General features: G+C 38.7%; 4 protein-coding genes and 1 long non-coding RNA gene across 6 annotated transcripts; 2 read left to right on the plus strand and 3 right to left on the minus strand.

The window, feature by feature from the left end:
* The first annotated feature begins 25,308 nt into the window (after window positions 1–25,308).
* Window positions 25,309–30,059, plus strand: LOC112170611 (mogroside IE synthase-like). The gene is given in 4 exon segments (XM_040509297.1): window positions 25,309–25,507; window positions 27,639–27,645; window positions 29,260–29,859; window positions 29,861–30,059. Coding segments are annotated over 2 exon segments (690 nt in total). The 5' UTR covers window positions 25,309–25,507; window positions 27,639–27,645; window positions 29,260–29,308; the 3' UTR covers window positions 30,000–30,059.
* Window positions 30,060–31,186: 1,127 nt separating this feature from the next.
* LOC112174682 lies at window positions 31,187–34,317 on the minus strand. Its single transcript, XM_024312480.2, has 4 exons — window positions 34,019–34,317; window positions 33,687–33,929; window positions 33,510–33,575; window positions 31,187–31,691 (listed from the first exon to the last, which is right to left on the minus strand). The coding sequence occupies exons 1-4, from the start codon at window positions 34,193–34,195 to the stop codon at window positions 31,536–31,538; spliced, it is 642 nt and encodes a 213-aa protein (XP_024168248.1). The 5' UTR covers window positions 34,196–34,317; the 3' UTR covers window positions 31,187–31,535.
* Window positions 34,318–42,360: 8,043 nt separating this feature from the next.
* LOC112174398 (1-aminocyclopropane-1-carboxylate oxidase homolog 1) lies at window positions 42,361–44,148 on the minus strand. Its single transcript, XM_024312166.2, has 3 exons — window positions 43,615–44,148; window positions 43,207–43,528; window positions 42,361–42,786 (listed from the first exon to the last, which is right to left on the minus strand). Exons 1-3 carry the CDS (start codon window positions 44,142–44,144, stop codon window positions 42,535–42,537), a joined length of 1,104 nt encoding a protein of 367 aa, XP_024167934.2. The 5' UTR covers window positions 44,145–44,148; the 3' UTR covers window positions 42,361–42,534.
* Window positions 44,149–45,732: 1,584 nt separating this feature from the next.
* Window positions 45,733–49,097, plus strand: LOC112170374. The gene is made up of 8 exons (XR_002925071.2): window positions 45,733–45,767; window positions 45,879–45,957; window positions 46,117–46,182; window positions 46,818–46,969; window positions 47,138–47,300; window positions 47,686–47,806; window positions 48,203–48,295; window positions 48,827–49,097. It is a non-coding gene; the product is annotated as an uncharacterized LOC112170374 (long non-coding RNA).
* Window positions 49,098–58,616: 9,519 nt separating this feature from the next.
* LOC112173185 (glycerophosphocholine acyltransferase 1-like) lies at window positions 58,617–61,200 on the minus strand. Of its 2 annotated transcripts, XM_024310766.2 has the most exons (7): window positions 60,897–61,200; window positions 60,599–60,664; window positions 60,009–60,193; window positions 59,491–59,586; window positions 59,313–59,406; window positions 58,719–58,956; window positions 58,617–58,634 (listed from the first exon to the last, which is right to left on the minus strand). In XM_024310766.2, exons 3-6 carry the CDS (start codon window positions 60,186–60,188, stop codon window positions 58,934–58,936), a joined length of 393 nt encoding a protein of 130 aa, XP_024166534.1. In that variant the 5' UTR covers window positions 60,189–60,193; window positions 60,599–60,664; window positions 60,897–61,200; the 3' UTR covers window positions 58,617–58,634; window positions 58,719–58,933. The 2 variants fall into 2 exon arrangements, with proteins under 2 accessions (XP_024166534.1, XP_040365216.1); XM_040509282.1 differs by lacking the exons at window positions 58,617–58,634; window positions 58,719–58,956 and having other exon boundaries at window positions 59,172–59,406.
* Between the last annotated feature and the right edge of the window lie 10,889 nt (window positions 61,201–72,089).

The raw sequence follows: 72,089 nt of genomic DNA on the forward strand, positions 1-72,089 counted from the left end.
CGTTACAGGCCCAAATACCTGTCTCTTTGTTAGTGAATCCAATTCAACCTGGATCGCATCTTTCCATTTAGGCCAATCCGCTCTTCGTTGACATTCTTCAACAGAGCGAGGTTCGATATCATCATATTCTATAATTCCTTTTGCAATATGATATACAAATGCATCATCAATCGCCATAGAATTTCTATCCATCATCTCATGTACACTAGTGTAATTTATGGAGATCTCTCTATTCTCTGGAGTTGGTTTTGACATTGGAGCGTCCCCCAATGATGTCTCTTGGACATAACCATAATCCGGAATATTCTCATGAGATGGATTACTTACATCAATGATTAATGGATTATTTTGTGCCGAACTCGCTTTCTTTCTTGGGCGAGAATCCATCGAACCTATTGGCCTCCCGCGCTTCCTGGCAGGAGCCGTGGGCCTAGCCACAACGTCACTACCACTGTGGACGTTGGCGCCATGCTCAAGTGCCCTTGAGGTGGCGTCATGTCCTCTAATTTTAGGGACATCAATCCTTGCAGGCACATTTGCAGCAGGTATGTGTGATCTCGTCACTTTAGCGATATCAGAAAACGCATCAGGCATCGATTCTGCTATGTTCTGAAGATCGAGAATTCTCCGCACTTCAATTTCGGACTGTGCGGTTCGGGGATCAAGATGAGACAGAGTGGGGACAGACCACGACAATTCCTGTCGTTCCTGTTGAACATTTATGTTCTTATCTCCCCCTAACGACGGGAAGACTGTCTCATCAAAATGACAATCCGCAAATCTAGCGGTAAATAGATCGCCTGTCAAGGGTTCTATGTAGCGGATAATCGTTGGAGAATCATAACCAACGTAAACGCCTAATCGTCGTTGAGGACCCATTTTGGTGCACTGTGGCGGCGCAATTGGCACATAAACTGCACACCCAAATATGCGTAAGTGTGAGACATTAGGCTCATACCCAGTCACCATCTGGGACGCAGAAAAGGGTTGAGTGGCAGTGGGCCTCAGACGAATAAGTACAGCTGCATGCAATATTGCATAGCCCCAAGCAGAAATAGGGAGATTGGTGCGCATCACCAATGCTCAAGCAACCATTTGTAGTCGTTTAATGGTGGCTTCTGCGAGACCATTTTGGGTATGAACATGAGGAACAGGATGTTCAACATCAATCCCAATGGACATGCAATAATCATCAAAAGTCTTTGATGTAAACTCCCCAGCATTGTTTAATCTTATAGACTTAATGGGATGATCAGGGTGGTGAGCCCGTAACTTAATTATTTGTGCTAGGAGTTTAGCAAATGCAGCGTTCCTTGTGGACAATAGCATGATATGTGACCAGCGTGTCGATGCATCAACCAATACCATAAAATATCGAAATGGTTCGCATGATGGTTGAATAGGTCCACAAATATCACCTTGAATTCTTTGCAAGAATGGTATATTTTCTTTGGTGTCCCTTGCATAGGATGGTCTCGATCCTAACTTTGCTAAAGAGCAGGCTTTGCAGAACGGATAATGGGCTCTAGAAACAACCAATGAGGATTTTGGTTGAGCCATGAAGTCACAATGGACTTTAGAAGTCGAAATTTGAGTCAGAGGAGCAGAGGTGGCGTCAAAGCCACCCTTGAGCCGCAGGGGGATGGCGGCGCCGGCTAGTGGTGGCCGGACTTGAAGGGGGAAGGCGCCGTGAGGCGCAGGTGCTCCTCCTTGATCCAAATTTCGAGTTTTACTTCCTTTTGTTCTGAAAAAGGGATGTCCGTGTGAAGTCTTTAATATACGGATCATCATGTCACGACCTCGGTGTCCCAAACGGTCGTGCCAAAGCCTATATGTGTCGGAATCCCATAAATCATCTCTCATGACATGGTTGGATTCAATGACTCGAATAGTGGTTGCATACAACCCACTAGAGCGACACATAAGTTTCTCTAATACTCGTTTATGTCCGTAGTCATTAGAGGTGATGCAAAGGAACTCTTGTCCATTCTCACAATGTGTTTCCACATGAAAACCATTGGCTCTTATATCTTTGAAATAATAAAGTTCGAAAAACATGTCTACGACATGAGATAAAATAAATCGATACTTTATTAATAATATCCAATGATGACACCAAAGTTTCGTGACCATAATATAATCCAATATAAAAATCAAATCGTAGACAAATCGTAGTCACTCTATCTGTTCGGTAATTTCAATTTAGTTGTGACCAGGTAAGGTAAGGCGAGATTTTGGTGGAGCGTTGCTCACTTTTAAAACCGTTCTCTCAGATCAAACCTTGCCTAGACATCACAAGTACTCTTGAGTACGCCTAGAGGGAAAGAGTTAATACAATAAGTCATTTTATTGATTTAAGGCATAATTGCCATTACATAATTCTTGGAAATATAAAAGATTATTCTAAATAAAAATCTGTGGCATGTTGTCTTCATCGCCAGATTTAAAGTCTTTGTGAACTCGATGTCTGGATCACCATAATGCGACTACCTTCGTAGGTACATTGCAAATTCAGGTCCATTGATCAGACGTTCCATATCAGAAATAGACACCATAAAGAGGATTCTCCCTTGATTGAGGCGCATTGGCGCAATATGCATAGTCCCTAAGACTAGTGGCGTTGGAAAGTAGTGCCCATGGCCAACGTTGGCTCCATGGTTTCCAACCCTATGTCCCTCAAAATCACGCCTCCTACGGTCGTGTGATTGTCGCCTTGAGTGATTACCTTCTTGAGCATTTCGATCATATGGATCATGACGTCGATGGCGACTTTCTCTAGCCATAGGACGATGCTCTTGATAGCTATCTTGAAGCCTGTCAAATCTTCTTTTCACAAGTTCATTGCCATGTCTTTCAGTAGTGACCATAGCTTCAATAAGCTGTTGAAAACTTGTGATCCGTCTTGCATTTACATGAGTCCGGAATAAGTCAGAGGACCTCATAGCATAGACGGGGAAGGTATTGAGGGTTTTCTCAATCAATTAGTCTTCTGTGATTGTTTTTCCACAAAGACGCATCATTGCTCTGATGCTGAGAGCTTCCGAATAAAATTGCATGACAGTGTCAAATTCAGAGAAGCGAAGATGTTTCCATTCTGCTTCTGTATTCGGAAGTATGGAGTCACGAACATTGCCATATCGTTCGCGAAGCGCATGCCAAAGCTTTATGGCGCTATCCTCATTTATGAACTCAAACTGTAGGTCACTATCCATGTGACGTTTCATGAAGGCAAGTGCCTTGGAATTATCTTTCTCAGTTTGAGGGTCTGGAGCTGTTTCTATAGGACAAAGCTCTTGGATTGTATGCAATAAATCACGGGCAATAAGGTGGATCTCGACATCAGTGACCCAAATTAAGTACCTTTTGCCTGCATAATCCAATGGAACAAAATCGAGTTTGTTTGTGTTTGACATCCTGAAAGATGAAACAAAAACAAGTTAGTTTCGGAGTCAATGCTTCCACGAAAACTAATATAAATAAGATTTCCGAGCTATGCTACCAAGAAATCGATTTCCAAGAATAATTGGATTAGACCGAAACAATGATGTTTATATGGTCGTTAATCGATGCTTACGGACGCTCTTAGTCCGAAGTCTTACGAACGCTCTTAGTTCGTTAATTACGTGAATCCCCACGATTCCGCTTTTCAAGAATCGAACCCACGTTATAAGAAAGGTGGGATGTAGAAGAAGGGAGGTTTTCAAGTCCCCGAGAAAAGAAGAAATATTTAAATTTCGAATTATAGGAACTTCAAAACTTACTCTTTTGAATACTTACTTGGTGAAAATTCGGAGCAGATTCTGTTCTGAACAGCTTGTACCTCGATTGGTGTACAGATCTAAATATGACTCCGATAAGGCTGAAATTCGGAGGTTAGATGGAAGAGACAGAGACGAACAACTTTGATGAAGAAAGTTTTTCGATCTGAGCTTCCGAACTAGACTTTTCGAGGCTTTTAAGAAGACGGATGTGCACAGGAACGGGAAAAAGATGCAGTGGGTGTGCGTTGGCTTGTTTGCGCAGCAGGGATGCTTCGGTGGTAGCAGGCTGGAACGCAGGGCTGCAGGGAGGGGGCAGCAGGGGCTTCTGTGCAAGGTTGCAAGCGCACGGGCGTTCGAGCTGCAGCGAAGGTTCGGCTAGCTTGGGCTAGGGGCTGCTTTGTGAATGAGTTTTGGTTTTCTGTTTTGTGGTTAGAGTCGTGCTGATAACGTGTTTAAGTATATTGGTATTGAGAGAGATTGATGAGAGAAGTGTATTTCATTATAGAGAATAGGAGCCCTATATATAGGGATTACAAAGTGCATAATCTAAGAGTACAAGGATTCCTATTCTAACATGGAATAGGAAACCTCTCCTATTACAACTATAGAACTTATCCTAGTTTGACTAGGCACACTAAGTGTCAATATCCTTCAACAGTTACTACATTTTCCTGCTATGTTTTCCAGATAAATTGACATTGACAAAAAGCAAACTCTTCCCATCCGTATCTGCACTTTCCACAAAGGGTTTAGGGGATCCTTAAGTGCTACAGTATTAGATTTCCATTGCAAAACCACAACAAATGTTTGCATTAGCACCACTGACTACTAAATCATATAGTATTGTTTTTTTTTACCTCACCATCAATTTGACTTTATATCCATCTGCAGTATATTCATAGATTACAAAGAACCATGACCTCTGTTAAACCCAGTAACTTATAATGATTCATACTTCAAGAAACAAGACCCCACTTTCCAAAATTGGTATCAGACAATTACCAAATATTCCTTCATTTTTTTCATTTCTTTTAAATGACAGGACACAAGTTCAATACAAGCACCAAACAAGGCAGTCAGAAACTCAGAATATCTGTCAAAGATTCTAGTCAGAATCTCATCATACTCATAATTGACTATGACACTACTAAGCCGCAAAGATGGTGTAAATCAAAAACACCCTTTTCAAGTTACTAACTGTCTATGCAAATTCAGCACTAAAACTAGCACCTCTCCTCACTTCATACCGATGACCTGAGAGCGTAAGCATCCACACAATCTAACCCATGAATGAAGAGCACGCAAATGATCTTTAGTTCATATGGAATTGAAATCAATAAAAGCATCATAACAACCAAATACATCGAAAATTGGGTACATTACCTCAAGAGATGCCTTCAACATCCACAAAAATGCCAGCATTAGAACCCCATCAACATAAAACCCCACCTACATGAACATTTCAGCTATAAAAATCCGATCTTTTCCGAAACCAAAATTCTGATTAACAATTTACAAGCTCATCTGACACACACACACATATATAATTGAATTGAATGTTTACCAACTCGGTGGGGATTGGAACTGGGAGAACCGATCGTAAGGCCCTCTTAGCTCGCTCCGACACCTTCTCAGATACATTCTGAACAACGCTCACCAACAGATGCAAGACAGACCTCACCAACCAGCTCCTATCGACGTGCTGTGAGAAATTGGAAATGCAAAAGAGTTAGACCTCCACATTATGTACTCAAGCCAATTATCATATAGCCCGCGTTTTGCTGCAAGTATTTTTATTATCGATATATGTTTTCAGTTTAGTAGAGTACATAAACAACAACTATCTTTTGGTAGTCTAATCGTAAATGAAGCTAGATAGCCTGTGCTTTCTTTCTGGATTTTCTGAGTCAAAAGAGCAACAGTATGTTTCAATGCAAAACCTATGGCAACTGTAACTACAATCCCCAAGGGCTTCAAGATGGATACAGTAGATAATTCAACTAAACTTGACTGCTAGGTACCACTGGTGATAATTGCAATATAATCCCCAAAAGTTTAGCATAGAAACCATGTCTATACAGCAACCTGGAAAGCTGACCCAAAAACTCCCTGAAATAGTATCATTGAAAGTTTGAGTCAGTTTTAAAGCAAGCAACATATGATGGTTAATTTAGGTTATTTACTTACTCAGTATAAAACAGCTGACAACCTTTAATCTAGGGTTTAAGTTGTTAACTAGCGGCACATAACTGAGAAGGAATGAGAAATAACAGTACTGTTTCCTACTGCTCTATTTTGGATTTAAAGTCTACCAAATACTCAAGGAAATACTGATAAACTGGTATTTACTACAAAAAGAAGGATTTATAATGAGAAAGTTGAAGTGATAATAACCATCAATAGTTATAGCAGCAATACTAATAACTCTAAGTAAAAAACATATTTCAATTTCTTTTTTGACAAAAAAGGTATAAATACTGAGCTATATTAACTGGATAACCAGATTCTGTTCATTTTTTTCTCATTCAAAGTACTTGCTTGCTCATTCATTAAGCCTATTTAAACTTCAATTCAACTCAAACAAAAGATGCAAACTTTATCAAAAATCTAACTCAGACAAAAAATACAAAAGAAAACAATTCATAATTAAATTGAAATTGAAAAACTACATCAGGAACAGTTTGAGTTGATTGGAAAAACCTTTGGCAATCTGAAAGCATATGACAGAGTTAATATCTTCAAAAAACATCTAGTTTGCAATCAAAAAGAGGTATATACCAAAGAACTCTGGTTTGTTTAAAACCCAAAATCACTGATATACTGATATATATATATATATATATATATGAAAAAACATAGAAACAATCAATCTAAAAAAACACATCCAATATATCGAAAATGTTATGATGATCTTAAAAACAATGAATCAGAAGCCAAAATATGTCAATGAATCATGTTGAATCAAATCAACTGCTCTCTGGGCTCAAGTTCTTAAGCATCGTTACTTTCTGAATTGTTCTTTTTTGGAAGCATCTAGGGGTTCTTCCCCATCTTGGTTATGGTCCAACCTTTTGGAGGGTCGTCCTCTGTTTGCTCGAGGTTCTTTGTGGCAGATTGGTGATGGTTCTTCGGTGAATTTAGGAAGAGATAATTGGCTTCCTTCTCTTCCTTCTTTTAATGTTTCTCACTGTGGTCTTCCTGATTCCCTTTTGGTCAGCTCTATCATTAACACTTCGACATCTACTTGAGAGCTAGACACCATCTCTGACTTTATTTCAATCTCAGAACAGAATGCAATAAGAGCTTTGCCACTCCCTCCACCACTCCCTCTTGATCGTCTGATATGGCCCTTCACTAAATCCGGTGACTACTCCGTGCGTACAGGCTATCATCTCCATCACTCTGTTAGTTTCACAGGTCCACAAGTTCATCCTCATCAGTCTCATGTGGTGGCTGATTCTACTTGGAAAAGTGTTTGGAAGGTTCATACTCTCCCTAAAATTCGTTCTTTTCTTTGGAGATGTTTTGCTGGGGCTATTGCTACTATGGATGCTCTCTTTTATCGTTACACTTCTTCATCTCCATTGTGCTCTATTTGTTCTTCTGCGGTGGAAACAATTGAGCATGTACTGTTTACTTGTCCGTGGGTTGCCTGTGCTTGGTTTGCACATCCTATGAGTTATAGGTGCCTCTACAATCCATTACTACTTTTGATGGTTGGTTTGAAGCTTTATTTTCCAACTCTTACTCAAATTCTTCTGTTCTTTCAAATCTGGCAACTCATATGTCCTTTATGGTTTGGCATATCTGGAAACATAGATGTTCCTGCCTTTTTGATCATCTTACTCCAAACCCTTTACTTGTTGCGCAAAAGGCTTCAGCTGCTGCTCATGAATTCCAAACCCTTTACTTGTTGCGCAAAAGGCTTCAGCTGCTGCTCATGAATTCCTTTCTGTCTCTCATCGCCCTCCGGTTCATAGTCCTTTACCTTCTTTGGCTTCCTTTGTTCATTGGATTCCTCCTTCCGTTGGTGGTCTCAAGGTGAATACGGATGCTTCTTGGGATAGTAAAAGTTTAAATGGAGTTGTTGCTGCCTTGCTTCTTGATGCTTCAGGCCATCTCCTTGCCGGTTCATCAAAATCAGTTATGGCTACTTCTGCTATGGCTGCCGAGGGTTATGCTATTTTGGAGGCCTTGACTCTTGCTTCTTCTTTATCTTTATCCTCTATTTCGGTGGAGTCGGACTCTTTTCAGCTTATCTCTGTGCTTTCCAACTCTCGTTTAGTTCCGGATTGGTCTGTTACTCCTATTGTTCGTGCTATCAGATCCCTATCTCTTACTTTTGTCTCTGTTAGCTGGACTTGGTCCAGCAGGAAAGCGAATTTGGCAGCTCAATGTGTTGCTGCTCTAGCTTATACGAAAGTGTGTCCCCTGGATTGGGTTTCCAATCCTCCTCTTTCCTTGCTTCATATTTTGTTGTACGATGCCGGTCCTATTCCCCCATAGTTTAGTTTTGTTCCGGGGGGGGGGGGGGGGAGACTCTGGTACAGGCGTATGCCTTTGTATCTGCTTTTGTTCTTTTCAATAGATTGCTTGTTTACCAAAAAAAAAAACATCAATGTGATTTGCGGTTTTTGCTAACTGTCTAATAAACTTCTAAGTACCAATATCAAAGGTTGAAATTAACAACAATTCCTATAGTAGACAAAAAAGCCAACAAAATATTAGGCAATGTTGTAAAACAGAAAAATTTAGAGAGAGAGAGAGAGAGAGTTTGGACACAGAGAATCAGATTGTGTGTATTCATCTCACCATGAGGGGGTTTATATAGGAGTACATGATGTATACAAATAGGCAACGTTTAATAGCAACGTCAATTACTCCTATTCACAATCCTATCAATCACTAATCTATAGTGAAAGGCATATATGACTCTCCATCTATTTACATGATATTAGCCATAATTATTTACAACACTCCCCCTTGGATATTTCATGTCAATAGTGTTGCCTAGGTTGAGCGCTTCTAAGTTGCCTCATCAAAAACCTTGCCGAGTAATAAAAACCATGTGGGAGAAAAACAACCTTGCTCGAAGGAGAAAAAGAGCACAACGCGCGTGAATGTGGAGTAGTCATATCACAATAGAGATAGGCGAAGTCTTCTTATCAGCATCATAAGTAGATAGTATGTCTACGAGAGGGATACATTAGAGTTGCTACACCAAAACCTTGCCCGGTAAACCCAGTGGGAGAAACCTGTGGTTGAAGGGAAAAGATGAGCAAATGCATATAAGTCAAATCAAAGCATCTTCAGGATGTACTATAATTGGGGTGACCATGCTAAAGATGTGCCTCGTTAAAACCTTGCTAGGTAACAAAACCCAGTGGGACAAAATAACCCTGGACGAAGGACAAAAAGAGTACACATGGTTAAGTGGGTATGCTTCAAGATACTCCCCCTGATTTTGACTCCCCTTGAAAATTACAAGTTAGGTAATTCAAATAGTTTATGTAGACCAATATCTTGAACATGCTTCTAGAATGTATACTTTGGTAGTGACTTGGTGAAGAGGTGCATGATTGTCTTCAGATCAAATCTGCTTAACTTCAATCTTCTGGTGCTCTTGTTGTTGCTAATTGAAGGACAACTTCGGTACAATATGTTTGGTGTTGTCTCCTTTGATGAAACTTGTCTTTATCTGCTCTATGTAAGCAGCATTATCCTCGTAGATAATGGTTGGTTCATCAGTGGTGGAATGCAGTCCACATGTGCGTCGAACATGCTTTGTAACGGCTCTTACCCTTGTACATTCACATACTGATTCGTGAAGAGCTAGTATCTCAGCATGATTCGAAGAGGTAGCAACAAGTGTCTATTTCGTAGACCTCCAAGAAATTGCAATATTCCCAATGGTAAAGACATAACCAATTTGGGAATGCGCCTTGTGCGGGTCTGATAGATAGGTTATATAAACATATCCAAGAAGGCGAGCATCACTCCAAGGATCAAGGGGATTTGATTCATTCCTTGATGCATAGGGATAGAATAAGCCCATATCCGCCTTCCCTCTAAGGTAGCAAAAAAATGTCTTTTATGCCATTTCGGTGGCGGCGTGTTGGCGCAGAGCTATATCTAGCTAACAAGTTCACATCGAATGGGATGTCCTGTCTAGGGCATTGAGCCAAGTACAATAATGCGCTTATTGCACTTAAATATGGGACTTCTGGCGACAATATCTCTTTGTTATCATCTACAGGACAATACGGTTCTTTCTAGACTTCAGACGACCATAGGTGTGCTTGCTTTTATCCTCATTAAAGCGTCTTAACATCTTCTAGATGTAATTTGGTTGATGGACCAAAATTTCATTTGCACTTGTCCTCAGGCTTCAGGTCGAGACAATAATTTGTCTTTCCAAGGCCTTTCATCTCAAATTCCGACTTCAGGTGCTTTGCGGTTTCCTTGATTTCTTCAGGAATATCAATCAAATTCATGTCTTTGACATAGACTGCTATAATTGCAAACCCGGAACTTGTTTCCTTAATAAACATGCATGGGCATAGTTTATTATTCACATATCCCATCCCGATCAAATATTCACTTAGACTGTTATACCACCTCCGTCTAGATTGTTTCAATCCATAAAGTGAACGCCTCAAAACTAATCGAGAGCGTGTTCCGTGGTCTAGAACTATTTGCATTGGGTATCATAAGTCCTTCAGGAACTTTCATGTATATCTCTGTATCGTGATCCCCATAGAGATAAGTTACGACTACATTCATAAGCTACATATTCAGTTTTTCAGAAACTACCAAACTGGAAAGGTAGTGGAACGTTATGATGTCCATTACGGGAGAATACGTCTCCTCGTAATCAATCACAGGGCATTTGAGAAAATCCTTGCGCCACTAGACGAGCCTTGTGTATCACAATCTCGTTTTTCTCATTACACTTCCTTACACATACTCATTTAAATTCTACGGGTTTAACATGGGGAGGTGTGGGAACAATAGGTCCAAACACCTTTCTCTTTGTCAAGGAATCTAATTTGACCTGGATTGCTTATTTCCCTTTTTAGCCAATCGTCTCTTCATTGATATTGATCAACAAAGCAAGGTTCAATTTCATTGCTTGTTATAGTTTCGGTGACCACCGCAAATACAAATACATCATCGATGATGATCTCATTCCAATTCCAAATCTCACTAAATTTACCGAGATTTCTCTATTCTCGGGAGTGGGTTCAAATGTTGGAGCGTCCCCCAACATAGTCTCTTCTAGGACATACCCATAATCAGGATTTATCTCGTGAGATGAATCGATTTGAGATTGCGATGTCAAGAGGATTCGTTTGTGCCAAGTTTACCCTCTTCTAGGGATAAGAATCCTTCGAACCTAATGGTCTACCTCACTTATGGGCAAGGACATATGACTGGTTAGCCGCCATGGTCGTACCTCATCCATCTGGGATGACACATCCTACAGGGACGTCTATCCTTGCAGGCACATTTGCAGCAGGTATATATGATCTCGTCACTTTTGCTAGATCAGAGAAAGCATCTAGCATATTTTGGGCTACACTCTGTAGATCTAGAATTCTCCACACTTCATTATCACATTGTGCGGTTCGGGGATCAAGATGAGACATAGTGGGGACATTCCACGTCAATTCACGTCGTTCATCAAGAACGGTAATGTTCTTATCTCCCCCTAACGGCGGGAAGACTGTCTCATCAAAGTAACAATCCGCAAATCTAGCGGTAAAAAGATCGCTTGTCAAGGGCTCTAAAGAGCACATAATGGATGGGATTCATAATCGACATATATGCCCATCCTTTGTTGAGGACCCAATTTTGTACGTTGTGACGGCACAATTGGCACGTGGACTGCATACCCAAATGCGCGTAAGTGCGAAACATCAGGTTCATACCCAGTCACCAGCTGTAACGCAGAGTAAGGTTGGGTAGCAGTGGGCCTCAACGGGACCAACATAGCTGCATGCAAGATTGCATAGGTCCATGCAGAAATTAGAAGCTTGGTGCGCATTACCAAGATTCTATCTGCGAGACCATCTTGGGTGTGAACATAGGGAACTAAATGTTCAGCATCAATCCTAAAGGATATGCATTTATCATCGAAAGACTTCAATGTAAACTCTCCGGTATTATCAAGTCTTATGGACTTTATGAGATAATCCGAGTGGTGAGCCCTCAATTTCATGATCTGGGCAAGAGTTTAGCAAAAGCAGCATTTTCTTGCTGACAATAGTGTAACATGTGATCACTTTGTCGATACATCAACCAAAACCATTAATATTTAACTGGTCCACATGGTGGTTGGATATGTCCACAAATTTCCCTTGCATTCTGTGCAGAAAAATGGTGGTGTATGTACTAGTCTTTGCATATGATGGTGTAGTATTAAATATTCTTAACGAGTATGGCATAATGTGTCATTATATACAGGACCTTATTCAGAAGGGGATGTACATGCGATGAGTTGAGGATACAGTGCATCATACTTTGACCTGGGTGTCCCAAAAGGTCATGCCATAGCAAGTAGTTGCTTGAATTAGTTAGCTTCTAGCTAACAGATTTCAATTTCTCCAATGTACGCTTCTGGCCGCACACTCGGAGGTTATGCAAAGATATTACACGCATTTTTCTCAGTGGTTTCAACGTGGTAATTGTTGGTTCGAATATCCTTAATACTCAATAACGTTCTTCTGGAACGTGGAGAATATAAGGCCTCATTAATGGTAAGTTCAGTACCATTGGACAACATAAAGTAGGCTTTGTCGTAGCCCTCTATCAGGTTGGATTGCACTGATACGGTTGTCACAGAGGTATGAATAGACAATAAGTTTGAAAAACATCTCCGATCTGGGAGTATGGTGTGTGTAATAGAACTTTTAACCAGACAACAAACTTCCCCACAGAATATGTCTATTCATTTATTTAATTTAATGGATCACATGTATAAATAAGTTTATTGAATTAAATACATTCGAACATAACCACATTTTCATAATCCAAAATGATTGAAAATATAAATCACCAAAAATAATCCGAAGATGTTTCATTCATTAAGATGAAATAGATATGACACAAGGGACCAATTATACCCCTGTCTTCGAGTTCTAATCCTCGGTATGTTCAGTAACTACCTGAAAATCCATGACCTCTAGTGTGGAATCGATAGAAAATTACCATTCAATAAAGTTGGTATTTCGAGTTCCGTGACCGGCGTAATACTCATCTACTGCTTCGGCTATCGCACAACAGGTGTGGGACCAGCAGTCAATTCCTCCACATCGATAACAAAGATCATGCTAATTCTGGTGGCGACAGGCCGAACCAATGTTCCTTTCAACTTGGGCTTGCTGAGTTATGGCATCATGGTTCCTACCACGTGGAGCCTAATTACGTGACATCTTGGACTTTGGCCAAGTGGCAGACGGTCATAAGGGTTAATTTCGTTCTGCCAATCATGTCTTGCTTCAAGCAAGAAATGGTCATCTGATGGTGAAAGTGCTCTTCCAGAGCGACCCAAATCTGTATATCCTCTTCATCGGATACTCAACTTGGAGTGTTTACTCCATATGTTTCCTTTTTGAAAATTATGGCACTCATATTAAAAGCCTCAATGACGGCATTGTTAGCATTGATTGTTGATCTCATCTTCTTTGCAGTCAGATGAATTTTTACACCTTGAGTTCACTTTAGACAGTTTCTTCTGGAGACCTCCAAAGCAACAAAGTCAAACATGTTGAGATTTGACATTTCTTACAGGAAAGGAACAAATAATATTAGTGCTTTGGGTAATATCATCCATAAGCAAGTAATGAGAACTTCAGGTTCTATAACATGGTATGAAAAATCGGATTAGACATGTAAAATCTACTGGTTTTATCATGTGGGGTGAATTTATGAAAGAAACTTCAAGTTTCTTAAATGGCATTATCGAAACTACAAGTTCGATTTATGTATGAACTACTGGTTCATCAGATACCTGCATTTTCTACACATATATTCTAATGCGAAAATTTGGCAAGTAACAAAATGATATTGAATAGAGCAAATTGTAATAATATCTCACAAATTGGCTAATTGGAAATCACAAATCGGCTAATTGGAAATCACAAATCAATTGAGATATTAATTGCATGCTAGTAATATAACAGATTAATTATCACACAATTATGTGAATAAATGCTTCTGGCAATTAATTACACATATTAAATATGGTGAATCTATTTACAATATGAAATTATTTTTCCTTTTATTTTGATTCTGCTGGACCAAAGAAGGAGTGGGCTTGATAGTGAAGCCTATTGGGCTTAGTCTGCGGGCTCATGACCTAGGCTTTCATGCGCTAGTCAAAGAATATGTGAGGCCTGCTGGGCTCAAACTGGTCTGCCAAAGAATGAAAAGCTATTAGTCTACCCTTTTTTTAACTCCAATTGAATACGACCAGGTAAGGAAGGATGAGGTTTAGGTGGAGTGAGGCTCACTTAAGTACATGGCCTCATCTGAACCTTTCCTAGACATCGCATCCAACTGGATGAGCCTAGTTTGAGAAGATTCATAACTTTTGTCATGGTAACATGTAGTGAGCTTCTATTCTGGCCTTGCAACTTGGGCCTGAGCTTCTGGCTCAAATTTGTTGTTATGACTTTGGGCTTGATTTGAGCTTCTGACTCAGCTTCTATTAATATTCACGATTATAACATAACAAAATTCAATATATGTTATTAAATCGTAACATAAATAAATTAATGCAGCGGTTATATATCTAAGGAAATGGGTTCAAATCCCATTAATGCTTTTGGCATTACGTAGAGGTAATAAATTTGGCAAATGCTTCTGGCACAATGTTTATGTAATAATCGCGTAATAATTTAGCTCATAATGCTTCTAGCATAAAGAATTATAATGGCAGATTCAAATTTGCGTAACCAAAAATTAAGCCCATAATTCACGCAATACACAATATTCAGATGTAGTAATAAAAGTTACATTGTGAAATTATTATGGCAATTGTTTTGGATAAATGTCAATCAAAACCAAAACAAGAATTGAATCAATTGATCAATCACCAATTAAATGGAGTTGAATCTGCTTCTGGTAGTATTAATATTAAATGGTGGTAATAATTACCAATTGGCCATAGTGGCACAGTGGACAACATGCTGTGCTGGTACACACTGTGTCTGGGTTCGAATCCCATTAATAGTATAATTTCCAAATATCCTAATTTTTTTTCTTTTCCAAACAAACAATCCAAAACATGAACAGGTATATATATTCCAAATAAAACAATAATAATTTAGGGTTCATGCATCATGGAGGATTTTTCATGTTCAATCAATAGGCTCAATAAGCATGAATATAAAATTAGATTTTGGAAAACATTACTTGATGAAGAGCTGATGAATCTTCAGTTTATATATGCATAACTGAGAAGGTTGTCTTCTCAGCCAATCCAAGAGCTATTCACCTCTTTTGGTAGGAAATCCCAAATCTCAAAGCTATTCGATCCAAATCTTAGAGCTAGTCGTGAACACGGAGCAGATTCTCTTCTGAATAGCTCCCACTTCGAATGATGTACAGGTCTCAAAATGACTCCAATAGAGCTGAAATTTGGAGGTTAGATAGAAGAGGCAGAGACGAACAACTTTGATGAAGGAAATATTTTGATCTGAGGTCCCAATCAAGAGGTTTCGGGGCGTACAAACAGGCTGCAGCAGGGGGGGTTTTTTTCTGGCTAGGGCTTGGGTTAGAGTTTCGTGCTGATAACGTGTTGTAAAACAGAAAAATTTTGAGAGAGAGAGAGAGTTTGGACGCAGAGAATCAGATTGTGTGTATTCATCTCACCATGAAGGGGTTTATATAGGAGTACATGATGTATACAAATAGGCAACGTTTAATAGCAATGTCAATTACTCCTATTCACAATCCTATCAATCACTAATCTATAGTGAAAAGCATATATGATTCTCCATCTATTTACATGATATTAGCCATAATTATTTACAACAGGCAAGGTTTACCTGTGGTATCGCGCAAATAGTAGAAATCAAAACCAAGAACAAAATCGCTCTTAATTTTCTCTCGCCCATATGTTACCATGAATTCTGACCCATCCAAATACAGATTGCTGAAATTAAAATCAATATGGTATGAGCTGCATCAAAATAAATAAATAAATAAATAAAAACCAAAGAATATGGTATATTACCAGATACGATCCAATTCCTGTGAAACTTGGCTACAATATTGTATAAAAAATATAAAAAAAAACAAAAGTTAGCAATAGCAAGAGTCTTCAAAAATACACTAAACACATAAAACTTAAAACACCCAATAATCTAAAATTTCAAAAAAGAACCAATACTAACTCCACAGATAAAAGTTTTACCTGAAAGAAAATCTAAGATAACAAACATACCAATTAAATTTCTTATTTTGCTACTCTAAAAGTTCACATACCTAGTGGCGGAACTAGGAATTTTACTTTGGGGGGGTCCGAGTTTGACAATAGAGGACTAGATTTATAATTTTAATTATTTATTTTAGTTAACTATGCGTTAAATGTAGCATTTTTGTAGATTATTTTTCATCACGATACTCATAAACAAAGAATTGAATACTTTAGAGGGCTAAATCTACAAAATCTCCATATCTGTTTAATCGAGAATGAATTTCTGAAAATTTAGTTCCACACCATTATAGTCGTAGATTTGAAATAAAAAGTAGAGGCACAAAATTGACAAAAAACTTCTCATTCAAAACCATTAAAAACCCTAACGGGCATCTATTGCATATTATATATTACGTTTTATTAATCTAACCAACTGTTAATTATTTTTAGTTAACCAATTTCAATTCAATAAAATATTATATATAGAATAGTAATCAGGGGGACATTTATGATCTATTCATCTTTCTGTTATTGTTTTCTTTCTCTTACCTAGCAAGTGGCACGTGGTAGTGTGGGATTGGGTTTTGGGGAGGGGTCCATGTATTGGATAAAATAATTTTTTTAAGCTTTATCACTGCAACACTAGGTATTGAGCGATCTGTCAAAAACTCAAAGGGGGTCCGGACCCCTCCAGACCTGAACATAGTTCCGCCCCTGCACATACCTTTGACGCACAGAAGACCAAGTTACTACTTGCTTCTTTGTTGTTCTTAATTGATTTGGACTTTTGAGACAGAGGTGAAGCTGCACAATGTAGTTTTCAAAATGAAATTACTTGTATCACACATGCATAGGAATTCTTGATAATAGGATTGATGTACTGCAGAGTGCAGACAAATACAAATGCTACAATTCCTCAACGATCAAAAGAATGTAGAATAGCAAACTCTGTACATATATCACAATCACTAAGACACATTGTCAACACTTCAATAAAAGCTCAAAGTTTACACTTTCATTATCAAACTTTGTATTGTCATCCTAAGTATCTATACAATCAAATACATCACTTTTTGAATTCAATCGATAATACTACATAAGAGAGTAATTTCGTTTTAAAAAGAAAAATGAAGCACCATAATTAAAAATTCATTACGGCAAGCCTAACCAAATACAGAAAGTAACAAAAATCAAAGTTTGCACCTTCAAAGAAAATAGTTGACAATAAAAGCCATAGTTTCGATTAGGGTCTGTGTCTTCACATTGAAATTTAAACACAAACTAGCCAATAATCCTCAATGAATTAATACACAAACAGACACCCTATCACCCAAACCATGAACAATGAAGCAAAAACCAAACCCTTATTCTCATTTTCCACAATCGGGGATCAAACAAACCAAAGCCAAAACCCAATTTTACCGAAAAAACAAAACAATGGAACCCCCAATAATATGATTATTGGGGTATTATTGCCTCCCAATAATCATATTATTGCCCTCCAGTGAATTGCATAAACTCCCAAATCCAAAATGAGTACACTACAGGCACAATTGATCAATTTATATGCATATTATTGCCTCCAATAATCTTATTATTGCCCCGCAATAGACATGTAAAACTACTCAATAAAACTTTTTTTTTCATTCTTCATTCTTCATTCTTCTTTCCTTATAAGCCTTCTGCCAAATTTACTGCCAAAAAAAAAAAAAACTGAACGACGTCGTCCAACAGAGTGACGTCATCTGAGCCCTGCCAGCTAATAACCCCAAACCTGATTCCGGCCTGGAGCTTCGGAGCTTCCCGGACATCTGATGAACAAAACCAGCAAGCCCAGACCGAACTTGGAGCGTGGAGCTTCCCGGACCTCTGACGAACAAAACCGGCGTCGCCTTTGTCCAGATCGGCTCAGACGAAATGCCCTGTGTGTATACTAACCTCCGCAGTTCTACGTCTTCTACACTGCTATCCAAAACCGAACATAACAGTCGCCTCAATCTTGGAGATGGAAGACTTATCTGGGATCTTGGAGACCACTAGAAATGGAGGAATTGTAGAGAGAGGTTGGGCAATTTAGGGTTTGTAGTTTGGGATATGAGTACGAAGCAGTGAGAGAGAGAGAGAGAGAGAGAGAGAGAGAGTATGAGGGCAATACTGTCAAACACTGTTAGATTGGGTAAATGGGATTAAAAAACTCTTAGTGGAGTAAGTGGGCAATTTTTAGTCTAAAATTGGGTAAGTGGTCACGGCCCCCTTCAAGAATACAAGTCTAGCAAGTCATTTTATACTATACTTGTGTGGTGACCCATGTAGCTGCCATGATAAACGTTTTTGTTTCTCAGAAGGAGAGTGTGTTGTTTACTCCCGATCACTTTTCACATGATGTAAGACAAAGTTAGAGCGTGTGATGCATTCAGAATTGTGCGGATTAAGCATAATCATCACATATTGGAGGAGTGAATGTCTCTACTATTGAGTTTGAAAACAGTATTATGAACTGTTGACAGATACTTAAATTGAAAACGTTAAAGTTAAGTTTATTTGTTGACAGGTATTTAAATTGAAAACGATATTGATGTAACAAGATAGTTTATTGTTTCAAATTTGATTGAACATACGGTTTTATTCGATGAGTTAAGAAAAAATTGGTCAGTTTTAACAGTATATTATAAAAAGACTTTGTGGTTCACCAAACAATTAAATAGATTTTTTTTTTTGAGATGAATGGTGTCAAACTTTATTAAAAAGAAGTAGCTAGTGACTACAAAGTTCATGAGTAATAACCTCATGAAGAAAAGAAGGAACAAAAGAATAAAAGAGAGCTTGGCCTATAGCAGATGCCTGTGCAGCCATTAGATGAGCTGCCTTATTTGCATCTCTTCTTATATGCACTATCCGAACATTAGGCAATGCTTCCAACAACACTCCTAGGTCTTCATATATACGCCTCAGTCTAGACAAGTTAACTCCAGAACTAGATAGCTGCTGTTTAATAACCAAAGAATCTGTCTCCACAATTGCAGGCTACAAGGACGGCTCAATTATAAGCTCCAATGCCTCCTTGCACGAGAGAAGTTCAGCATGCTCAGCTGAGAGCAACCCCCATACTGGCCTTCCTTTACTCACAAGAAAGTTTCCTGAGCTATATTGGCACCTGCTCCAGAAGCAGTCACAAATGCTCCATCTATATTTATTTTGATACATCCAATTGGAGGACTATGCCAATGAACCTCCCTATCAGCTCCTCTACCACGACCAAGATTAATTACAAGAATTATGATCGATATAATCTTGTAACCTGGAAGTGGAAAATAAAACAACATCCCCCACACTCCTAACTTTATCTTCCCAAACTCTTGTATTCCTTTCTTTCCACACACTCCACAAAAGAAAGATAAAGAGATCAAACAGAGTTGAAGACAACCTACTCGTACAAAACATAATCCATTCCAGAATTCCCAGTCCATATGATTCAGTAGTGAAACATACCTGAGCTAGCGTAACATTTGAAAGCAAAACTTCACGAGTAAAGGTACAATCCTGACACAAATGCAGTGTAGATTCAATCCTCCCAATGCAAAGTACACACAGTTGTGAGTCAAGAGTAACATGTTTTGTCACTAACCTTTCCAAAGAACGAAGAATATTGTGACAAATCTTCTACATATTCACTTTCGTAGTAGCTGGAACCATAGCTTGCCAAATTCGCTTCCAAAATTGGGGAGTCGTACCAACCAACATCATTGGTCTCTCCACATTTTCAAAGCAAGCATGTTTGTAAGCTGTCTTTACCAAGAACTCTCCTTTTTTCTCAAGTCTCCATGCAATCCTGTCATGCACTAGACGTCTAGAGAGAGGGATTGCCAATATAGCTTCTGCCTCTACCCCATTAAACAGGGACCAGATTTTAGCCTCATCCCACACACTTGGTGCACAAAATAATTCCCCAACAGTCATATTCTCATTATACCTTGTCCGACCAGAGATAAGAGTGGAATTTGGTAACCCTGGCACCCAAGCATCAGTCCAAACACTCACCATATGCCCAGCACCCACCTGCCAATACGAACCTGATTTTAACAAATCTCTCGTCCCAAAAATGCTCCTCCAAGAATAAGATGGAGCACTATGGGTCGAAGCATGCCAAAAGGAACTATCAGGAAAGTATTTTGCCTTAAAAATTCGAGCAATGAGAGACTGCGGATTGCTAGCTAACCTCCAAGCTTGCTTTGCAAGCATAGCTAGGTTGAAATCAGATAGACTTCGAAATCCCAAACCTCCCTCTTCTTTAGGAAGGCAAAGCTTCTCCCAAGATTTCTAATGTATCTTTCTTTTATCATCTGTACTCCCCCACCAGAACCTTGCACACATTTGTTCCAAATCCTCACAAAAATTCTTTGTTAATTGAAACACACTCATGGCATATGTAGGAAGGGCTTGAGCTACAACCCGGATTAGAATGTCCTTTCCTGCTCCACTAAGCATTTTCCCTTGCCAACTCTTTAGCTTCTTGGCCAAATTATCCTTTATGTACTGAAAAGTTGTTGTTTTCTTACGTCCCACGTAGGTTGGCAACCCTAAATATCTTTCATGAGACTCCACTATTTTTACTCCCATTAACGAAGCCACTTCCTCCTGCAAATCTGTGCTAACATTTTTACTGAACACAATTGAGGATTTGTTAAAGTTCACAAGTTGTCCTGAAGCTCGGCCATAAATGTCAATCATATTCTGTATCTCATAACATGCCTCAAGCGAAGCCTCTTCATACAGCATACTATCATTCGCAAACTGTAAATGATTAACAAAAGGGGCACTATGACAAACCTCAATACCTGGTAGCAAGCCAAGATGTTGTTTCTGTTGTAGAAGCACAGAAAAACCTTCTGTACCAATCAAGAACAAATAAGGTGACAAGAGGTCACCTTGCCTCAAACCCCTGCTAGGTATAACAAGTCCTCTAGGCTTTCCTCTAATCAAAAAGGAAAACTTTACTGAGTTTACACACTGCATTACCAGGTCAATCCAAACCCGAGAAAAACCAAATCTTTCTAACACCCTCCCAAGGAATTCCCATTCCATTCTATCATATGCCTTGCTTAAATCCGATTTCAGAGCCAGATAACCATCATGCCCTGCTCTTTTGTTGTGTACAAAATGGGCAACTTCATTGGCAACAAGGATGTTGTCTGTGATCAATCTACCAGGAGTAAAAGCGCTTTGAAAAGGTGAAATGATTTCTGGCAATAACACCTTAAGCCTGTTTGCAATGGCCTTTGAACATATCTTATAAAGAACATTAAAGAGTGCAATTGGCCGTAAATCCGACATCCTCAGAGGATTGTCAACTTTCAGAATTAAACAAATGTGAGTAAAATTCACCTGTTTTAACAGCAGCCCGGTATGTAAGAAATTCTGCACAGCCTTTGTTACATCCTTTCTAATATCTTACTAGTAGTGTTGAAAAAATAATGGGGGCATTCCATCTAGCCCTGGTGATTTTGTAGGATACATTTGAAATAAAGCAATCCGAACTTCTTCCTCTGAATATTGCTCACAAAGTTGAGCATTCATTGCTGGTGTTACACAAGGTTGTATAGCATTTAACGTGTGAAGCATAGCATCCATGTCAATCGGAGAAGCAGTAAACATGTCAGTAAAATACTTCGTCACCACCTGTTCCACTCCATCATCATCCTCACGCCACACACCTTGGTCATCGAACAAACCATGAATAGCATTCTTCTGTTTCCGATTTGCTGCCTTACGGTGAAAGAAACCTGTGTTTCTATCACCTTTTTTGAGCCAACTCACCTTTGCTCATTGCCTCCAAAACAATTCATCTTGGGAGAGAAGAGACTGAAGTTTATCCATCAACAGTTTTTTTCCTTCCTGAATTACTACCGTAGCATTGGAATCCAGCAACTCTTCAAGCCTAGTACGTACACCAAGCATTTGCTGCTGCCTATGTTTGAATGTCTCCCTCTGCCTTTATCTAGGGTAATCCGAGTATGAGCTATTTTCTGAACCACTTGGAACATGGTAACTCCAGTGAACTCAGTCTACCAGCACTGCTTAACCAATGGATTACACTCTCGATGTTGTAACCAAAACGATTCAAATTTGAAGCGATGATGTTTTGGCCGTTTAGGAATAGGAACTGCACTAGCCTGAAAAAGAACTGGGACGTGATCGGAATCGCTAGGAGGCAGATGAGTAACCTTAGCAAATCCAAATACATCACACCAAGTAGGAGTGCAAACAGCATGGTCCAGCCTTAAGTGGGTTTCCGAGTTCCACCATGTAACCCTAGGACCTTGAAACCCCAGATCGAGGAACTCACAATAACCCAAAGCATCACGAAAGCCCCTCATCTGTCGTTCTGCTCTAGGTGGTCCGTCAATTTTCTCCCCATTGTTGAGAATTTCATTAAAGTCCCCAATCACTACCCTGGGCAGTGAATCGAGATCCCCCAGATCCTTCAACAATTGCCAAGATTGTTCCCTATCACATGTACGTGCATAACCATAAAACCCTGTTAGTCGCGATACAGGATCGCCAGGCCCACCATGAATTTCCGCATCAATATGATGTGCAGATCTGGTTCGAATCCTCAGATCGATCTCTCCATTCCAAAACAGAACCAACCCTCCGGCCTGTCCCTCACTAAGCAGCTCTTTTGATTTCGAAAAACCTAAAGCATGATGCAGGGACCGAAAGTCTTTACTGCGGGCATTTTTATAGGGGTTTTTGTCTATTTATCCCATTTTTAGAGATTTTTTTCCCACTTACCCCATTAAGTTTTTTTAATTCCCTCTTATCCAAAACACTCTAAGGAGGTCTTCCATAATACCCCATTAAGATTTTTTTTTTTTTTAAATTTTTTTTAATACCATTTTACCCTTACCCCTTTGAAACTTAGAGAGAGAGAGAGAGAGAGAGAGAGAGAGAGAGAGAGAGAGAGAGAAAAAAAATTGGAAGAGAGAGGAGACTTTGCCGGAGCCCCGTCATCGGCCGCTGCCCACCAGAATTTGCTGAAAATCTCACCGGAAAGGTTTTTGTTGCCCCCAATAGACATCTATTGCCCCCCAATAGACCTTTATTGCCCCCCAATAGACGTCTATTGCCTCGATAGTCTATTAACCCCCAATAGACGACTGTCAGCCATGTATTGCCCCCCAATAGACGTCTATTGCCCTCCCCCCCCCCAATAAAATTTTTGGTTGCCAGAATGGGAACTAATCTTTTTAATATTAGACAAAAAAAACTTTGATTAAAGAAAAAAACGAAGAGATTATATAAATTCAAAATGTCTATTGCCCTCTAATAGATGTCTATTGACCCCCAATAGACATTGAAATTTTTTTTTCTTTTCTGTCCCATTACTTAAAAAAAATAAAATAAAAAATTTGGGCACCCAGAAATGCTCTGGGCACCCACCTCTTCACTTTTTCGCCGGTTGCTGTTTCAGGGTAAGAATGGAGAAAGACCAGGACGACGACCGAGACCGGAGAAGGACACACAGTAGCTGTTTTGGGGCAAGAACGGCGGCGTTGGCAGAGGAAGAGCGTCGAACTCGCAGAGAGAGAGCACCGGCTGAGAACCCGAACCTGTCTTCCCCTTTCTCGACCGCAAATCCTCCGATTCCGATTCAGATTCAAAACTCCAGTTCACTCTTAGCGACGACACCGCTTTGAAGTCTCCGATCAGCAAGGCCGGACTGGACCTGCAGCTCTAAGTTCAGAGAAGATGAACGCCCTCAGATCGGTGATTGTCGAAGTCGAACTCGAAGCGATTGTAGTTGGTGTCGTAGCTGCTGGAGTCCACAGGCTCGATCTTGGAAGGCGCAGAAGAAACAAGGCCTGGATCGATTCGTCGTCGTCGCACCTCTCGCCGGGACCGGTGATTTGTACGTACGGAGAGGGGAAGAGAGAGAGAGAGAGAGAGAGAGAGAGAGAGAGAGTGTGTGTGTGTGTGTGTGTGTGGCTTTGATGTAATTGTTTAATTAAGCTGAGGGTAAATTTGTCATTTTCTTTGAAATCGGGTTATTGGGAATAAAAATCTGTTGCTGGAGTAAGTGGGATAAATTTGGCCAATTTTGGTGCATTTGGTCAAGGGCCCTTTTTATAGATAACCCGCTCTTTGCTGCGAACATTTTTATTATCGATATATGTTTTCAGTTTTGTAGAGTACATGAACAACAATTATCTTTTGGTAGTTTAACCGTAAATGAAGCTAGATAGCCTGTGTTTTCTTTCTGGATTTTCTCAGTCAAAAGAGCAACAGTAGGTTTCAATGCAAAACCAATGGCAGCTGTAACTATAGTCCCCAAGGGCTTAAACATGGATACTGTAGAAAATTCAACTAAACTTGAGTGCTGGGTAACACCGGTGATAATTGCAATATAATCCCCAAAAATTTAGCATAGACACCATGTCGATACAGCAACTTGGAAAGCAACACATGATGGTTAATTGGTGTTTCCTTACCAGAAATTTTTCCATCTTTATATCTAACAGTCCTTGGTCCCAAGTCCTCATAGCTCTATATTTAAAAAAGTCCTCATATTTAAAAAAAAAAAAAAAAGGTCCTCATGCTAGGTCTATATTTAACAGTAAGCTTTTCTGGAGAAACCATATCATGTAAACAGAGAAACGATGGAGAGAGAACTCGCAAAGCTCATTGTTTAGTCCTAACCTATCCAACCCAAGGCCATATCAATCCCATGCTTCAATTTGCCAAGCTTCACCATCACAAAGGACTCAAAGTCACATTGGTCACCACTCATTTTCTCCTCAACACATTACAACTCCATGCTGGATCCAGTAAGTGCAACATCGCCCTCGAGACCATTTCTGATGGCTACGAAGAGGGAGGGTTTGCAACAGCAGAAAGCACAGACGCTTACTTGAACCGCTTTTGGGAAATAGGTCCCCAAACTTTAACTAAGCTCCTTAGGAGGATGTCCAGCTCTGAATACCCAGTAGATTGTATTGTTTATGATGCATTCATGCCTTGGTCCTTGGATGTTGCCAAGAAATTTGGGATCTTTGGGGCTATTTTCTTTACCCAGTCTTGTGCTGTTGGAAATATTTATTATCATGCCCAAAAAGAACTGTTGAAGCTTCCTTTAGTGGCGGTGATGAGGAAATTTTGATCCCAGGGTTGCAGCTTCCGCTTGAAGCTGTCGATTTTCCATCCTTTTTGTGCGATTTGGGGTCGTATCCTGCTGTGTATGATATGGTTGTTGGTCAGTTCTCTAATGTTGATGAGGCTGATTGGATTCTCTGCAACACATTTCATGAGTTGGAACCAGAAGCAAGTAATAAATATGTCGATCACTATGTAATATGTATTAATTAGTATTTTTGTGTTTTAGTTTCATCAAAGTTACTATAAATTGTCCCCAAAAGTAAAAAAATCGACAATGTTATAACTAGTAGTCATCATAAGAATTGATGTAAACTAAATTGGATATACATTAAATAATCAGTAGGAGTGTTATTTGTTAACCAACACTCCTTCAGAAAGAATGCGGTGCTATAATGAGTGGGGTGTGTGTGTGTGTGTATTAAGCTAGCTGCTTTAGTGAGGGGCATGTGAATTTGTTCTTTGGAACTTCTTCCAATAATTGTGAATTAAGGTAGCCAAATCTTGGTCATCATTACTCAGGTTCTCTTGCTCTATATATGTATAGGTAGTAGATTGGATGTGTTACGTCCCGTACCTCAATTTATCAGTTTACTAGTCATTTGGACAGTAAACGACAATTACTTTCACTTTTTACTTTGTTTCGATATTTTTAGTGGCTCTAAAAGTTGACTTTTTGTTCGGGTCAAAATTCAAGAAAATTTTCTTAACAAGTTGTAGAGAACGTTAAAACGAGTTCGTAGACATGCGGTACGCAAGAATCGGAATTCGTATGAATTAGTTACAGTCTATGGAATTTTATTTCTACGTTGAAGTTATCGGAAATTTGGAAAGGGCAAAACTGACTTTTCGCAGAGTCAAGTATATAAAGCAAAACCCTAGGTTTTCCTTCATTATTCCCTTTTTCCCTTTCTCTTCCTCCTCGGCCGCACGGCCTCTCTTCTCTTCTCTCTCTAGTTTTCTCTCCACCTCCCTCTGCCATCACAGGAGACCCCCACATTTGACCACCATCTGGGAACACCTCCACCACCGGTCGAACCCAGATCAACATCTGCCCGAAACCCGACCTAAGGCTGCGACGCCACTGTTCCTCTTTTCCTTTTGATTTCCGGCCACCATCTGACCACACCGCCATCACCTCTGCACTCAACAAGAAACGGAGATCAAAACCCAAAAGTTTGATCACCAGCCGGCCTGAAAAACCGAAGTGTGCTCCATTGCCGGAGCCGACAAGTCTGGGTTCTTCGTTCTTCAATCTCTAGCCACGTTTAAACAACATCTCCACCATGGATGCAGTCGAGGCCTCACGATCTACTAGCCTTCGAAACCCAGAAGCCTAACGCCACTTAGAACCACCGCAAGCGCCGCCCCTAGCGCGTGGGTTGCCGGATATCTTGGTCGTCTGCGTTAGGTAATTTTCGTATATTTCTTTGGTTGAAACCTCTGTTTCGGTGTGGGATAAGAAACCCTAATTTTGTTGATGGATTTTGGACTGTGTGAAGGTTATGATTTATGTGTTCTGAAGTTTTGGAGAAAGGAATGGGCATTTGTTCAGTTTGATATATAATGAAGGTAAGAATCAGGAACTCTATTTTGAGATATAAATTGGTTGAAGATTGTTGTTAAATTTTGCTGTTGTTGCTAGGAGTTCGAATGATTGTTGGTGGTGGATGACTACACTCATTTAAAATTGGCCCTCTGTTTGGAGATGAAGAATTGGTGAGGGATTTGGTTCGGTGATCTTATAATTGCTATAATTAGTTTGGTCAAATTATTGAATTGACGGAGTTATTGGTTTGCAATTAAAATGGTTCCATGTATATTTTTGATGGTGTGGTGCTTGTGCAAGATGGGAAGTGACGAATTGTTTACCAATGTGGAAATGTCTTATTGGAAGTGATAAGTAGTTTGGCCAAATAATTAAGGTATTGGGGAATATTGAATGGGTCGGTTTTGACGAGTTTGGCAAGTGACTGAATGTTGAAATTGATGTTAAGAGGAAATTGTTGTGAGAATGACAAATTTTATTTGAGCAAGTTAAATCGATTGTTCGATGAAGATTAATGAAACGAGTTGCCAATTGGAACATTCTAATACTACCATATCTGGGAATTTCTGTAAGGACACAATCATTTGGAAACGGTGATCATGAATTTTACATTTAAGGTTTAAAGGCTATGTAATAAAGTAGAATGGTTAACTTGAATTATAACTTGAAAATGGTGTAACTACCATACTCCAAATGAGTTTACTTTGTTAAGTGGATTATTCGGAAATGGTTGCCCGTAATTATCAATTTAGAGTAGATTGGTGAATTTAACACGTTTTGGTTACTTAAGGAAGTTGTCATTATTATTAAGTTACTAACTGGGCTTAATTATTTTATTAAGGATTTGAGCGTGACTACTTGAGATAGAATAAAAGGTCACTATCGAAAATGACTGAATGGAGGAATTTGCAAGCTCTTGACTTGGGATGGATAAGTTGACGGTTATTGCATTTGAATCACTGTGAGTGGACTTTTGTTTTCAAACAACTGATGCATGCATTTATTTATAAAAACATGTTCTATTTTATTAACATATTATTTTCCGAGCATATAAAGTTGATTGCGAATTATCTCAGGGATTTTCTTTTAATAATGATTCTCATGAGTAATTATGATTTATACCGGTAGTGAGTTTTGGATATTAAGTTGTTATGCTCGGATTTGAATTTATAATTGATGCTGATTTTCGACGAATTGTTTTCGATGCGATTTCCGGATTTATACTATTTATTTTATATTTATATTCAGCGAATTGAGATTATTATAAGATCTACGAAATGAGAATTCGAGGAAGTAAAACTTTATACTTATTTATATTCTATTTATTTTGAACTTGAGATGATCTTGGCCTGCGGGGTCACGACTTTATACACTTGGATTCTTATTTCGTGAGATATGTGAGGAAACTATACAGATTTATTGGCTTTCGACGATCTTCTTCCTCACCACGCGGGTCATGCGATTAAGTCTCCTCCTCACTTTGTGTTTGTGAGTGGCAGTTGAGGTAGCTTTCTCCTCCTCACGTGGGTGGCAGTCGAGGTCATATTCTCCTCCTCACACAATCTATGTGTGAGTGGAAGTAGAGGTTATTATTTCTCCTCCTCACACAATCTATGTGTGAGTGGCAGTCGAGGGTAGGTAGAGTCTGGGAGGCTCCATTACCCGTATGGTGATATTTCTTCCCCATATCCTATCATTACTTGACTAGCGGGGCCTAGTCTGATTTCCGTTTAACCAGCGAGGCTGGTCTTATTCTGTTGAGTATCAGAGTTTCCATCCTTCCTTTCAGTTGTTTGGGACTAGCGGGGCTAGTCGGTTTTCTTGAGCGGAATTCCTTTTGTTTCGTTTTCCTAAATCAGTGCATGCATCGGGAGATTTTATTTAATAAATTAAATGTGGGAAAGTTTAAAATCTCTTTTGTTTAAAATTGCTTATTTTTGTCCACTCACACTAACATGTTTTTCAATTACTTTCCCCTGGGCCCTTTGGTTTCAAATGCCCAGTTTGCAGGCGAATTAGTGAGGTCGGGCGTACACGGTGTCGAGGCATAGTCAATAGCATGGCTTCCGCGTTTGCCTTTGAGTTAGGTTGTCCTTATTTACCTTTCTATTAGAATTGCTCTGATTACCTATGAGATTTATGTTTTTCAAGTTGAGGTTTGTGTTTTGTGAATTGGAGATTGATGTTGAGTTGGGGAGTAGGGTGGCTCCAGAAATATAAGGATGATTTGATTTAGAAGTGTAAATGATTTCTACAGGTTTTGGGTAGCCCATTTTAGGGGAAGTTCTACCAAATTTTTGGTAAAATTCCTCCTAAGGTGGGCCCCGCAGGGCCACTTCGGATTTCAGGGTGAAATCCGGGGCGGGTCCTGTCAGGATGTCGAAGCTTTAGCCATTGAAGACAATAGGACCAACCATACCATCCATGTACTTGGATAACAGACTTAAAGAGGACAAAGATTATGGTGTCAGTCTCTTCAAGCAAAATAATGATGCCTGCATGAAATGGCTCAATGAACAACCGAAGGTGTCTGTTGTTTATGTGTCATTTGGTAGTGGAGCAGAACTTGGAGCTGAGCAAATGGAGGAACTGGCTTGGGGATTGAGGAGCAGCAAAAGCAATTTCTTGTGGGTGGTTAGGGAATCAGAAGCGGGTAAGATCCCGAAAGGGTTTGTGGAGGAGACATCTGAGAACGGTTTGGTAGTCTCTTGGTGTCCCCAACTGGAGGTCTTGGCTCATGAAGCTGTTGGGTGCTTCATTACACATTGTGGTTGGAACTCTACATTGGAGTCTTTGAGTCTAGGGGTTCCACTGCTGGCAATGCCACAATGGACTGACCAAGGCACCAATGCCAAGTACATTATGGATGTGTGGAAAACTGGACTTAAAGCTTTAGCTGATGAGAAAGGAATTGTAAGGAAAGATGTGGTTGAGCATTGTATAATTGAAATAATGGAAGGAGAGACAGGGAAAGAGTCGAAGGAATGCTATGAAATGGAAGCAAGTGGCTAGAAAGGCTATGGATGAAGGTGGAAGTTCTGACAAAAACATTGGTGAGTTCATCGCAAAAGTAGTACAGCATGTGCAGCCCTATCAATATACTCCTAGTCCATAAGAAAATGTTGTGCAATTAGGTTCCACGAATTCATTTTTGTGATAGAACTATGGTTTTATATGTTGTTTTGAATTTGGTCAGAAATTGTCAAATAATTGAAAATGTTATGTAATATATAAACCTAGTCACGCATCTCTAAATTTTCTGGCACTAGCATTTTCTTTCAACGTATCTAATCAAGAATTAGTTAACATGGTAGCGGAAAAGTTTGCTGCTTATGATCCTGAAAATTAATCATAATATTGTTTCAATTTCTTCACTTATTACGTTATACTTCATGTACATAGAAAATCTTTTTCCGTTTTGTATCATATGGTTTGATCAAATTGGAACTTGTCCATGGGTATAGAGTCTGAAAACAATTGTGAGATAAGAAATCATCGATTCAATTCAAATGATCGATTATGATCTAGATATGTATGATTCGTCAGTTTAAAATGAATAGATATGGATTTGAACTCAAGAGTTTTGATAATGCGATTGTAAATGAATCAGGTTTGGGCTAGTTAGTTCAATCGAAATCTAATTCGTTGATAGCCCTAAACAATGAACCGTTATTACAATTGAACTGCATTGTAAAGTGACCATGAAGTGGATGCAAACTCTTAATCCTTAATCCATTCAAATTAATAACATAAATAACAAGACACGTATATGTTCGGAGTAGAAACAAATGGGATGAAAATTAACATATAAAGTGGAGCTTGAGGGATGATCATGATGATAAATTGACAACAATGCAGCAAACGGACACAATAGCCTGGCAAATTTTATGTGCAAAGCAATCTAGGGGTCCATCCAACCACTTGGAGAACTAGTGTGGCACATAACAACTATGGATAAGCTCCTTTGGGAATGTAATCACATCAATCTTGGCACTATCACCCAGATGATACAATGAGTACTTCCAAGGGTTAGGGAATTCCGAGATGGTATCAGTTGAACTATCGGTGCATCACCCACTACTAAGAAAATTTCATCTGAACCAACTCAACCAAGGATTAACGCTCGTTTGTTTTTTCCGAGCCTAAGAACCTGCCTTACTCGATAGATATCAACCCACAGTTCACCATAAACAAAACGACTGGACTAAGAAGACCAATTCTGTCACATGCTACCATTCAATCAAATAATGTACTGAATTAACAGTCGTATTGAATTCTGAACTAATATGAGGCACAATGACAGCTGAAAAGGAAAGAAAGCACAAGGGGCAATTTTATTTTTGACAGCATAGCTGTGGATATGATGTGTATCATACAGGAGAACCCTCCCCACCAAATATATAGCTACAATTCTTCCTGCTTTTATACACTTAGGCGGTCAATCAGTATCCCATAGGATTACATGAATATCTAGCCCACCTATTCAGGCAGGGAGTTGTCATCATAAACTCTTTCAAAATGAGACCAACATTTATGCTCAATCAGATTCTGATGTTATCTTCTCATCATCCTTGATGCCAAGCAGGCCTATGGATGCTCTTATTTCTGTGTAAGATTGTAAATTGAAGAATCCTTCAGCTTGGTGTATGTATCAGGTTGCAGGCTGTGCACCAGTCCATGGGCGGCCTTCATCTTCAAAATTGCCGACTTTATGGTTGCGGTTTTCTTGTACATAAGCCACTCCAATCCAGATCCCACGAATGAGTAAGATGCTTACAAAGACTAGGCTACCAAGGGTGCAAATGACCTGGATTTTATATAAACACAGATTTAGCAACTTTTGTAAGATACTCACGTGAAAACTAGATACAGGCATAATTCAAAGGTGACACAAACAACTGAAATAAGACTTGTAACTGCTGTGTTACTGTAATAATCCTTTGTCAGGTATACCACACAGGTGGAAGCCCTCAATTTGAACATCAACTATAGAGCATTATGACTTGAAAGCTATTAAAGTAACAATGCATACAGGAAATCCCAAGTTCACCACATACCACTTCATTGCACATTGGTTGCAAATACACGACATTCCACACATTTCACATTGCTACAGATATCAAGTTCCTATATCACTTCACACGCCACCCCTTAACATGCACCAGCTAATAGAACCATCAACAAAGCAATGTTCCACTCGATTCTACAGATTCTCCTTAAGGCAGTTTTTCTAGTGAAACAATTTGTGCTGGTAAATAAAAGGATAAGGAATTTTGAGAGAGTGAAAGTGCTTCAGAAAGAGAGATTCCTAGAGATCTATCGTTGCAGAGGGTTGATGTTGATTTCCAACATTTGGCCTGCATGGTTTTGGAGGTCATGGCACAACCAATATAGCTCTCAATCAGTTCTCATGGCACAACCAATATAGCTCTCAATCAGTTCTGATTCAACTAATTGTTTTTGGAGTCACTGGATCATGTGCAGCCGCAATACCATAGAACAATAAGTTTGGGTTTCACAAATTCAAGTAAGATATGTCTCTCAGGTTTTAAGCTTGGTTTTTCAAGTATTAGGGACTGATGTAGAAGCTTGCCCTACTCAAATACGGACGGGACTGATAGATATGCGTATACTCTTGACCCTCAAGACTCTTGAGAGATCATTAGAATAGAAAATCTCTTGTCATTGAAGTTCTAAGTTTTTAACAACTACCAAAGTCCTTTATTTTCTTAACTGTAGCTTACCAGTTTAATTACTGATGATATTTGAAATATATCCTTGTCAAAGGTTTTCTAAACATAGGAAATGCAGCACTCACCACAAAACCAAGCTTCTAAAAAAAGCATGATTCAAGAGCTTATCACCAGAAATTTTCTGCATATAAAAACTGCTGCTCATACTAATTTTGGTATGTGTGAATGTTGGCATGCCTGTTTATTCCAGGCTTGGTTATCTATTGCTCTTAGCAGCCACAGCTCACACATAGCTAAACATTGTAATTACACTTTCCTGCCATGTTTTCCAGATAAATTGACATTGACAAAGAGCTAACTCTTCCCATCTGTATCTGCACTTTCCACAAAGGGTTTAGGGAATACTTAAGTATTACAGCCATTAGTATGCCCATTGTAAAACCACAATAAATCTTTGTAATAGCACTGATGACTACAAATCATATACTATTGTTTTTTCCCTTACCATTAATGCAACTTTATATCCAGTAACTTTTAGATTAGAAAGAACCATGAGCTCTGTGGAATCCAGTAAATTTTAGCCAATCATACTTGAAGAAACAAGACCACTTTCAAAAATTGGTGCCAGACAAGCACCACATATGATTTTAACTTTCATGCTTTCATTTCCTTTAAATAACAGCACACAAGTTCAATACAAGTGCCAAAGATTCTTGTCAGAACTCAGTCAGAATCTCGTCAGACTCATGATTCACCGTGACACTACTACGCTGCAGCCAAGTGTAAATCAAAAAACACCCATTTTGAGTGCCTAAACATCCCCACAATCTGACCCATAACTGAAGAGCACGCAAATGATGTTGACATCATATGGAAATGAAATCAGTGAAAGCATCTTCACAACCAAATACATAGAAAATTGAATACATTACCTCAAGAAATGCCTTCAACACCCACAAAAACGCCAGCATTAGCACCCCATTAACGGAAAACCCCACCTACATAAACAATTCAGCTATTAAAATCCGAAACCGAAAATTCTGATTAACAAACTATAAGCTAATGCAACACAAATATATATATATATATATATATATTTGAATGTTTACCAACTTGGTGGGGATTGCAACGGGAAGAACCGATCGTACGGCCCTCCTGGCTCGCTTCGACACCTTCTTGAATACATTCTGAACAAACCTCACTAACAGATCCAAGCTCCTATCTTCCTCATCATCGTCGTCTCCGTCTTCCTCGTCTTCATCGTCGTCCTCGAAACCATAGGGCCGGTCAATCTCGGAGTTTATGGAGCGGCTCCAGTTGCGAGGATCGTCGACGAAGCCATCGGCGCCGCCCTGTGAAATTGGAGACGCAAACAGTTAGAACCATCAGAATCGTAGAGACTGAGGTGACTGAGAGGGAAATAGATAGAGAGAGAGTGTACCGGAGGGTAATTAGGGTTTCGTCGAGTGGCTTGGGCGCAGTGAAATTGGGGAGTGAATCGTTTGGGTTTGAGAAATGGAGTGAGATTGTGAGGGAGATGAAGCTGTGATTGCTGCGGTGGGTGTGATTGAGGGAAGAGAGAGAGGGTCGGAGGTGAGACCGTCGCCGATAATGGCATGGTGGTGGTGACTCTGAGAGAATTTGAGGAGTCGCTGAACAGTTTAGAGTCAAAAGAGAAGAAGGTGATCTCTTGCGCGCCGCTCTCTATTGATCCTGACCGTTGGTGTTAAATTGCTCCAAGACCAACGGATCAGATTTCAATGCTTAAAACATCATAGTCCCGAATTAGGAGTAAATCATTCTATGGTTCTGGAATATTACGTGATATAAAGTTCATGGCACGTTTACTTATTTGGAATAGAAAATAATCATGAATCGGAGACAAGTGGAATGGGAGAAGAAAGGAATCGGTATTGATTCCGGAGGAATGATTCCTAAACTCATCTCTCCCCTTCGTAATCGAATTCCTGAGTATTCAGGAATCGATTCCTGATAAGGAGGTGGGCCCTACATCCATTCCGATTCTTTCATGTGTTAGTATACGCATGAATTCTTTTACCCAGAATCATTCCGATTCCTTTATGTGTTAGTAAACGCATGAATGTTTTCACCCCATAATCATTCCCTCCCATTCCAAGTAAGTAAACATGCCCTCAATGTATGAGTGATTGCTCATTGCTTATTCTTTTGTTTGGATATATTGTGTGAAAATGTCAAGGAGTGATTTTACAAGATCAATCTGCTTCTATAGGTTTTGTTATGAGAAAATAGAAATGAAGATCAGAGCCGTCCCTTGACAACAACTAAGGCAGGGGCCTTGGGCCTCAGTTTGGGGAAGGCCTCCATCTCAAAATATATATGTTACAAAAAAAATAGTAAAAGAAAAAAAAATGCAGAACTGCAGTCTATTCAAGACGACGTTGAGGCCAATGAAATCAACCCCGTGACTCCATGAGGCCTCAAAATTTTCTCTTTTTCTTTTGTATTTGTAAGTTAAACACCCCAAACTTTCCTCTTTCTCCATCAATTTGGGATTAGGAAAGAAGATAACCAAAAATTTTGCTCTCACTTTAATTTGGAAAAAAAAATGAAACATTGGCTGCTGAAACATGAATTTTTGATTCCCTCTTTCAAAGACAAACGGTAACATTTCTTCCTTTTATGTCTATTTAAGCCATTGACAGACTCTCATAGACGCATAGAAGCAATATTTCTCTTCCTCTTACTCAATTCTGAATTTCAACCTTTGTTCTAATTTCATAATCGTAATTTAGATGGTTGATACAATTTTAACAAACCGTCAAGGCCTGAAGTCCAAAATTTTGTGGTTAGAAAATTAGGTTCCAATGTTCTTTATCGGCATTGTTACTTTTTATTTTGTTTATATAATCTACCATGTTTTAGTTTGAACTTTGATTTGCTGACATTTTTTTTTTCAATGGACAAAATTATTAAGAAGGTCTCTCTAAATTTTGCCTTAGGCCTCACTTTGTCACGAGACGACCTTGATGAAGATGGTTATCCTCTATTGCCTGCTTCAAAGAAGCTTGGTTATGGTTATTTGGTTGCTGAGGCAACTGCTTTGAGGGATGCTTTACATTTAGCTCAGTTCTATAACTTTTCCAATGCCTGGGTGGAAGGAGATTCAAAACTTCTATATTATTGACTATGTTTTGGCCTTTTGGGGAGACTTTTAGTCCCTTGGAGAATCGAGGCTCTAGTTGCAGACATCAAATCTTTGGCTTCCTCCTTTTCCTTCCTTTAGTTTCGACACATTTATCATGAGGCCAACTTTGTTACAGAATGCAGACAAGTTAGCAAGTTTTAATCTAAGGGAACAGAGATGTTACTGTTTGGCATAATCGCCTTCCCCTCTCTATGTCCAGGCGTTCCACTAGAATCAGCTAAGTGGGGAAGTAGCTAGAGAGTTTGTACTATAGTTTTGTTTCTGATTGTTGTTTCTTACATAAAAAAAATAAAAATAAAAAAAAAGGAGGAAAAGAATTACAATCTACCCCTCAATTGCAAAACGACTTATCAAACTATCAAAATGTTACAGTTTTATTTTTTAGGTCTTTGTCACTGGTTTTACCCTAATTATAGGGTTATTTATCCTATTAAGTTTTTTTAATTCTCCCTTACCCATAAAGACTCTAATAAGGTCTTCCCTAATACTCAATTAATTTTTTTTTTTTTGGATATTATTTTACCCTCACCCCTTTGTTACATAGAGAGAGAGAGAGAGAATGAAAAAGAGAGAAGCCATAGGAGACTTCGCCGGAGTCCCGTCACCGGCCGCCAGACTCCCGTCACAGGCATCCGGACTCTAGTCACCGGCAATCAGATTCCGGTCATCGGTCACCGCCTATCGGACTTCTCTGAAAACCTCACCGGAGGTCCCCAAAGAGGTCGTCGGAGATCTCATAGGTCGCCGGAAAGGTTTATTGCCTCAAAATAGACTTTTATTGGGAGGCAATAAAAGTTTATGAAACCTTGCCGGAAGCCTCCAAAGAGATTGTTAAAGATCTCACATGGGGCCGGAGAGATTCATTGCCCCCCAATAGACATTTATTGTCTCCCAATAGACATTTCGGTTGCTGGAATAAGAACTAATCTCCCTAAAATTAGACAAATAAAACTTTTGTTAAGGAAAAAAAAAACGAAAAGATTACATTAATTCAAAACATTTATTGCCCCACAATAGACCTTTAACAGATCTCTATTGCCCCCCAATAGCCCTTTATTTGCCCCCCGACAAAACCTTTTCTTTTTTTTCTTTCCTTCTCGGACTTTTGCCACAGTTTATTGAAAAAAAAAAAAAAAAGTTTTTTAGTATCTATTATTGAAAAGTTTACATTCCAACTATTCATTCATATGTCCAAAGAAAAGAACTTCCAGCAAACAAAGTTCAGAGACGTTCACGTCCTTATCCTTATAAGAACATTCTCAGTCGTCTGCAATGATACACCAATAAAAATCCAAAGAGAAGTCCAACACTTATATAGAAAATTAATAATCTTGGCACTGTCATTTGTTTTTCTAACTCCACTGTAAAATCAAAATTAACAATTAACAATCAATTGTTTTTGTCTATCAAATTAACACCTGAGGTTTACAATGCCCATCAAGAAACTTTTAGTAGAAAAAAAAACCACCAGGAAGCTTTGTTTGCTTCAAAGAATGACTCTAACCACTCCTTTGGACAAGCAAAGCATACCTTGACAGTGAATCCGGAGACGGCAAATAAAAAATTACAGTAGACTTAGGCTAAGACTGAGGAAGGCACAATAGTAGTTGGCAACGGCGGCAGTGAAGATGACATTGACCCAAACAACGACGAGTTCTCGAGCATCGGCGAATCAGGGACAGAGTGAACGTCCGGTTTCTTGTTCTTGCAATTCGCCGCCGCAAAGGCTGCCGTCATCCTCGGGAGGCCTTGTCTGTTAGACTCCGACGAGTGAGAGAGAGGAGAGAGAGAGAGGGAGAGAGAGTGCATATTAGAGGAGAGATGTCGGCCACGTTGGGAAGAGAGAGAGAGATAAAGGAGATCAGAGGAGAGTTAAAGGAGATCAGAGGAGAGATGCCAGCCACGTTGGGGAGAGGGAGATTGATCAGTATACCTGAGGGATGAGAGAGAGTGTATGTGGACAATGATGTAGTTTATTAATTAGGTTGATGGTAGAATTACCATTTTACTTTAAATCGGTTTAGTGGGAATAAAAATCTGTTGCTTGGATAAATATGATAGTTTTGACTCATTTTGGTGCTTTGGGTAAAGGACCCCTTTGTCACATGTTAGAATATAAGCTTTCTGTACTTTTGACTTGTGACTTTATATAGTCAACACTATGTCTTTCCCTTAATTTTTATTTTACTATCAACGTTTTCTTGTTATTAATCGGTAGTCTCAAAATTTTGATTTGTCAATGTTACAATATATCCTTCATGTGCTTTTGACTTGTGACAATATACAGTCAATACTACGAATCTTTCCCTTAATTTTTCTTCTACTATCAAAGTTCTCATGTTATTAGTCAGTAGTCTCAAGATTTTGACTTGTCACATGTTAGAATATAAGCTTCATGTGCTTTTGACTTGTGACTTTATATAGTCAACACTATGAATCTTTTACTTAATTTTTCTTCTACTATCAACGTTTTCTTGTTATTAATCGGTAGTCTCAAATTTTATGTTTTGTATCAAAAACTACAAAAAAAAAAAACCATGATTTGAAGTTATTGCTCACATGCATCAAACATCATATTAGAGATGAAACGTTCATGTAGTTTGATTTGTAACATCAATAAACTTTTAAGTGTTACGATAGTTGACAAAAGAATTACAAAAGTGATAAATATAGTTTACTCCCTTTTTTTGGCTATTTTAAGGGATGGACGGTTCCTTCTTTCAGAACCTTCCTTTACAAAAACCGCCTGCTACAAGTCTTTTCTCTCCAAGTGCTTCGAGTTTTGCAAGCCACATTTTCATCAGGATTTGTCGCCTATTGGACATTTTCATCAGGATAGTTGACAAAAGAATTACAAAAGTGATAAATATAGTTTACTCCCTTTTTTTGGCTATTTTAAGGGATGGACCGTTCCTTCTTTCAGAACCTTCCTTTACAAAAACCGCCTTCTACAAGTCTTTTCTCTCTAAGTGCTTCGAGTTTTGCAAGCCACATTTTCATCAGGATTTGTCGCTTATTGGACCTTATTTTCTATCACATTTAGACCCACTTTTCGATAATATATCAACATCTTGACCCTTCAATTTTTAGATTCTAATGTATAGACCACTTCTACAAATTTTCAACCAAATTGATGATCGTTAAGGGATCAAACAAGATTAAGCCAATGGACAAACCGAATCTGTCCAACTTGAACCGTTCATGCTTATAATTGTAAATCGCAGTTATGAATGCCTTAATGATTATCAATTTGGTTGAAAATTTGCAGAGATGGTCTACTCATATGGACCTAAAAGTTGAACGGTCAAGATGTTGATATAATATCAAAAAGTGGGTCTAATAAGCGATCCTTTAGAACATAATATCATCATAGAGATGGCTGCAAATATCATCATATCATCATTGAACTTTGTCCATGATTTGTCTTCATGCTTACATAATGCAAGCCCTCCATGACATGCCATTACCACAAAAAAGTGATTACTGGTAAATGGATTGGAAGAAACGATACCTTTAGAAATATGGTAACTTTGAAGAGTGTGAATGCTTGAAATTTCAATGTTACCTCTTGAAAACAGATTAAAAGATGTGCCATTGAATATAAATTTTGAAAGTGCAATTGATACAGTACTGTCTTCTTTACAATGCACATTCTAATTGAGTTTATAAATAGTTTTTTCATCAACACATGATGCTTTCATTACCAAAATGTCATAGCATTCTAGAGATAAAGTAATAAAAATATCATCATAGAGGTAGCAGAGAGCATGCATTGAACTTTCTCCATGATTTGTCTTCATGCTCACATAATGCAAGCCCTCCAGGACATGCCATTACTACAAAAAAGTAATTGCTAGTAAATGGATTGGAAGAAACGATACCTTTAGATATATGGTAACTTTGAAGAGTCTAAATGCCTGGAAGTTCAAAGCTACCTCTTGAAATCGGATTAAAAGATGTGCCATTGAATATAAATTTTGAAAGTGAAATTGATACTGTCTTCTTTACAATGCACATTCTAATTGAGTTTATAAATAGTTTTTTCATCAACACATGATGGTTTTATTACCGAAATGTCATACCATTCTAGAGATAAAGTAAAAAAAATATTATCATAGAGGTGGCTGAGAGCATCATTGAACTTTCTCCATGATTTGTCTTCATGCTTACATAATGGAAGTCCTCCATGACATTCCATTACCATAAAAAAATAATTGCTGGAAAATGGATTGGAAGAATCAATACCTTTAGAAATACGGCAACTTTGAAGAGTTTGAATGGCCGGAAGTTCAATGTTACCTCCTAAAATCGGATTAAAAGATGTGTCATTAATTATAAATTTTGAAAGTGAAATTGATAATGTCTTCTTTACAATTCACATTTTAATCGAGTTTATAAACAATTTTTTCATCAACACATGATGCTTTTATTACCAAAATGTCATGGCATTCTAGAGATAAAGTGACAAAAAACTAAGGAGGGACTGTGGGATGCAAAAGGTAGAGTGCAAATTTAATTCTCCATAAATTTATTCACTAGTCTCTAATAAATCTTTTCAGCTACATTTGCATTTTGTTTTAGCATATCTAATAGAGAATTAGCTAATATGGTAGAGGACAAATCTGCTACTTATGAAGTTGCACTAAGAGCAAGTTCACCCGTTGGGTCAGTAGGTCACCCACTATTAACTGTTTTTTAGTGTTATTTTCACCATCTGGGTCATGAGTACAGTGTATTTAGTGTCCTGGCTCACTCTGGATCACTTTTTGGGTCACCATGGTGACCTGCACAGTGTGTTTCAGGCTCTGGGTCACGGGCATAGTGTATTTTGTGACCAGAGAATGAAAATATATATTAAAAAGCAGTGAATAGTAGGTGACCCAACGAGTGAACTTGCTCTAACCATATTGTTTTTTGAAAGCAGATTTGCTCACCACCAACAATTTAGTAGTGATACCACCACCATATATATGAAGCTGCCACGTGTATAAAAACACAACCATAGTTAACTATGTCTAGTTTAATTAATCAGGAATGAGAAAATAATATTTAACAATATTAAAAATCTGTCTATTTGATTATTTTAATATTTTACTATTCATCACCATCTCTCACTCTCTCTCTCTCGTCTCGTCATTCATCCTTTTATTATCATCTTTTCTGGGTTTTAGGCATCAGCGGTCGCGACTCCAGCACGAAGGAGGCAGACACATACACTCAGACCAAAACCCTAATTTACGGACCCTCCTCGTGGCTCGCATTCAGACTTAACTCCTTCGCAATCGGCTTGACCCAAAATCGGGTCTTCAATTCCTGATTCTGAGGGTCTGTGTGGCTCAATAGCTGTATAAAGCTTTCATGGGTTTTCGGAAAGGTTAGCCTTTAGTTTCTCTTAGACTGATTTGGGGAGCGATCCATCGATAAAAGTATCAATCTTCTTTGACCCGGCCATTGTCGACGACGAATGAGGCAAGGGAATTTATCTACTCTTCGTGCTTTACATGACTCTGAGCTTAAACTTGTCTTTTAGACGAATCGGTTTTTCTGGAGGGACATCGACCTCTGCTGTTCATCGTTCATTGTTACAGTTTTGGTTGGTTTTCTCCGACCTCGATTAGTTCTATGGGTTTGAAATTAAGACTGGGTCATGCTTGGTTCACAAAGTTGGAAGAATTTGGTGGAATGCTGATAATTCGCGTTGCCTCTGTTCGAGTCGTCAAGGAAGATTTAGCTGATTAATCTGCCTTGGATACCAAGTACAAAACAATATTGACAAATTGAAGCTTTATGGATTGTGGGTTGCCAATGTCGATTTGGGTTTACCTTTTCGTGGAGGAAATCTAGTTGGAAGAGGTTGGGTATAGATCACGGTACTGGGACTTTTGAAATAATTTGTAAAACTCAAATCAAATTCTAAAACTGAGATTTCTGGATGTATATGCGCATTGATTTGATGAGAGAAGAAAGAGAGTATTTAAATGATTAATTTATTTATCCAAAATAATTAGGATTAAATTCTAAAAGATTAACCATATTTATGCTGTTAAACACGCGGCGAAATTTGATGGGGTGGTGGTATCACCATCTAACCAAAGATGGTGAGCAAATTCAATTCCTTATTTTTTGGTTTCTCACTTATTACCTTGTATTTCATGTACTATTTAATAAATGGTTGTGTAAGATCTCAAGATCGAGGATTCTGTTTATAAAGAACTTGAGGTAAACATTTTATTTTTGGTAGCGAGAATAAATCTCTTCTTTTAAATTTTTTACACTTGAGCAACTCTAAAATTGGTGTACACCAAAGAGAAGAAATGAAACCTTGGTCACATGAACAGGCTCCACAACTCATGTATCGGAAAATTCAAGCCTTGAAAGCAGACAATAACTCAACCGGCTGATGTTTGAGTTTACAACTCATCCCTCTATTGGCTTTCCAATCAAACTCCACTACTAGAGGTAGAAATTTTTGTTTGTTTGTTTATTCATTGACAATTATAGAAATAAATAAAAAGAGCAGAAAATAGAAAATAGAGGGGCTATCTCCTCATTAAACTGGAGAATGACAACATTTTATTATAGAACACAATAATAACAGAACAGAAAATACTCAAAATAGAAGGGCTATCTCTACATTTATTGCCATAAGGTGTCGATTAACATTCAAACTAAAACTAAAAAAAAAAAAAAAAAACAACGAACATGCTTAAAGCACGTACATTTATTTTAAGTACCCATATATTGGAACCATACATATTCATGGACAAACTTCACAACTTCAAAGATGTTAGAACAGGGACCTCATTTATAGAGTTTTTGTAATACTCCGTATAATATTCTTTCGTAGTAATTGTTCGATAAATGGGTGGATTTTCTTTGCATGTCAACTCTTTAATTGGCTCGTACAGCCTCGAATTATCCGACGTCGCAGGTCGGAAAAAACATCCCACAGATACTCTTGGACCTTCTTTCTTTGCCAACACTCTATGATCAACGCTTACGAACTTATCATTTGAGATTATCTGCACTAGAACATGCATTGTCACAAACAACGAAACAGCCGCATGCAATCAATTTGTATACAATTGCCAGATACATTTTGGTCTAGGTCCAAATTCATATATTTTACCCAAACTACAAGAATCTGAGTTGTATAACGAAACTCATACCAGCCCATATATACTATTTTTTTTTTCTTCTTTTCTATTTTATTGTTTTTATATCCAAAGAATCTGAACTACAAAACTTATAATTGAAGATCTACCTATATATGTACATGGTACGGGAAATGAATGTTTAGTAATCACCGAGAAATTAACAGATTAGAGGATTAATTTACTGGATCTATATATATATATTTTTTGAATAATACTGGATCTATATTAATGGTAAAGAGTGTTTGTTGGAACATATGTACGTATAGATCATAGAGAAAAGCTTGCCTGCATAAAATTTCCAATGTTGACTATTAGAGCTCCAGGCATAGGAATAACATCAATCCACTGGTTTTCATGCAAAACCTGAAGTCCACCAATATGATCTTGAAGTAGAATTGTTATGAAAGTGCCATCTGAGTGGTTGGCTGTGCCAATTGTGAGCTCAGGCTCAGGACATGGAGGATAGTAGTGACTAGCAATAAGATGCTCTTTTGCGCAATCCAAACTGATAAGATGGTTAGGTTTGAGTCCAAGTGCCTGAGATAGCAATTCAAACAAAGTGACACCTAATTTGTGTACTTGATTAGAATACTCCATGGTTATATCCCTGAAATGAGATAAAGAACACGTTAATTAATTGAATCACATGCACATGCACATGCCTGATCATATATGGATCAAATATATATATACCTGCAAACCAGAGGCAATTCTTGGGGATCTAAGGGCTCCGGAGCCATGTCACAAAACATGCTGTCCCTCCAAGCAGCAAACTTTGACTCGTACAAATTATAGCTACTAAAGTATTTGACCTTCCTCTTGGGATCCCTAGTATAGTACTGAGCCTTCATCTCCCTTGGCAGCTCATGAAACCCATGCGTCGCCTCGAGCATCTCCTCCAACACTGTCTTGGGTATCCCATGGTTAACCACATAAAAGAACCCCACACTCTCTGCAGCCCGCTGGATATCTTGGATCACCTTAGCAGGCCTTCCAGCGACAACATCACCAAGGTCCACAACTGGAATACTGAATTGGTGTTGGCCAGTTGGATTGCCGAAACTTGGGATGTCCTCGACTGAGGGATCTTCTGGCTTGCAAATGAAAATGGATGGGACTTTGGTGATTCCATCATCGACAAGACCTTTGACACCAGCTTGGGATTCGTCAAAGGCCTTTAGCTGTCGCAGACGCTCTTCAATATTGGCCATTTTGTTGTACATAAGAAATCTGATTACCTCAATATGCAGAAGCTCTCATTTATAGCACTGAAGTACGTACTGCATGCATCTAGAAACCCCCTAACATTTTCCCAAGCTCATGTTAATTGACTAGAGAACTAGAAGGAAAGTTCAATTAAGCAATTGACCATAGTAGATCCTCCCAAGGAATAAGTGAATAATTACATGCAGCCCCAGAAAAAGATAATTAACGTCGATGACTTTGTTTCTCTTAGTTGCCATTGATAAGTCATAAGCTGTAAAGTTGTAGTTCCATCCCAATTAAGCCATAGCAGATGAGTTCATCATCTACGGAAGCTGGAGCTTTGTTCTATTTTTCTATTGCTTTTCTCTGAACGAAAAGAAAAAAATTTCTTTGCTTTCACTATTTATTCCTGCCTCTTGTTTCTTGCGAGTAAGAGAGTGGGGCCATTCGTTGCTTTCACTATTTATTCCTGCCTCTTGTCTTTGAAAATTCTGGAAATATCCACATGGCCTTGATCATCGCTGGTGAGAGAAATGGGGGGGAGGCGGACCGCACGGACACGTGGTGGGGGATCAATAAGAGTGTTTTAGGTATTGCACTTTAGGAAGTAGGGGTAATTTCGGAAAAGATTCTTTTTTCTGATTGGGTGGCTGGAAAACCACATGGTGGGAAACCTCTACCTAAGAATTTCTTATCGTTGATATGTGGCTTTGAAGATGTGGAGCAATTAGGGACGTCCATTTCTAGTTAATCCCAACAACTAAAGAGGTACCATTCTATTTCAAAAACTAGACCATACGTTTTGATGACTTATTGGGCCTCTTGGGCTCCAATAAGGATTTCTGGGCATTATTGGGCTGGGAGGGCCAACAAGATTTTAATCTTTCTGGACCTGAAATGATAACAAAAAAAGAAATGGGCCATGTTATCTGCTTTACTCTTCTCCAGGGCATTTATCTTTTTTGCAAAACAAGCTTCAATCTATTCTTAAAAGATCGGTGTTAAGGAGATTGCTAGTTTTGTTTAGGGGTGGCTTTGTAATAGTTTCTACATAATGATTTTTTCTGTTGATCCCTTAGGGATGGTTGCACTACTAAAAAGAATTGCAATTGCTTCGGAAATTTGCGACGGAAAAATTTTCCGTCGCAAAAGTTGACATTTTGCTACGGCGCATGCTACGCCCTATTTTGCCGTAGTATATATTTGAGTTTCTGCGATGGATATAATATTCCCGTCGTATAATTAAAACTAATTGCAACACTTTAGCCACGCCGTAGCGTGAATTATTAGGAAAAAGAAAAGAAAAACCGAGTCATCTAGACGTGTGGCCGCTCTCTTTTCGATCTTCTTCTCCTCCCCTCTCTCTCTCTCTCTGCTCTTTTTCGTCTCCTCTTGGATGGCCACCCCGAATAGAACCCCTCTCTTATTTCCTCTCTCAATCACTCTATAGATATGGTGGTCGTGGAATCACTGTGATGGCTGACGGAGTTGACTATAATGCCCAAGAAGCATCGCGCCATCGCTGGCTTCGGCATCATCATCACCGCCGCCGTCACTTTTTTTCCGGATCTGAAAACCAAGCCTTTGAGTAGTACCAAATCTCTAAGTCGGTGCTCTGCAAGCAATTCCGAATTTCAAAGGTAAAATATTATGTTGCACAATGAAATTGATGCGCGAGTGTCTTTGATTTTAGCTCTAATTTAATTTTCAACTATTCTCTCTGTTATTCTATTCCTCTTTCTCGATTCTAGGTTTTTGAGGTTGGTAAACTTTCAGAGGCTGAAGCGCGAAGCTTGGAAGAGCTTCGGGATTAAACCCTAGCTCGATTTAGTAAGCATTCTCTTTCAGATTTCATGTGGAAGTTGTTAGGTTTCTATATTTTGTGGGCATTTTAGTCGTTGATTGTCTCAATTTCACTATTACTGCTTTGAATTCCTCCCCAGCTTACGCTCCAAGTACTGAGGCGTGTTTTTCTGCCATCATATTTAGGTTTCTTCAAAACAACAAGTTGAATGGTAGCCCTCCTGAAAATAAAAGCTCGTCCCTTCTCAATGTGTAAGTGGATCAGTATTTACTGATAAGCATCACTGTAATGCACAATGGAGTTTGCTGATAATGTGTGTTTATATTTCCATCTCTGTGCTAATGAACAGGCTGTACATGCTCTTGGTTTATCTGGATTGTACAGTATCTGCTTTTACAATAACTTAAAAGGATTTTGAATATCTCACTTTTCTTTTTCTAGTTAACTCTGGATACTAAATGCTTACAACTACAAAAAATAACTTTACAAAGGTACAAGTTCATATTTGTTAATCTAAATTTAGGAGTAAGTAGATATTTCTCACCACTAGAATAATCTTAATTGGGCTACTTGATAACATTTTGATGAAAGAAATAGTAAGAGTAATATGAGTTCCAGGCTTACAGCTAAAAGCCTAAAACATTATGTAAATCTTATTTTTAGTAGTAATCTTATATTGTTTTGAGCTTGTTGTGGCTTTGAGTATGCCCGTCATTCTTGGTCATTCAACACATTCACTTAGATACTATGGCTTGGGGCTGGAAAATGGTGTCTACACAGTCAAACTCCAGTTTGCAGAACAACAAATCCTAGATACTCCAAGGAAAAATCTTGGGAGACGTGTATTTGATATATATCATAGCTTCTCTATTTATTTTGTTTTCAGGGAATTCTAGTTTCGAAGGATTTTGATATACGAAAGGAGGCAGGTGGGAAATCTTTGCAAGCCGTTCAGAAGGAATACAAGGCCCTAGCTCACACAACTACCTTGAAATTAATCTCTTTTGGGCTGGAAAGGGGACTTGCTGCGTACCTGAGGTTGGTACTTATGGACCTGTTATTTCAGCCATCAGTGCTACACCGGCTAATAACAATATAGCGCTCAAATTTCAGTTGTAAACTAAGCATATACATTCAGGTTCTGATGGATGTTATTACAAAGTGCTTCTATGCTGTTTGTTGACTGCAATGCTTTTATACTTGCAGATTTCCCACCTACTATCGTTCCGAACCATCCAACTAGTAGGAAGAATAGGACGGGGCTGATTGTGGGGATTGTTGTTGGTGGTGGAGTACTTTTGATTCTATTGTTGTTGGTTTTCTGTATTTTTCAAAGAAGAAAAAAGGATTAACACCAGTAAAAATGAAGGTATATCTGGTTGCCAAGGTCTCATTTTTACTAATCGTATATCTGGTAATGAGTATATCAATTTTACAGATTAAACTATTATTCTTATTCTTTGTTAAAATCCATCAAAGTATATTATTTGTTTTTATTGTGGGTGATATATTGTCACAGCCACATAAAGGTTTCTTGAATTGTAGTTGGGTATGATTCTGTTTCTCTGATATTCTAACAACTTTGCTTTCAAGTGAAGAGCAATTTCTGTGGTGGATAAGTTAATAGTAATAATAAATTCTTACTGACTATAGTTCCATCTCCATGCCTCGGATCATATTCATATTTACTTCTCAAAACCCTAATGTATTGTGCAGTTTTTGCTTAATGAGGTTATTTTCTGCTTTATTCGTAGGATCCAAAGGAATGGCCTATTATTGAGCCATTGCCTTCTTATGGAAGAGGGAGAGAGAGGTTAGGAGGAAGGCACATAAGCCTCATTCATGGGGATGGTCTCACAGATGTTGTCATTACAGGTACCAGAGACTTGCATTTTTTTTTCTTTTTCCTTGTTTTTCCCCCCTCCTTTGTAGTCAAGGACTTAAAATACAAAATGACCATGTGAGCTGTGGATATGAAAATGGTGCGTCTGAATCTACATGAATGATTAACTAGAATATGTTGAAATCATTGAATGTCACATGTCATTTAATGTTTATCAAACTAATCTTTGTATTGGCAATTTATATCCCCATGCAACTGTCTGTCCATCGGCCTACCAGTGGTCACATTCACTAGAAATAGGCAAGCAGTTCCATCATTCTTTAATAAAACTCTTGGTGAACAAAAGATCTTCCCTGTCAAGGTGTTAGTTCAACATAATGAAAGCGTTCATAGTAGAAACAGAGTGACCTTTAATTTGTTTGTTACAGATTAACCTGCTAAGTACATTATGTATTCAAATGGTTTTTGATTTGGTCGACCCACAAATAGAAGTCCTGAAACACTGCCAAGTGTTAAATAAGGTATTTTATAGTTGATTAGGTGTTTTGTGAAAATTACTTTGGATATTGCTAGAAGCCTAGAACATGGAAATTACTGACATTATCTGTATAGATGTTTTCATACTTAGGAGATTCATCTATCTGTTATTGTATCTACCTATGTTGTTCCATATATGATTACTTACGAATTCAAAATGAATAGAGGAGAATTCTTACAAATAAATAAGTCCTTTTTGGATGATGAACAAATACTCAAGTCGTATATGTATACATGAGCCTTGATTGAAATTTAGGAAATTGATGAACATATTACTGGTATATAGATGAGCTTAAGTTTTCTTTCTAAGTTGAAATTATAGGATTGGGGTTTAATACAAACTGCAGATAAGAATCAGTGGTTTCAGAATCTCAAATATACAAGTACTTTGCTCTCTCAAAAGTGCATAATTATATAATTCATGATTCTTTCAATGATATCAGCTGATCGAGAATAGATTGTTCATGATCCACTAGTTTATTTTAGCTAACTGATCAAAATTCTCATCCTTACAGGTACTCGATAAGAATGGGGCTGCTCCAGCTAGAAGTGTTTTGTCGTGGATTCTAATTTAAATTTGAAAGTATGCTTAGTAGCAGCTGTGGTTGATAATCTGGCCATTTTTTTGACTTCTAATGAAGGTGCTGCAGTGTTGGCATGGGTTGCTTTGGCTCATCTTTGTTTTTAAACAATCTTTGGCTGGTCTTAGAATTGTGATTGTTGGTTGGTTATAGATGATGGGTTTCATAATATTTTTCAATTTATGATATTTGGTGGATTATACTAGCTTTGGTGTGCAATCAACACCTTTTTTATTATTATTTTTTTTTATAAATGAAATATTCTTTTGCGACGGCAAAGTATCCGTCGCAACTAATTCACCTTTTTTTTTTTTTTTAAATGACATATCTTTTTGCGACGGCAAAGTACCCGTCGCAAATAGTTTAGCCATTGCGACGGCAGCAGTTTTCCGTCGCAAATACTTTTTGCAACGGAAATTTACCGTCGCAAATACTTTTTGCAACAGAAATTTACCGTCGCAAATGGATCTTGTGACGCCACCTATTGCAACGCAAAAGGCTGTACTATGACTCTATCATCGTTTCAGTCCCTGACATTCTAATTTAATCTGAAAAGTCTCTGAAGTTACAATTTCTGTCTAATAGGTGTTCGCCGTCTAAATGCTCCGTTAACTGGCTGACGTGGCGCACAATTAGATGTGTGACTTGGATTGCTACGTCAGCAACTTAACGGCCCAATTTGACGGAATCTTAACAGTGAGGACTTATTAGAAGAAAATTATAATCTCAGGGACTTTTCAGATTAAATTAGAATGTCAGGGACTGAAATGATGATAGGGTCATAGTACAAGAACTAAACAGTCCTTGTTTTTTTTTATCAAAATCACACGGTATCTTCAAAAGCCTCTTAGGCTCAGAGACTTATCCGTGCGTGGGGGGCCATGTCAAAACGCTTCCTCTCCCCTAGTGATAAGAGCATATTTATGCGATGTTAATAGCGTTAATCTCCATACTTTCTTTGTTAGTTTAGTGTATTTTCTAGTTATTTACTTTGTTCATTTGTTTTATAGGTATCTTGGAGTAAAGAAGAAGAAAAGAAGTAAAAGAGGGATTGAAAAGCAAAATCGGGAAATCTGCCTGTGCAAATCAGTTAACTTTGACAGAGCACTGATACCAGCTCAGAACGATCCAGAGAATGATCTTTATATTGATGGATAGCCTCGGATGTCTAGTTTCCTAATCTTTTTACGGCTCATCAATATCATTTTTCTAGAAAAAGTTATGGCTGATTTAGTACAAGAGGTCAGGCTGCGCGTGAATCTGAGGTTGGACGGGAATTTATGTTTCGAGGCCCAAATCACACCAAGAAGCCCGAGGACGAGTTTGTGCTTCATATTCCGACTCATGATGGACAAATGGCACGATGTGAATGGTTAGAATAAGTCATCAAGTTCAAGAGCCAATAGGAAAACTCCACCTAAGCACGTGAACCCTAATTCTTTTAGGTTTTGGATTTCCTAACCTCTAAGCATATAAAAGGAGATCAATCTGCAGCAACTCTGGCTCTCTTCTTCTCCCTCCCTTTTTCATTATTTTGTGTTTTTGATTCCAATTTTGTGTAACTAAATTTCCAGTAGTTAGGGGCAGTTGAAGCCCCTAGACATGATCCATAACATGCTCTGGCATTCAATTTGTTTTCCAATTAATAAAGTTGAGGTTTTGTTTACCGATTTCTCATTGATGAATTCTATGTTTGTATGCTTTGGAGGCCCACTCAGTATGCATGCTAGGGTTCTAATACTTTGATTGTTTGATGCCTGGATCAATAGTTGGATTCCTCAAATTGTCTAGAGAAGTAATTGGTAGTTTTCACTAGCAAGTAAACAAAACCCTAGGTTTAGCAAGGCTCTAAGTTATTTGCGATGCCTAGTGATTTCTCAAACTCTTTTCAAACTTAACGATCTCTGCATGTTTAATCTAATAAACGTATCTTTAGGTTGCATTGCTTGGAAATAGTCTAGGTGTAGAGCACTTCCTGCCTAGCGTACTGTGACGTCCCGAACCCGAATTCACCGGGTTACTAGTCATTTGGACGGTAAACAACTTTTACTTTCACTTTTACTGTCGTTTTAATGCTTTTAGGGGGCCCTAAAAGTTGACTTTTTGTTCGGGTCAAAATTTGAGAAAATTTCCTTCATGAAAGTTGTAGAGGACGTTAAACCGAGCTCGTGCATATGTGGTGCGTAAAAATTGGACTTAGTATGTGAGAGTTATGGCCAAAAATGTAGAATTTACTGTTCATGGTAAGTTGTATATATATATGGAAATTACTGTTGGTAGATTTCCATTTTTGGAAAATCTACCTAGCCCCCGGTAACTTTCTCTTCTCTCTCCCCGACCCTTCCTCCCTTTCGGCCCGATCTCTTCCCCCTCCGATTTCTTCCTCCTCCGGCCGACCCAGAAAGTAATCCGGCCACCCCCAAGCTCGGTTTCTTCCCCTTATCACGTCTGTGGAGGTATATTACGGTGATTTGGCCGGAGAAGCTCGATTTGGAGCGGAGGAAGCTACGGTGGCAGTTAGCCATTTTTGCCGATTTCCGGCGATTCCGGCCACCTCTGGTCACCATTTTGCCGTCGAAGGTTTGGTTTTCCACGGAGATCATTTCGCCCCTAGCCTCGAATCAAGATTTGAAGTGTAGAGGCAGAATTGAAAATCTAGGGTTCTTGATTTTCTGGGTTTTCTTCACCGGTTGAATTCGACTGTTTAAAGGTAAAATTGGGATGTGTTGTAGTTGAGAAAATTGATCAGTGTGTTGTGTAGGTGCTGCTGTCAAAATATGGTGGCCATCGGAGGTGGTTGCCGCCTGCGCGTGGGTCCCACGCGCCGCCACTGTGGGTGGCGCGTGGAGGCGTGTTGGGCTGTGTTTTAATTCCAGTTTTTAGCCCATTAAATCCTATAAATATTGTAGAGCTTATATATGAAATTTGGAGAAGCTTGGAATTAATTATGAATTTTTGAAGTTTAGGGTTTCGATTATCGAATTACGAGAATCCGGCCGTCGGATATCTCTCGGTTCTGCCTTGGAACCTTTAAATTAACGAAATGGTATTAGTGGTATAATTTGGGTTGCATCCGAGGAGAAGTGGAGATGTAATTATGAGGATTTGATTTTGAGAATCGTATTTAATTGTTGAATAGTTATTCACGGAATATAATTGTGTACAGGGCGATGTACCGAGCTATTGCTCGACGAAGGAACTCGTATGCATGGTCGCCTAAATAGTACTGTGAGTGGACATTTGTTTTTAAATTAATTCCGCATGCAGTATTATTATTATTTTCTTTCAATTGAGATTTAATTATGTTTTGAATATTTGAGATTTAGTTTATCAAGATTTATTTATGGATTACGAGATTAGTATTGAAATTCCTTCCCGAGGGCTTTTAGTAGATTTTTGAGATAGTCATTCATGAGTTATTGAGTTGGGAAATGATTTTCGGGAAGTGACTGATTCGGAAAAATATTATGAGAATTATTGTTTTCGAATTTCAGTTTTTATGAAGATATACGAGTGCGATGGATTTAGCAAATATTTGAGCATGATTGATTTATCGAGATTTATTGGGTTTTGAATTCCGCACTTATCAGACTTGAGTTAGATGGAGCTTTCTTTCCGAAAGCAATTATTGAATTATAGAGTATGTGATTATGCTTTCGAGGATTTATTGAGATATCGAGGATTGAGTTAGCGAGTTATTACTGAGTTATGCTTTCGGTGAATTATTATTGATTTATTGAGGTAATATCGAGTTTCTTTCCGAAAGCAAGTGATTGAGAGAGGTTATTTTCAGTTCTTGAGGAGGCTATTTAGTTTATTAAGGAGGCCAGTTTTGGCGCATGCGTATCTTACCTAGTTGGCAGTCCCTTCTAGGTAATAGTCTGGTTGGCAGTCCCTTCCAGACTACAGCTCGGTTGGCAGTCCCATCCGATGCGTCACCTGGTTAGCAGTCCCTTCCAGATGACATGAGGTAGTTAGTCGGCAGTCCCGTCTACTACCTGTGGTTAGTCGGCAGTCCCGTCTACTACATGTGGCTAGTTGGCAGTCCCATCTATCCACCGCCTCCTATTCCGGTTGGCAGTCCCTACCGATGCGTCATCTGGGTGGCAGTCCCTCCTAGATGGCATGAGATGACTAGACAGCATTCCTTTCTAGTCATCAAACGAGCCTCATGAAAAGGATGTTTTTATAAGGATTGAGGATGAGATTTTAAGAGATTTCAAGATGTTCTTGTTACGTGATTGAGATTTCAGTAAAGAGGATGATTAAAAGTGTTTCCAAGATTGTTACTGCATGCGAGGTTTTAGAGAATAACTTGGGAAAGCATTAAGTTTTAATTATTCATTTGAAATTACTTATTTTTCGTCCACTCACTCTAACGGATTTTAAATGTTTTCCCCTGGGCCCTTCGGTTTTAAATGCCCAGTTTGTAGGCCAGTTTAGCTTGAGGTCGAGCGTACTTGGGGTTGAGGCATAGCTGTCATAGCTTCCGCATTATAAAAGCATCGGTCATTTATCTTGCTTTCTATTCTCTTGTTCGCCTGTATATTAGATTGCTCTGATAACCTATGAGATTAATATTCTTAAATTCAGAATTGTTTATGAAATGAGATATGTGAGATGTTGTGATATAGGGAGCAGGGTGGCTCCAGGAGAATAAGGATGGATGATTTAGAAGTGTGGATGTTTTCTACAGGTTTTGGGTTGTCCATTTTTAGGGGAAGTTCTGTCAAATTTTTGGTAGAATTTCTTCTAAAGTGGGCCCCGCAGGGCCTCTTCGGATTTCAGGGTGAAAACCGGGGCGGGTCCTGTCACGTACAAAGTAAGAAAGGGTAATAGGTTGTGTATTATAGATGTGAATAAAAACTTTCCATATACATTGGATATATAAAATCTAATTTTTACTAAAACTGTTCATTTATACCTTAAAAAAAAAGAAGGGAAATGATGGAAAGGTCATACTAAAGTGTAAAATGATAAAAATATCACTTAATTTTCCACTTGATAAAAAGGTCCATAATGAATTGTTAGTAATATTAATTTAGTTCTTATGAATAATGAGGTGATGTTAAAAAAGATCAGTTTTTAATTTCTTTAATTCCCATTCTGCCCTTAAAGCCTAATACAATCAAATTTCATAGGTTTAGTCTTGGAGTCTCGGAGTTTCCACTACTTTGTTCGTCTTCCTCTCCCTGCGTTCAAATTTCAGTGAGCGAACAATTGCGGCTACGGCGAACGACTTTCAGGATCACTGGAATTTGAAGCTCCATAACCTTCACGACATCGACCTGTTCAAATTTGGCATTGTATAGTGATAAGATCGCTTTATGCTTCTCGAATTTTGCCACCCCAACCTCTTCACCATAATCGACCAGCTCTTTGATTAACCCAATCTGTTTTCCGATCGACGACTAGTGTCGGAATTTCATCTTCAATCCAGGTATGAACGTCTAGGTATGGATCAATATTTTCAATGAGATTACGACAATGCATCTCGATATTGGTTGCTTCGAATCAATAATTTGTTGTTTTCGTGAGCTTTGAATACTTAGAACTCTAGTATTTTAGGAGAATTTACAAGTAGTTGGTATAATTTTAAAGTGAGATGGAGAAATTCGAGTTCAAGTTTCAAGATCTACGATTCTCTTAGTAGTTAACTTCGATTTTCAAAGATTTGAGGAAGGATTTGAAGAGAATTAGCAGTTTTGTGTGCTTTGATATATAGATTTGGTTCTGTAACTTACTAACATGTGATCTTATGATTAACTTCTTGCAATTCTCTCCTCACTAATAGCTTATTAATTTCTAATTTCATTGACTAGAAAAAGTAGAGGATTCAAATAAGAGAGATATCATTTTTGTGCTTGTGGAGAGTTTTGGATTTTATCGATTGCTAAGCCACATGCATTTGGCTCTTGACATATGTACTGTTGGTGTTCATTTTTGTGAATTATAGCATAAAATTTCAGAGAATCCCACTGATTCTTAGCTTTTATTTCATTTCTGTCAGACTCGGTGAGTTTTGATTTTTCCATTTCATGTGTTTAGAGAAAGCTCGGTGAGAGGTGATTTTGTAATTTTGGATTTTGTAATACTTATTTGATTTTGAGTTTTTGTGTTTATATTTGCTCAGAGATTTATTCCTAGCTCGGAGATATGTAGAGGTTGTGGTTTTCTAATATGTAGAAGCTTGCCTGAATTGAGATTTAGTGGATTAATTTTGGATTATATATATGTGTGTATGCGTGTGTGTGTGTGTGGGATCGATCATCAATGTGGAGAAAATGACAGTGTTGTAGGAGTGGGCATATGTCGGGCCGGGTCGGTTTAGCACCCAAACCGTTTCCTACCCGGATTCTTCGGTTGGGCCAAAACCCAAACCGCAACCGACTTGTTTTTTGGTGGGCCGGATTTTTGGTTGACCCGGATTTTCGGATCGGGTCGGGTCGATTTTCTAAGGCCCAATATTGTAGATTTCCATATTTTTCAACACGTTTCAATGAGACAATGACTACAACTTTCAATGGCCTAATTTCCAGGAAGAAAATTGAGCTTCAAAAGTTCAAAGTTCTAATACAACCTGTTAGTGACTAATCATGATATATCAACCTAATGACTCACTTGACCTATAAAAAACAAAAAGCAAGCAGATCTGTAGAATACTAATCTAGTTATCCAGAAGCAAGCAACCAACATGCATATTGCATAATACTAATCCAGAAGCAAGCAACCAAGCAATCCAAAACAGTTCCGAACCACTTAAGTTTACAGACCAACATAAAATGATTAAAATTCAGGAGTTCCAACTTCCAAACCAGCATAAAAGAGTTCCAGAGTTCAAAAGAAATAAAAAGAAAAAGTTAAGAACATAGCAACACTTCAGCTTGGTTTTCTCCTCTTCATTCTTCAGCTTGGCTACTTCCCTTCCATCGACCATAATCTGTAAACAAAGCATATTAGCAACTGTAACCAAGCAGTAAAATAATCCAACAATAAATAATATAATTAACTTTGCATTTTATACCAAGCAGATCTGCATAATCACTCCTCAATATCGGAAAGATTGATAATTCCAACATCTAGCAGAACAAACATGAAAACAATGTTAGAAGAAAAACTAAAAGGTTTGAACAAAAGTTAGGATTAGAAGGGGGAAATTTCATTTAATCGAAAACTTAGAACAAAAGTTTACCTTGCTCAAGTTTCTCCAATTCACCGTAGACCTCAAGTTCGGTTTTGGTTGGCTCTTCGAATAGAGACTTTCCTGCAGCCCTTAACCAATCCGAGCAACACACAAGGCACTCAACCATTCTAGGAGTCAAGCTGGCCCTAAAAGGATCCACCACTCGGCTTCCAAGGCTAAAAGCACTCTCTGAAGCCACAGTGGATGCAGGGACAGCAAATACATCTCTTGCAATTTGCGACAAGATTGGATATCGAGGTGCATTTTCTTTCCACCACTCTAACATTTGGAACTTAGGATTAGAAGGGTCTTCAGCAGCCTCCAAAAGGTACTTATCAGCCTCATTTTTAATCTCCACCACATCTTTCTCTTGCCTTAGCATCATAAATTCATGGATATTGGCTGCGTGGCTATCATCCTCACCTTGAGCAGAACTGCTGGAATCAACTTTAGGTAGTGTGATATCGATACTTGCTTGTGCAGCCTCGGGATCAGAACTTGCATACTCATTAAAGAGTTGCAGAAACATGGATTTCACTTCATCAACCATCTCAGCCACCAAAGTTCTGTCTTGCTGCAGCTTTGGAAAAAAGTACTCCAGATACAACATCTTGTATCTAGGATCCAACACACACTACTAGGATAAAGTTCATAGACATCAGTTCACAACTGATGTTAAAAAAAAAAAAATCCAATGTCTTAGTGGGCGATGTTAAAGATCGCCAAAACTAAGACATCGGTTCACAACGAGACATCGGTTTAAGGTCCAGAACCGATGTAAAAACATTAATGTGATCACCATTTTGGTGTGTTTAGCTATTGTCAAACCTTCATATTTTGGCATTAGATGCTTAATGAAATATAGGTCTAACAACACAATTATCCATTTTAACATCGTTTCTGATTTAGAAACGATGTCTGATAATATTTTACACATCGGTTCTCATAAATTTTTGCTTGTGGTTCATAAGCTTTTCGTGTGTTTGGTACATAATATTTCACTAGACATTCAATCTACATTCTGTAGTATAGTTTGAACTGATGTCCATATTTATTCTAGACATCGGTTTTGTTTATATATCGATGTCCATAGTTATTCTAGACATCGGTGTTTCTTTATATATCGATGTCCATACTTATTCTACACATCGGTTTTGTTTATATATCGATGTCCATAGTTATACCAGACATCGGTTTTTGTTTATATATCGATGTCCATAGTAATCTAGACATCGGTTTTGTTTATATATCGATGTCCATAGTAATGCTAGACATCGGTTTTTGTTTATATCTTGATGTCTATATTCATAGTAGACATCATTTTTGTTTATATATCGATGTTCATAGTAATGCTAGACATCGGTTTTTTTTTTGTAACTGATGTATTTTCTCATTCTTGACATCGGTTTTGGTTTCCAAACTGATGTATTTTCTCTTTTCTGACATCAGTTTTTGTTTTCAAACTGATGTAATTTGTGTTTTCTGACATCAGTTCTTCATCAGTAACTGATGTTTTTTTCATATCCCTTTCCTGCTGTATTTGGTACTAGAAAGCTGATCCACAAATAACATGAAATTCAGTACATGTACATAATTTGTATTTGCGAGAACTGCTGCGCAAATTATTTCTAACCGTTGAATCAACCACTCATTTGCTGCAAAACTATGAAAAAATGGGCTAGCATTTGTGTCAATGAGGTGAAAATTCTTTGCCAAGAAGCGCTCTTCTTCATTGAAAGCTCTTATTGTAATGGCGCCTGATACAGACTCTGCTAGATGATTTGCTACAAAAGACTTGGTTGTTCCATTGATCCTCATCAACTCCTTTGCAGTGGAAAAGTAATATTTCTGAAAGGAAGACATACTGTGTCATATAAAGAAGTTTCCACGCAAAAGAACATGCTTTGCTCATTCAATTTCAAATTCCAACAAGATATAAAAGAAGCTCAAATAGCATACCTGTAGCTGAATTGCCAGAAAGACCATTGGTATGGAAACAAACAGGACATACCATGTAACAGCAGCTAGTATTCCAAGATTGGAGTAAGCATTTATGGTAGCTCCACAAGCAAAGACAAGGCTGAATGGAATATCAAGATCTACGATACTTGGATCAGATGAAAGCTAAACAATCAAAATGCAGTACATAAAACAATTAGGTCCTTTTTAAGTCCTCAGTCTATAATTAAAGTTTCTAGTTAAAATGCATACCCGACTTAGTATCCTTCCCAGGGGCGTTGAGTCATAGAAAGACATGGGTGCATGAAATAGAGAGTTTAGTAGCTGAGAAAATAAAGCCCTTGATGCCTCAAGACCCAAACCAACTGTTAACAGAGATCTGAACAGTAAAATAAATGTTGCAGAAAATCCAATCGGCAGGTAGACCAAGATTAATTGTGATGAGCTAACATTGGGATTATCAACATTAGCAGCCATCCAAGAGTTCTGTGCTATCTGACAATTTGAACAATGTACATAAACAATCGATTTTGATCCCCAAGCAAACCGCTTAAGCGCCACCACAAATTGTTTGCTTTTTGCGCCTTCTTCGAGAGTTCTCTGTCAAGAATGAAATAATCAGATAAAGGTGAAAGAAAGGACATGAACCAAAACGCAGGGAATGAGGACTGTGAGAGATTGGACCTGTAAGAAGTCATCACTTCAGGATCCCTTAACAGCCTTTGTCGGCGTAAAACGTTGACAATGAGAAAATACAAAAGCTGCCAGAGGGAGTATGCGACCAGGGGCACCACAAACAACCATGTCCACAGATAAGTTTTGCTTTCTACATAAGGCCAAGAAGCTCTGGCAGAAGATCCTTCAGGATGCATGGCTGCAAATGTTGCTGGATCCCACCATCAAATAGTGAAGAAAACCAACCCTGAAACAAAAAATACAATATTTTCAGGGGCATGAACATAACAGATCACCACATCTTATCTAACATACACTTGACCCATGAGGGTTGATCATCATCAAAACAAGACAGTTGATCATAAGTTTGAATTTCTATATGAGAAGATCCAACGATAATATCCATCACAAATTCCTTATAACTAGCTATCCACCATAATGGAAGCTCTCTTCGATCTCATATATGTCCAGAGATACCACACATGCTACAGAACCTGTGGGACTGCTTAACACAAGTTTTGTAGAAAAAAAAATTTACTAGAAATTTGTTTCAGAGGTACTAGAAGTTTGTTTCAGAGGTATATAAAGAAAGGACCAGCTCACCAGGTAAAAGATGTATCAGGACACTGACTAATTTTTCAAGTGAACTAAAAACCAAGCTACAACGCCAAACAATCAGTGCCCATGCTAATGGCCCCTGCAGAGGCATTTTAAACAGTCAGCAATTGACAAGTGAATAATTACTCCCTCAAAAAGAAAAGTAACTGAAATTGTTGCTTACCTCAGCAAATGAGAAACAAACCATGAAAAACTTTTCATTCCTTGGATATAGAAGAAGGTCAACCAAAAAGATCGTATTGGCATAGTAGCAGAAGTCCTATGACATACAAATAATACATCATTGCCACTTATTCATATTTAAAATAATACAAAGTTAGTAAGATTGTAGTGATTGTACAAGAGAACTAGCCAACGATTCTAAGGACTGCAAGTACTGTAGTTGAAACTGACAGAAAGGGTGAAGACACCAACTCCTTAAAACAGTTTTGCCAAACTTTCAATTGTACATATAAGAACATGAAAACATAAGAATCTAGAAATTAGCAAACTCAGACACCTAGTCTCCATTTCCTTTCTTTATCTAACTTGAGTGATATGTTAAATTTAAAACACAATAATAAGAAGAAAGAAGTTCAAATAGAAATGAATTTTCTGCTAATGTTGATAGCACAGAAGGGACATGTGCAAGCCTTTCAGAACCAGAATTTTGGACAGAAGGGACATGTGCAAAGCCTTAACCTGAATCTTCGACACTCCATTGCCAACACTTCCCCAGAACAGCCTCTTCACCTCATGACCTCTTGTTTGCGACTTCATGCTTTCCACGGAAAACAAGCCATCATCAGCTCTACTTCTAGGCAACATTTTCAACTCAGCCAACTCAAGATCACAAAACTTGCACTCCAAAGGCATCCCCATAACATCTGATATTCCAAGACTCAATTGAATCAGAGGAGCTAATCCCCCTTTCAAAAAAACCACTTTTCAATCCAGCCTCATTCTCACCACACTCCAATTCATACCTCACATCAACCCAACTCAATTGAATGTCTCTACTACCAAATGCCTCATCCACGTTCTCGAAATCTCTCACAAAACCCATTCAAATATCTGAAACACTCATCACCCACTCCCACATTCAAGAACTCACTCACAAATTTCAAAGATCCATCCCAGATTGATCCATGACATATATTGCTAAATTGTCAATCCAATTCACATGTGTATACATCATTAGTCTAGATCAACACTGATAGCATAACATGCCACACTATCTCAAAAGACTAGGATTGAGGGGAACAAAGATAAACAAAAATAAGTAAACATACCCGGAGTCTAGGGGAACTGAAGAAGACATACAAGATCTGGTTCTTGGATGCTGTAACAAGGTATTCCTACAAGGAAAAAGAAGATGGTCTTCATATCCAACATCTTGAGAGTAATTTCAGTCCCGGAACAGCAACAATCCATCCACTCAACAAACCTGAAGTAACCCCCAAAATAGGTACACACATAGATATAGATTGATACATAGGATTAGACAAAAATTAACTAAGAAATTAACCAACCCAGAAGCAATTGAAAACAATTTAATGCAAAATCGAGTGAGACCCAATAATCCAATACCTGAATCGATGGCGAGCCTTGTCTTGAATGTTAGGTCTTATCTTCCATGGTGGGCTCGACGAGGGAACAAGGCGGAGCTCCGGCATGGACTGCATCATTGGTGGATTTGAGAAGAGAGATGAGAGAAGAGGTGTGTCGGAGGAGGAGAAGGAGGAGAACGGAGACGGAGGTAGAGAAGGAGGAGAGTGGAGACGGAGGCCGAGGCGGAGAGTAGTTGGGTGCTGGTTGGAGGCGGAGGATGAGGAAGAGGAGGTCGAGTGCTGTGTTGTGGTGGGTAGGGTTTGAGAATGAAAAAATGTCGAGGCAGTCAATATGATTAAGTGTTGGGGAATTGAAATTTTGTTCCCCCGCGTTGAAAATTTTGTAACTTAGTCATTTTCCGCGTTTTTCAAAATTTTGAAAAAAAAATGTAGACATCGGTTAACTATTAGAAACGATGTTAATGTACAGATAGAAATCGGATTTTTAAGAACCGATGTTAGAAATTTTTTTTACATTGCCTCAAATCCTAACCGATGTCTATGACATGATGTCTATTAGCATTATTCTAGTAGTGACAACTGCAATCAATAAGATTTTGTTCATGTCTTCTAACTTTTTCCAGTATTTGTCGAATTTTTTCTTCATCGATGTTCCTATGCTCACCATTAGAGGATCTTCACTTTTCACGCACTTGTCTAACTCAGCAACAATTGTACACATCCATAATAGAGGCTGATTTGCAGTCACACACTTGGTACCACTGAATTGGAGAGTGGCATCATAGAAGATTTTCAGAAACTTGACTAACCTAGCTGTTTTCTCCCAATCAGCACTATTCGGAGGCCCCTCCCTTTTTTTCCCACCAACCCTTTCATGGAAGTAACTCTCAAACTGAGAATCTTCATCTTCCATTCTCATAAATGCTTTCTTAAACTTCACAGCAATGTCTAGCATGAAATAGGTGGAATTCCACCTAGTGCAGACATCCAATGGCACTATCCCACCCTTGCTCTAGATCTTTTCTTGAGCAGCACACTTCCGAAACCTTTCTAACCTAGCAGGTGAAGACCTTATATACTTAACACAATTCCTAATCCCATCAATACTACAATCCAACTCCTCCATGCCATCCTTAACAATTAAGTTAAGGATGTGGCAGCAACATCTCATGTGCAAAAACGCACCATCTAACACCAACGCATTCCAATTCCTTATTTTCTCCCTCATATAATCAAGTGCCACTTGATTTGGAGAAGCATTGTCAACAACAATTGTAAACACTTTCTCTATTCCCCAACCTATAAGACATGACTCAACAAGTTTCCCAATGGTTTTACCCTTGTGATTAGGAATTACCGCAAAGCTTAGGATTCTCTTATGGAGAGTCCATTGGTCATCCATGAAATTAGGGGTCATCATTTGGCCCTTCGGCCCTAAGCCCGCCCGGCCCATAGGGCCGAAGCCCTACCCGGCCCTTGCATTAGGGCGGGCCGGCCCGACCCTTTCTCAAATAGGGTAGGGTAAGGGCCATGCAATTGAAACCCGGCCCGGCCCTTCGGCCCTACCCGTTTGAGCCCGTTAGGGCCAACCCCGGCCCGGTCCTCTAGGCCCGCCCATTTAAGCCCTAATATTTTCTATTTTTTCTATTTTAAAAATAAATTTCTCTTTTTTCTATAGCATATAACTTATCTCTTTTTTGGTAATTGATTTCCTAAGCTTTATTTTCTTTAATTCTTGTTTCCTTTGTTAAATAAAAATTAATTTAGAGATTTAGAGAGATAGTTAATTAAATATAACCTCATTAACTAATATTTATAAATGTTATAACTTATAAGTTAATCTCAATATATATATATATATATATATTAAATATGATCAACAAAAAACAATGAGTCTTATATTGCCTATATGACCATAGAGCCACATTTTAAGGAAAAAAGAATAATGTATTTCTTTTTGTTAAACAAATTAAAGCCCTTTTAGGCCCATTTCGGCCCTATTTGGCCCTATTTGGAAGGCCGGCCTGACCCCGCCTTTTTGGCCCTAGTGACTCGGGCTTTCCGGGCGGGTAAGGGTTAGCATATTTAAGCCTCAGCCCTACCCTACCCGGCCCTAAATTTTGTTGACTTTGACTAGGCCCTGCCCGACCATACCCTAAGCCCTAAAATTTAGGGTAGGGCCGGCCCTAGCCCGGCCCATGATGACCCCTAAATGAAATGAGCAGTTAAGACCATGTAATTGACATTTTGGATCGAAGTCCAAGTGTCGGTGGTGAGGGAAACTCGCTGTCCATAAGTGGCCAAGATATTTTTAAGAGCATTTTTTCATTTTGATACAAATCCCATATATCCCTAGCAATGGTTCTACGAGAAGGCAAATGAAACTTAGGTACTGTCACCCGCATGAATTCCTTAAAACCCTCCCCCTCAACATGACTAAAAGGCAATTCATCTCTAATAATCATCTTAGCAAGCAAAAGCCTAGACCTATCCGGATCATACTGAACAGCCACAACATTACCCCCATTTTCAATGCTATCAAAATTCAAGTACCTCTGTTTCTTAGCAGGTATGTACAGCGGACACTTCTTGCACTGATAAAGCAGATGGGTTTTCATGCTTGATGTCCCATTAGACTTGGAGTGGCAGGCATAAGTCTGGGGGCAATAGTTGCACTTCGCTCGGGGTTTGGCCATCGGAGTCCCATCTAGATTCTTCATCTTTGTGAAATGCTCCCAAGCGACGGACTTGTTCTTCCTCTTCGATGTTGATTCCAGTCCAAGAGCATCGGTACCAGCAGTAGAGTCGGTGGGTTGACCTGGGACAATGGCAGCAGGACCAGGTGGAACCGAAACAATTGCAGCAGCAGCAGTAGGGCTTATTTCCGAAGCAGGGAATGAGGGTATTGAAGTCCCTATGCTTGATGCAGCCTCTACGCTTGTGGGAGTAGGTGTCACAGTGTTTGAATTCCCTTCCATCATCTGAACCAGCTCAAACAAACCAAGTTAGAAATTGATAGTCGAAACCCATAAATTTTAATCGAAGTATAAAAACTACAGAGGCTCCCGAACTGCATTTGGTAAACAAACGACACTACAGATCCAAGCACAGATCACTCAAAATCAACCAAACTACACAAAAAGTTCAATAACTACAACTAGTACCAAGTCAAAGCACAACAGACAATCAAACCCACACATTCAGGTCAACATGGAGTCAACATGAACAACAAAGCTAATCCAGTATACATTTTTACAGAGATAATCCAGTATACAAAATCACAACCTAATCCAGTATACAAATCACAGAGATAAAACCCACATGCATACAAGAACAACAGATCTTCAAAAATTAGAACAGATTAGTGCAACAGAGATCTCACCTGTGGTGGTATTTCTCAACAGAGTAGCTGAATCAAGGGCTTCTGGGGCTTCAGATCTGAAAGAGAGAGAGAGAGGGAGTGGCGTGAGTGCATCACACTAAAGACTAAAGAGAGAAGCATTATAGAAAAGAGATTTGTTTTCGAAAACTCACCAAAGAACTGAGCTGAAACCCGGATAAGCCTAGAGAGGCCGAGAGCGGCTGTGTTAAGAGAGCTTGTCGCAAATGACAACTAGGGTTTCATGTTTTGAGGTTTTATTTACCCATAGGATTCTCTATGGTAAGGTCTATCTTAAGCATATATATAGACGAATAGGAAATAAACAACTAATAAAAATAAATGAGATATATATATTATTCAAATTCGGTCGGGTCGGTTTTTTCGGTCGGTCTAAAACCCGACACCGTACCCGCATCGCATCAATTCGGATCGGCTCGGTCCACTGCATTTTCCCGCTCTTTTCAATCGGGTCGGTTAACTGGACCGGATTTTCGACTCGGGTCGGGCGGTTTTGTGCCCATTTTTGATTTTGTGCCCAGCGCTACCGTGTTGAATATGTGAACTTGATAATGTGGTAGGGAACGGGTTCAAGCATGGTTTCATATACACTGAAGTCCGTGGAAGAGTTTCGCAACTTCTTTAAGGTTTACTTCTTCCCATTAGTGTTACTAGGCGGTAGGCACAATCCGTCCCTTTTGCTATGCCCTCGCCAAATGGGATCGTAGAGGCTTCTGTGAGTGGTTTTCACATTGTGGTTTGCTTCTTATAGACAATTACTATGTCTATTTGAGTTGATCAATCTCAACTTGCAAATTGCATGCAGGGTAACACACCTGGTAGCATAGAAGTAGATGGCAAGCCATCTGAGGCAAAAGAAAAGTCACCGATCAAAACATCAAAAGTCAGCCTGGGCAGCTTAAACATGATTATTGGAAAGAGTAATGAGCTTCCTAAAACATCAAGTGCCTTGGCTAATGGAGTTTATTCTAAGAGGTATTCTGATCATTCTTTAGTGACTATTAGCCTTTGCATGTGGAATTGAAGTTGACTTCTTTGGATTGACTTGGGGGATGGCAGAATTATTGTAGGAAGAGACTTGCTGCTGCGTTCAGTAGCAAGGAATTTGTTGAAGAAGCAATCTTGGTTCTAGTCAAATTTACATATTTGTTGTCTTTAGGTAATAAAAGAAAATATGAAAGTGATTATGAAGTTTATAATTTTGGAAGAGCCTTGATGTTGAATTGAGCTGCAAGAGATTTGCTTAAGATGCTGTTTGTGTGTTTTGGTTTAAATTTACCTTCTTACACACACACACACAGAGTCCTTCTCAGGTAAGGATATCCTTACCTTAGCCTTAAGAACGGATTTTCAGCTTTTGACCATTTTTCAATCACATATTCACATCCTAACTACTTAGTTTTTAGGTCCTAATGTATATATCACTTCTGCAAATTTTCAGCCAAATTGATGATCGTTAAGGTATCGAACTCGATTAAACCAATGAACAAACCGAATCTGTCGAACCGGAACCGTTCGTGTTCATTATTGTAAATTGCAGTTTTGAATACTTTAACGATCATTAATTTGGCTGAAATTTTGCACAGATGATCTATACATTATGAACTAAAAAATAAACGGTTAAGATGTGAATATGTCATCAAAAAGTGGTCAAAAACTTGAAATCCATTCCTAAGCCAAAGTAAGGACATCCTGGTAAGGAACTGATGGGCAAATTGGATACACCACTCCTAAGAGCCATGGTTAGTGACTTTCCTGGTAACTTGAAGTTAACAGTGACTTAGCCATAGATTGACAGTATCATGGTCAATGACATAACTAGTGACTTAAGGTTAACAGTGACTTTTCCAGTGACCTCACTAACTAGGGACTAGAGACTTCACTGGCCAGTGTCATGTGATTGACAGTGACTTAGCAAGCGACATGTGATTGACAGTGACTTGGCAAGCGAGATGTGATTGATAGTGATTTGGAAAATGACATGTGATAGTGACATATGATTGACAGTGACTTAGCTAGGATTAACAGTGACATGTTCATGACAGTGATATGACCATTAACTTGAGGTATGGTCAATAGTGACTTGGCTAGTGGTTTGAGGTTAATAGTGACTTGGCCAGTGGCTTTGCCGGTGACTTGAGGTTAATAGTGACTTGGCCAGGGATTGACAGTGGCAAGGTCAATGACATGTTCATAACTATGACATGGCTAGAAACTAGGTCAATGAGATAACCAGTGACTTAAGGTTAATAGTGACTTTGCCAGTAACTTTGTCGGTGACTTGAGCTTAACAGCGACTTAACCAGGGATTGACTGTGACATGTTCATAACAGCGACATAGTCAGTGACTTAAGCTTAACGGTGACTTGACCAGGGATTGACTGTGATATGTTCATAACTATAACTTAGCCAGTGACATGGTTAGTGACTTGATGAGTAGTTGACTGTGACATGTTCATAACTATAACTTGGCCGGTGACATAGCCAGTGACTTGGCTAGTAATTTTGCCAGTGACTTGAGTTTAATAGTGATATGTCCAGGAATTGACGGTGACATGGTTAGTGACTTTGCCGATGACTTGAGCTTAACAGTGACATGTTCATAACCGTAACATGGCCAATGATATAGCTAGTGACTTTGCTGGTGACTTGAGGTTAATAGTAACTTGGCTAGGAATTGACAGTGACATGGTCAATGACATGTTCATAACTGTGACATGGTCACTATCTTGGCCAGTGACATAGCTAGTGACTTTAGGTTAACAGTGACTTGGCTAGTGACTTTGTCGGTGACTTGAGCTGAACAATGACTTGACCAGGGATTTACTGTGACATGTTCATAACTGTAACATGGCCAGTGACATAGCTAGTAACTTGGGCAATGACTTTGCCGGTGACTTGGCTAGGGAGTAACTGTAACATATATAGTCAGTGACTTGAGGTTAACAATGACTTGGTCGAGGATTGACAATAATATGTTCATAATTGTAACATGGCAGATAACTTGGCTAGTGACATAGCTAGGGATTGACATGTTCATGACTGTGACATAGCCAGTGACATAGCCGGTGACTTAAGATTAACAGTGACTTGGTCAGTGACCTGTTAATGGATTGACAATGACATAGTCAGTAACATGTTCATAACAGTGACATGGCCAGTGGCTTAAGGTTAACAATGACTTTGTCTGTGACTTGAGGTTAACAGTGACTTGGCCAATGACTTTGTTTGTGACATGAGGTTAATAGTGACTTGGACATGGATTGACAGTGACATGGTCAGTGACTTGGCCAGAAATTTCTAGTGACATGCCAGTAAGTTAGCCAGTTCAGAAATTGACAGTGATATGTTCATGAATGTGACATGACCAGTAATTTGGCCAGTGACTTGCTCAGGAATTGACAGTGATATGGTTAGTGACATATACATAACAGCAACTTGTCTAGGCATTGACAGTGACTTGAACAATGAAATTAGTTCATTGTTAACGCCTAATAACTTTCTTTTGGGAATAAAGGTAAACCATCAAAATCTATTAGATCAAAGCTAAACTATATCCATGAACATATTGAATATTTGTTTATATATTGGCATAGGATCAGACCACTTCTCAGGTAAGAAATGAACTCTTTCTCTAATGCCTGGTTTGGTATGCCAAGTGGACCCACAAACCCCTTTTTTTTTTTTGAATGAAACTAAGAATCAAGTTTGTTAATCGAATAAAATACACATACCAAGCTCAGCAAAACCCATATATCAGTACCAAACATCACACTTTAACTAGCTACGTAGACATCAGTAACAAATCAATTACCATACTAAGTGAAAAACAATTATCAAAGTCGTCTAACAAAAGTATTATCTCTTATACTAGCTACAAGAACAACAGCAAAGGGACTAGTTGGACCACAGGAAAGTTCCCATAGCAAACTTCCTCTTGTGCTGGCCATTCGCCTCTTGTGGCCTAGACGACACCGCTTCCATGCCACCTCCACTCATTCTAATTTTCTTATTGATCTAGCTAGCTCCTTTGCTTCTGTACTTCTCTCTATAACTCTGCGACCCACAAAGCTTTCAAGCTACTCAACAGCTTGAAATCGCCTCCAGGTTGCCAAATTGATCAAATGTAGCAATTAACAATGGACTAATTCAGTTTTGCTAACAAGTACACAATGTCAAGTGACATTAAAAAACAGGAATAAAAGAAAAGTTTCATTACAGACAACTAGGCAAGTAAACGTACATTTCAGAGAGACAATAGCACTACTACCCCAACCAAGTCTGTTATAGAAGAGACAATGTTGCTTATTCAAATTTTATTGACTCATATTATTCGGGTACCTGAATTCATCATATGTAAAGAACCTGATAATACCCACGGAAACATTCAAGCATAATGTAAAGTCTTATTACGGTATTACCTAGCATAATCAAAGAATCAAAGACATTTTTAACATTTCATTTATAGAAAACAAGATACGAATCGGGAAGGAAAATATTTATAGAGGAGTTTTGTCACAACGTATTGGTATCAAAGCATAGTTTCCCCCACAAAAATTATGCAATACCCTCATCTCTAAATGACAGAAAACTGAAGTTTTGATATGGTTGGTCCCTTATTTAGTGTATTTCTTGTATGATATATATGCGTTTACTTTTTATTTTATTGGTTTGGCTAATTGATAAAATTTAGTTTCTGATAAGTGATGCAAGAACAAGATGGTACTAGTTGTCAAAGTGAGAATGGTTTAACCAAATCAACACAGAAGAGCTTAGATGTGAGAAACAGATAAACCAGAAACTCTACAAACACTCTTGAAGGATAATGACAACAATCTGAGTAGACCCAGAAATTAAATGAAAAGCACTGTAGTAAACTCCTAAACTAGAGCCCTAATATTTATCCAACAGAGTAGAAATTAGGGGTGGGTTCGCGAAACCAAAAACCGAAAACAAAAAAAAACCGAGCCGAAAGCCGAACTGAAGCAGAAAAAAACCGCACCGAAATAAGAAAAACCAAACTGAATCTAACCGGTTCGGTTCGGTTTTCAGTTTTCAGGGGTCAAAAACCGCTCAAAACCGAACCGAACCGGATTAAGTGAAAACGACGTCGTTTTGTGTCTTAAGTCAGAAATCCTAATGAACCGAAGCCATATAAATAGCCTCATGATTATCATTCTTTAGTTCCTCACTTCCTCTCCCGAACACAACCTCCCTTCAGCAACTCAAACACTCAACTTCAGTAACTTTCTCTCTCTCTCTCTCTCTCTCTCTCTCTCTCGCCCCTCAAAGTAATCACTTTGTCTGGCGGCCAAGGCGGTGGTCCAATTAGTTGATTTGTCAGCCAAGCCGGCGGTCAGATTCGTCGATCGCCGTCGAGTTCCTTAACTCGGCTATTCTTAGGTTCTCGAAGATCACCGTCAGCCAAGCTGGTGGTCATATTCATCGATTGCCGTCGAGTTCCTTAACTCGGCTATTCTAGGGTTCTCGAAGATCGCCGTTAGCCAAGTCCGATTCATTGATTTGTCACAGGTTTGTTTTATGAGTTAATTACATATAAGTGCATCTTTGAATGTTTTTTTAGTCATAAGGCCACCAACTAATTTTTTCCCTCATAAGGCCACTAGATTTAAAACGGTGTTATATTTTGGATATAAAAACTAACATATTTACATAAATGCCACTAGAGTAAAAAGTCAACAACCATTCTCTCTCTCCTCTCCAGCCGACCTCCGGCCAACTTCCAGCGGATCTCTGGTGAGGTCACAAAAGCTACTGTCACCAACAACAAAAGCTACTGTTATCAATAAGAGATATGCTCCCAAAAATCAAAAGCTACTAACACCATTAACAAAAGCTACTGTCACGGACACAAAATGATACTCTCACCAGCAACAAATGGCTACTGTCACCATCACCAGTAACAAAAGCTACTTTCACCATCACCAAAATCTACTATCATAGTTGTGAAAATCTATTACAATAGATATAGAAACCTACTGTCAATGTGCTAAAAAGCCATTATAACAAAAGCTACTAACATCAGCTTAAAAAGATACTAACAGAGACATAGAAAACTACTATCAGCTTGTTGAAAAACCACTATAACAAAATTCTATATAGTTTCAGAACAAAATTCTAATCTCCATATCATCTGATCAGATTTAGAAGAATTTATAGAAACAAAAATTTAGACTAAAAGCAGAACAACAAAGATTTGATTTTTTCTACATCAAACTGAAAATCGATACGATAAGAACGAAAAGGAGAGAACTCACCGGAGTACTAAGCCCACAGACCTAGGGGAAGAAAGAAACTCAGAACCAATTTGCAGAAATCGAGAGAGCGTTTGAATTTTCGATTCGAATTTGAAGAAGGTGATAGTAGCTCCAGATCGTCGGAGCCTAGCTCCAGATCCATGACCTCAACTCGCATACCAGATCCACAACCAGCACTCACATACCAGATCTTGTGGACGACAAAGATGACGATCTGGCCGCTGCAGAAGATGGAGGAGACTCTGACGATGGTCGATGAAGCCATTCCCTCCGGTGACGCACACCGCCTCCGGCCCGGCCTGCATCAGAGATCTCGACAATGAATTCGAACTGTGGAGAGGCTCAATCACTCTCTCCCGGCAGCCCGACGACCAATTCGAACAGTGGAGAGGCTTGATCTCTCTCTCCCGGCGGTAGTTAGCTCCGGTGGTCCAAGAGCTCCTGATAAAGGTTTGTGGTTACGGGTATGGGGGAGAGAGGGACGAAGAAACCGTCTCTCTGTTTTGTTTGTAGAGGGGTAGAATTGTCATCGACGAAATAACTTGAAGATGGAAGTGGCCTTATGTGTACAAAAAAATTTGGTGGCCTTATGGCTAATTAAAGTTTTAAAGTGACACTTATGAGTAATTTTCTATTGTTTTATTTTCTTCATTATGCTTTTAAATTCGAAGTCTACATTAATGCTTTGTTGTTGAGGTAGTTACAAGTTGCTTGTTCTGTAGGCTTGTTTAGATAAGTCAAGGACGACACCCTTGTTGACGTCATCGACATTGCCAAGATCATGAAGACCATATCAATCAGCTTTCGGATTTCAGTTCATCCCAAGCTTGCAGGTACTATATATGTGTGTGTGTGTGTGTAAATTTTCTGGTTTTCTAACTCTAGTAGTCTTTGGGTTTTAAGTAAGACTTCTGTTAACTGCCATTCAGGAATGATGCAACTGGTGATATTCAATTTATGACCTCACTGTCTAAGGTAAAAAGCTTCATATTCAATCAGTTTGCAGTAATTTCTAGGTGGGTCTGTAAATGTTCATAGAAAATATAGATAATTATCAGTAGTTGTTCTTTTTGATGACGTGATTGTGTTTAATATGCTCTGTTTCTCTTTCAATAGTAAATCATTGAAGAAATTTGGTTGCTTTTTCTTACCCTGGTTGATTTTGCAGTCCCTTTGATGGTTGACTTGTTTAAGTTGAATTATTGATCTTGATACTTGTTCTTCTGTTTTGATTGTCAAACTGAATCTTTGTTATGTTTTTCTTAATATGTGTTTGGAAAGCTTGCTTCACCTATTCTCAATCAATATTGGAAGACTCAATGTTTGATTGTGTAGACTAGTTGTCTAGATTTGATCGATAATTTGCATTCTTTTGGTTATGTTTATCTGCAGAACTTGGATCCTGTGACCTCAAGGATTGAATATCATTGCACAACAGTTGGTACATCCTAATCTAGTTCATAGTCTGTTTAGCAAAGTTTATGATGATGATGAGCTAAACTGGATTCAAACTTAATTTCCTAAGAAACTTGTC

The sequence above is a fragment of the Rosa chinensis genome, chromosome 6 (genome assembly GCF_002994745.2).
Source record: "Rosa chinensis cultivar Old Blush chromosome 6, RchiOBHm-V2, whole genome shotgun sequence".
Lineage (NCBI taxonomy): Eukaryota > Viridiplantae > Streptophyta > Magnoliopsida > Rosales > Rosaceae > Rosa > Rosa chinensis.

Excerpts from the sequence above, each read along its gene's own strand:
- LOC112174398 (XM_024312166.2), bottom strand. The coding sequence starts at position 44,144 with ATGTACAACAAAATGGCCAATATTGAAGAGCGTCTGCGACAGCTAAAG. Across the intron at positions 43,529-43,614 it reads GAATTGCCTCTGGTTTGCAG|GGATATAACCATGGAGTATT; the intron begins GTATATATATAT and ends ATCTCATTTCAG. Across the intron at positions 42,787-43,206 it reads ACATTGGAAATTTTATGCAG|ATAATCTCAAATGATAAGTT; the intron begins GCAAGCTTTTCT and ends GTTCTAGTGCAG.
- LOC112174682 (XM_024312480.2), bottom strand. The coding sequence starts at position 34,195 with ATGCCATTATCGGCGACGGTCTCACCTCCGACCCTCTCTCTCTTCCCT. Across the intron at positions 33,576-33,686 it reads TTGCAATCCCCACCAAGTTG|GTGGGGTTTTCCGTTAATGG; the intron begins GTAAACATTCAA and ends TTGTTTATGTAG. Across the intron at positions 31,692-33,509 it reads TGTTGAAGGCATTTCTTGAG|GTCATTTGCACCCTTGGTAG; the intron begins GTAATGTATTCA and ends TATAAAATCCAG.
- LOC112173185 (XM_040509282.1), bottom strand. The coding sequence starts at position 60,188 with ATGGGGATGCCTTTGGAGTGCAAGTTTTGTGATCTTGAGTTGGCTGAG. Across the intron at positions 59,587-60,008 it reads ATGGAGTGTCGAAGATTCAG|GACTTCTGCTACTATGCCAA; the intron begins GTTAAGGCTTTG and ends TGTATGTCATAG. Across the intron at positions 59,407-59,490 it reads TTTGTTTCTCATTTGCTGAG|GGGCCATTAGCATGGGCACT; the intron begins GTAAGCAACAAT and ends ATGCCTCTGCAG.